The 72089-nt window shown below is 41.2% G+C and overlaps 3 protein-coding genes across 4 annotated transcripts; 2 read left to right on the forward strand and 1 right to left on the reverse strand.

Annotated features, from left to right (window-relative positions):
* Positions 1–23028: 23028 nt before the first annotated feature.
* Positions 23029–34433, forward strand: NDUFB6 (NADH:ubiquinone oxidoreductase subunit B6; the record flags this gene model as incomplete). Of its 2 annotated transcripts, XM_080709332.1 has the most annotated exons (4): positions 23029–23208; positions 26238–26330; positions 33173–33217; positions 34342–34433. In XM_080709332.1, 4 exons carry the CDS (start codon positions 23029–23031, stop codon positions 34408–34410), a joined length of 387 nt encoding a protein of 128 aa, XP_080565458.1. The 2 variants fall into 2 exon arrangements, with proteins under 2 accessions (XP_080565458.1, XP_080565459.1); XM_080709333.1 differs by lacking the exon at positions 26238–26330 and having other exon boundaries at positions 34342–34410.
* Positions 34434–34989: 556 nt separating this feature from the next.
* Positions 34990–35480, reverse strand: SMIM27 (small integral membrane protein 27; the record flags this gene model as incomplete). Its single annotated transcript, XM_080709098.1, has 2 exons — positions 34990–35115; positions 35436–35480. The coding sequence occupies 2 exons, from the start codon at positions 35478–35480 to the stop codon at positions 34990–34992; spliced, it is 171 nt and encodes a 56-aa protein (XP_080565224.1).
* TOPORS (TOP1 binding arginine/serine rich protein, E3 ubiquitin ligase) lies at positions 35464–45512 on the forward strand (the record flags this gene model as incomplete). The annotated part of the gene is made up of 3 exons (XM_080709097.1): positions 35464–35481; positions 37199–37393; positions 42579–45512. The coding sequence occupies exons 1-3, from the start codon at positions 35479–35481 to the stop codon at positions 45510–45512; spliced, it is 3132 nt and encodes a 1043-aa protein (XP_080565223.1). The 5' UTR covers positions 35464–35478.
* Positions 45513–72089: the final 26577 nt, after the last annotated feature.

The following is a 72089-nucleotide window of genomic DNA, read 5'->3' on the forward strand; positions in this document are numbered from 1 at the left end:
CCCCCAGGACATACAGAACCTTCACCTAAATCGTCTTTGCTCACTAACCCTTTTGGGTGATTAGATGTAATGCTGGGTAGCAGGACAGGAAGGGGTGCTGTGTTCTGCAACTAAATTGATGTGGTGATAATGATCAGATGCAGGGTTCAGAGGACACAGGGAGAGAACATCTGTCTCCTGCTTAGTTTTCTACAGGTCTGATTGTGCTATGCATTTACCACCTTCCAGGAAGTATTTAGGAAGTCTTAAGATCTGCATAAATCTGAATTTCCCATGGTTCTTTCCATAGTGGCAAGAAAGAGGAAGTGTGTGTGTGCAGAGTACAATACCAGGGCCATATATTTTATAGCATCCTGATGTATCTCTGCCACCCTACTCTCATCCTCCATCAATGTCAGACATGGGCAAGCCTTCTTTGCTTGTTGGTTTAAAGGTCTCCAACTCTTTGAGTCTGTTTCCAGCCCCATGGCTCAGTCCTCCCAGGAGAGACATTGTTCTGTTTCTTGGGACACTCAGCTGTTAACTATCCTCAGTGCGTGCCCAGGGTGGTTTCTTCTTTTGCTTGCTTCGGGAGTCTTGGTTACCTCTATCTGTCACAGTGGCAGTGTCTTTATAGAGCAGACATCAGACCTTTGGCTGCTGGAAGTGGATCATATTTACAGGTGCGCACAGTACTGTTTAGTATCCCCTGTTTTGGTTAATGGTATCACCGTCCAGGCAAAATGCACCTGATGGGACCAGAGTGTGACCTTCTTACAGTGTAACTTCAGGGCAGAGATGGCCTTGTGTAATTAGAGTTAATGGTTCTGCTATAATTCTCTTGACAACTTTTTTTATAAACAATACTTACTATAGGATGTGTGTACCTCTTGTGAGCTGGCTGTCTACAGGCCTGAATTTCTTCTTAATGCCTCTCTCTCTCCTTCACATTCACACCACTGCCACATCTTGCGCACACCTATTTCCCCTGCTGCCACCTTGAGGGCCTCTCTTGCTATACGCTGCCAACATGCGCTTTCCTTCCTTCCTCCCCCCGCCCCAGACAGTCCTCACGGTTCCAATTCTCATCATGATGTTCGCTACTCTGATGGCCTGGGAAGTCTAATGAAGGCGTCAATGCTCAGTCCTGGGCTTTCCTGGGCAGTGTCATCATAGCATGGCTTCAGTGATTACTGATCTGCATGGACCCACAAATTTATATCCCACACACAGACTTTCCCTCCAAATTCCAGTCTCAGATATTCTGCCAATTGGCATCCCCCTTTTTTTAATATTAAAAAACTCCTTTTAAATCTTCATAAAAAGCCGGGTGTGGTGGTGCACACTTGTAATCCCTGCGCTTGGGAGGCTGAGACAGGAGGATCGGGCAGGTTCGAAGCCAGCCTCAGCTGGTTAAGAGACCCTGTCTCCAAATAAAATATAAAATAGGTCTGGGATTATAGCCCGGAGGTAGAAGGCCCCTGGGTTCCATTCCCAGTACCACCAAAAAAATAAAAAAAAAATAAATAAATCTTCATAAAAATGATAGACACTTTTATTTTTCTTATTTTGAAAACTATAAAAATGATCCTTAGAAAACTGAAATCTATTATATAAGTTCACACAGCTGATTCATGTTTGATGGGATATGAATATAGAACTCTGTCCTCAAATTTTATGCTTTTATCTCACATGTTATTACTGCCTCTATCATATTTTATAAAGAAAAGTGATATTGCTTACTTGACATTACTACTACTACTACTACAACTACTACTTAGTAGTGTTATTGTTAAGAAATGAAACCTGAAAGGACTTTAGATAATTAAGGAGAGTGATCAGTAGAAGAGTGGAAGAGGAGAGAGGGACTGTGGTGGGGAGGGGAAAAGAAAGAACTGATGAAGGAAACTGCTCAAATTGCACTGTGCCCGTGTAAGAAGGAGTCACTGCCAATCACGCAATTATGTCCAGGGAGGGGTGGGTAGCAGGTGGGACCGGAAAGGAAACACGCCAAGACTTGGTGCATCTGTTTGTATGACTTTAAACCTCACTATGAGGTATAATTACATTGTACCAATAAAATTAGAAAAGAATAAATGAAACCAATTTATTTGACCAGAAATAAACCAATATTCTGGAAATCTCAAAACTTTTAGGGCTAGATGGGATCTTGAAGGTTATTTGGCCCATCCATCTTTCTTTTCAGTTTGACTCTGGGGCATACGGAGGTTATAGATTTTGTTGGTTTTTGTGTTTACTTAAAAAGATAAGCCAGATCTCGCAGGTTGAAAGCCAGCCTCGCTGGTTTAAGAGACCCTGCTTCCAAATAAAAATATAAAATAATAGGTATCTGGAAGTGTAACACAGAGGTAGAAGGGTTTCCAGGAACCCCAGTACCATAAAAAAATAAAAAGTAAAAAACAAATAAAATAAAAAAATAAGCCAGGCATGGTGGCAAACACTTGTAATCCCAGTGCTTGGGGGGCTGAGATAAGAGGATTGTGGTTCAGCCAGCCTCAGCTATTTAGTGAGGCCCTCTGCGATTTAGTGAGACCCTGTTTCAAAATAAAGAATAAAAAAAAAATAGGGCTGGGGGTATAGCTCGGAGACAAAATGCCCCTGGGTTTTATCCCCAGTACTACAAAAAAAAGAGAGAGAGAGAGAGAGAGAGAGAGAGAGAGAGATAATATTGTATTTTTTCATTTGAATAGACTAATAAGGCTTTTTCTGATCTATGAGGAGAGCAAACAAGCCACTTTATTTCAGTTGTTCAACTGTGTCCGATTGAGGAGGTAGAAAGGAAATAGGCAGATAGGAAAAAGGCCTCAGTAGAAAAAGTTAATTTCCTGAGTTTCCTGAGGGGCGACAAATGCCTGAAACTCCAAAGGCTCAGAGATAAGAAGGCCAGAGCTTCACAAAGCCATCTGTTTACTAATCAACAAACCCAGAGCAAGTCTGGCATTCCTGAAAGGAGACCCTTCAAAGGACTTGCAAATACTTTATGCAAATCCTGAGATCTACTTCCCAGAATTCTCCTTGGAATTCCTAAAGTCACCCTAACCAAAAGAGGTCGCAAACGATCAGGCCTTCCACCTTAGTCGGATGACAAATTGGGACTTTCCCTCTCAGGACCCCCTCCTCTTTTGGAGAGCTGTTCTCTCTCTCTCTCTCTCTCTCTCTCTCTCTCTCTCTCTCTCTCTCTCTCTCTCTCTCTCTCTCTCGCAGGTTGTGTTGGCCCTGAGAGAAGGCAGAGTGCATCTGAGGGCACATGGCTTGGGCGACTCTCGAGTAGTGACCTGAAGGCCTCTGCTGGACATCAAGGCTGGCCAGGTCCCTAGGGGTGACCTACACCTCTTTTCTGGCAGATCGATTGGACTCTGGGAGAAAGTAGTTTGCAACTGATGGGCACTTGGCTTGGACGACACTCAGGTAGTGACCCTGAAGGCAGCCCCTTTGGGGTGTTTGGCCATCCTCCCCCCCCATTCCCTGCTGCTTCCAATAAACCTTTAACTCCCCTTCCTGAGGTCTGCGGGTGTCGTTCTTCACTCACCATAGACAAGAACTTGGTAGGAAACGTCGAGTTCCTTCTTAGGGAACTCCGTTTCATCTTGAGGAAACGCTGGGTTTCCTCTCAAGAAACCCCCGTTTCACGATGACCTATCTCCATAGTGTTTTAATTTGCATTTTGTGAGCCATTAAAGCCACCACCATATACACATTTTTTTTATAAACTTACTTGAATTGAGGATCTCTCAGTTACTTGATATTTTCTTTTGGATGTTTCCTTTTTTCTTTTTCTTTTTTTCTTTTTTCTTTCTTTTTGTTTTTGTGGGTCTGGGGATGGAACCCAGGGACATTTGACCGAGCTACACCCCCTGACCTATTTTTATTCTTTATTTTGAAACAGGGTCTCACTGAGTTGCAAAGAGCCTCACTAAATAGCTGAGGGTATCCATGAACAGCAATCCTCCTGTGTCAGCCTCCTAAATGCTGGGATTACAAGCGTGCACCACTGCGCCTGGCTTCTTTTGGATGTTTCAAGCCATCTCAAATTACACAGGTCAAATGCTAGCACACAGGAGCTCCTCTGCCACACTAGTCCCCTTTCAGTGCCCCCATCCCAGTGATTGGCACCACCATTCATCCATTATGTGAGTCAGACACTTGAGAGCCATCCTACCTGCCACTGAGCTGCACCTCCATCCTTTCTTAAATTTTGGAACAGGGTCTCACTAAGTTGTCAAGGGTCAAGCTAGGTTACTGAGGCTGACCTCCAATCTGCAACTCTCCTGACTCAGCCTTTCTAGTACTGATGTTATAGGCATGCACCATTGTGCTTCTTCCTTTCCAAGAGTTTAAAGGGAAATTCTAGCTGTCTTGAAGTCCTCAAACTTCAGTCTCCATTTCTTCAATTTAGAGAGACTGTCTTGTTCTCTTTGGAATTTCCTTTCTTATACTGCAATCTAGAAATTTTCTCTAGCAGAGAAATGGGGCAACTGTGTGCTCACCTCATTTATTTCCCTTCTTTCAGAGGTCATAGTTCCACATTGCCTATTCTCCAGTGTCTTCAACCCATTGCTTCATACATTTTATCTAATTTCCCAGTTTAATGAGGAAATGCAAACCTAGTCATCAAGGCCATATTTGAATTATACATACATTAGCCCAACCAACCCTAATCCCTTGACTAGACTCTTCACTCTGACTCCCCACATAGGCAAAAGCGAATTGTAGTTTTTTTGTTTGGTTTGTGTTTTGGTAGATAAGAAACTATATGGCTGCCAGACATTTGGACGAACTGTGATAAGAAATGTTTTCACTATAATATTTAAGATAATTCAGATGGTCATAGTCCTGGTGGGAGACTGTTTTGGCCTGTTGCTCTGATTTCTCACTCATGGTTGTGGATGTGACCTGTTTAATAATGTTGACTGTAGCATGGGGATTCCATTTAAATATAAGAAAAATCCTAAGGGATAGTAGGAGTGGAGGTTCTTGTGTGGAATTCCTTTGTTTCTGGGAATAAACCAATGTGACCACTGTTAATCCTACTGGAGGGAGGATGAGAGCAGAAGTGGGAGAACCCACCACCGGCCTCCTCTGAGTGGGATACAAAGTTAGAGAAAAGATCTATTCAAAGATAGAGCTGGGGCCTGCTACCCGGTTCCGTGGCTTTCATTCCCTCTGCTCAGGTGAACTCACTTGGGCTTTGAGAAGCCAATACCTGATACAAAGGACTCCAGTACTAACAGAGGTAGGGACAGGAAAAAGCAGCAGTAGTGTTCTCCGTTCTGTCTCATTAGCAGTTCTAGAGATGCCACCTAATGGCAAATAGCAAGCTCTGGGTATGAAACTCGGGGTTTGGAGCTTCTCATCATAATCATCTCACTTCAGTTTCAAAGAATATTTTAATTGGATGGCTTGGACTTATTTGGAGTTGTCAGAATCCATATAACAAAGCAGAGTAACCTTAGGGATTTTGAAATGCATGTCTCAAAATAGACCCGGGGAAAGGGGAGGAGGCACAATCTGTGTTGGCTTTCAGATCCACTTGGAGCAAGGAAAATTTCCAGCTCGGGCTGCTTTCTAAGCCCTACAACATCACTGCTGATTCTGCACTTTGGGCGACAGGCCATCATCTCAGTGCGGATTTTTTCGTCTCTTTTTTTTTTTTTCAATGGTTTATTTTTGAATAAGCAAATTCACATACATCTCACTTTATATTTTTGTCTTAGTTTATTTTATGTTACACTAACAAAATATCACAGACTGAATAATTTATAAGGAATAGAATATTTGTTTTTTTTTATTTGTATATTTCTTTTTTTTATTTTATTTTTTTATTGGTGCACTGTATTCATACATCATAGTAGGATACATACTTTTGTAGACATACATGCACACTTTTCCCAGTCAGCCCCCACCCGATCCCCACCCCATTCTCTCCTCATCCCTCCCTCCCATGCTTGGCTTAGTGGTTGACATCTAGTATTATGGCAATTTATCTAAAATTAAAAATGATAATCTCACATAACAGTTTCATTTGTCTGATACCAAGCTTTTGATGACTTAAAGATAACATTTCAATATTTCTTTTTGCTTTCTTTCTTACCAGAGAATATTTTTTTTTCTATTTTTTAGGTGAAACTATCATATATCTATATATTTATTTTTCAGAAAAAAATCTATCCTAATATGGAATATGGACTCTAGGTACCCAAAACGATCTTGAAAAAGAACAAAGCTAGAAGATATATATTTTCTGATTTCAAACCATATAAAGCTACAATAATTGAAACAGTGTAGTACTATTCTAAAGGCAGATATATAAACCATTGGAGTTAAATATAAGCCTAGAGCTAAATTCTTCCCTATATTGTCAAGTTATTTTTGACAAGGTTTCCACGAACATTTGGTGGTAGAAATGATAATCTTTTAACTAAATATTGTTAAAAAATAATAATTACATGGAAAAGAATAAAATTGGACCCTTACCTAATCCCATATACAAATATTAACTCAAAATAGATAATAGACCTAAATACAAATCTTAAGACTATAAACTTTTAGGAGAAAATCTGGGTCATAAAACCTCACAACATTGAAATTGGCAGTGATTTCTTGGTTGTGATTTCAATGACACAGGCAACAGAGGAGTATACAGACTCCCTAAAAAGTAAAAAAATAAAAAAATTGTATATCCAAAGACAATGTAAACAGAGTTAACAGTTACTAATAGAATGGGATAAAATATTTCCAATTGCTATATCTGAAGGTATATTAATATTCCAACTAGAAATCCTAAAAATTAACAACAATAAAGGCAAACAATACCATTTAGAGATAGGTAAAAGACTAACATAAATAATGAATCTCCACAGATAACCAATCTTAATTGTCTGTTGGATGGAAACTCTTGTTTCTCTGGTTCTGGTGTGTGTTACCTATTTCTTCTTTGTAGTTAATCTCTTTGAGTATTTTCTCTAGTGCTGGTTTTGAAGACATAAATTCCTTCAGTTTCTGTTTGTCATGGAAGCTTCTTATTTCTCCATCTAATTTGATAGAAAGTTTTGCTGGGTAGGAAATTTTTGGCTGGAAGTTGTTTTCTTTCAGAGTTTGGAATATGTTACTCCAAGCCCTTCTGGCTCTCATAACTTGGTTTGGGAAGTCTGGAGTGATTCTAATTGGTTTGCCTCTGAATGTCACTTGGCCCTTTGCTTTTGTTGCCTTTAAGATTCTCTGCTTGGCTTCCACATTGGTCATTTTGACAATTATGTGGCGTGGGGATCCTCTTCTCCGATCCTGTCTAAAGGGAGTTCTATAAGTTTCCTGGACCTTTGTATCAACCTCTTGCTCTATGTTTGGAAAATTTTCTGCTATTACTTCTTTGAAGAGATTGTTGATCCCTTTGGGTTCACTTTCTTTTCCCTCCTCTATTCCAATTATTCTTAGGTTAGCTCTCTTAAAATGGGCCCATATTGCTTCAATATCAGATTCCTGCTGTCGGATATTTTTTCCTAGATTAGAAACTATGAGTTCATTTTTGGATTGCTCATCTTCTAAGAACGAGATTCTGTTCTCCATGTGTTCTAATCGGTTGTTTGTGCTTTGAATTGAGGCCTTTACTTCATTAATTGCATCCTTTATCTCTTTTTGGCTCTCTCTGAGTTCTTTTCGAAGCACCTCTATTATTTCTACAGTTATTTTCCTGATTTGATCTTCTAGAAATCTCTGATTTTCTGTTTTATCGGGTTCTGATGTTGTGGGGTTGTGGGCATTAATTGCTCCAGTATTATTCCTCTTTCCCATGATTTCGGAAGTCTGTGCCTTATCTGGGTTCTTCCCTTGGGTCAGTATGACTTCCCTTAAGGTGCTGTGGATCTCGAGTCTGTAGTATCTCTGACCCCACTACTCCTTTACTGGGTTTTATCACAGAGTCTCCGACCCAGAGAGTCGATAGAGGCTGCTTTAGACTGTGGGGGGGTGCCAGGTTGCACGTTCTCCTATGGTGTGATATCTCTGTCACCGCCCCTCCCCCACTGGGTCAAGTCCCAGGGAGTACAGTACTGGGATTTCTCCTCTGTGGCCCGCAATTTGACTCACTGTTCTTGAGTACGCAGATGTGGCTGTACTGGCCTCGCTGAATTCGGTGCTGCTGCTGCCGGTGGCAATATGGCGCCGCTGCTACGCCTTCGGCTATGGGGCTGGCGTTTTTCTTCTTGATTTTGATTTCTACTCTGAATCCCTGCAGCGTGTGCTGAGCTCGGCCACTGGGAGCTTTAGATGCTCTCTGCGCGGAGAAATCCCACCTGGCTGTTCCGCAGTTGCTCACCTCGGCTTGCTGTAGCCGTCCCGTGAATTCGCCGGTGCCTCCGGCAGTATGGCGCTGCTGCCGCGTCTGCCGCGTCCTTGGGCGCGAGGCCGGTGTATCTCCTCTGTGGCTCTGTTCTCAGTCCGCTTTCTCTCTGGAGCCTGGTGATTTTTTGTTTCACTGGTGATGGTGTTTTCTGGCTATGAAAGGCGCTGATTTTGTGGTAATGGAGATTTGTTGTTAGCGGGGCTCTTAAGCCCCGCTTTTCTCGGTCGCCGGATTTTTTCGTCTTAAAGGATTTGTTCAGAAAGAAATATTCTCTGTTAAGAAAACTTTGGGCTAAATTATTTTACCAAAACACTTTCCATGTCCTACTAAGAGGTGAGATTTGCCACATCAATAGTATTTTAGGAAAGCCAGCTACAATTGGTAATGAAGTGCCCTATATACTTGAAAACGTCCGAGAGTTGCAGCTCATCAGAAGGCAGCCCATCTCCAGTTTTGTAATGTTTTTAAACAGGGCCATCTAGTGGAATCTCCTGACTGTGACTCCATGAGGACACCCTCTAAGACCTACTTTCCAGTCTTTAAAATACCATTTTAATTCCTCTAAACCCAAGTTAACTGCCCCTGATATAAAGAAGCCTGCTCAGAAATAAATCTATTTCCACCCAATTTCTGGCAGTGATTAATTGGGTGATACCAGGTTCTGTGCGTACACATTTAATTAACTTTCCAGAAGTCCTAAATGGTTTATTTTTCCCCCATTTCTATGGAAAAGTCTTTGTAGCCTGCCTCCTCTCTCGCTGTTGCCACCTCAACTATGAACCTGATTAAGAAAGTCTGCATGAGACAATGTGAGAGTCATCTAAAATAGTATGTGTTATAGGATCCAGATGTTACAGATGTAACTGGGCTGCATACGGCCCAACAAACACATTACTGGCATCCTGTGAAGTGTCAAAGGACTTTTTTCCATAGACTGGTTGTAGAGATCAGGCCTCTGAGGAAGGCTATGTGGAAATCTCTCCCTAGCCAAAAGAGATGGAGACTTTGTTCATCAAATTCACTTTATTTTTTTTTTTTTACTGAAAACAAAAATTCCATTTCCCAGAACTCCCTATAGTTAGCTGGGGGGCCTGTGATTGACTTCTGGCAGACAGAATATCGGTGGAAGACTTACACACACCTTGCAGTCCTGGTTCCTAAAATATCCCGCAGCATCGGCATCCCCCATGTTTTCTTTGTCCCCATCTAGCGGATGTCATCACCCAGACCGACCTTGGGAGCCTCTGTCAGCCTGGGCCCCTTAATGGAGCCTACCCTTCCACCCCAATCTCCATGACCTGCAAAACATTGTGATATGAGTGTGAAATATACTTTATCCTTTGGGTGTGGTGGCACACGGCTGTAATCCTAGCACATAGGAGGCTGAGACAGGAGGATCACAGATTCAAGACCAGCCTCAGCAACTTAGTAAGACCTTGTTTCAAAATAAAAAATAAAAGAGGGTCAGGGGTATAGCTCGGAGGCAGAACACCCCTGGATAAAATCCCCAGTACCAATTAATTAGTTAATTTAAAAAGATAAAAAAAGAAATATACTTTATCATTTTAAGCTTATGGAATTTGAAAGGCTGATAATTGAGGAATACAAGAAAGAACTGGAAGGAAGGAAGGAGGATGCTGTGAGCAGAAGGCCATACTAGCAGATAGATATGTGCACATGTTGACTCTTTCCTGAAAATTTCAAAGTAACAGGGTTGATAAATATTGAAAGCATTCAGCAGAGAATCTGGAAGTAGAACCACAAAGTGCTTTTCAACACAGTTCAGGCTTATGGAGTCAGAAAGAAGATGACACGTGGATGAGCTGCTCCCCACAGCTTCAGCCACAGTGAGTGTAGTGCGAAGTGGCCCAGGATGGGCAATTTGGGAACAAGGCCTTTATCAGACTTAGCCACCAGACAGTTACTAATTGTTACGAGTTGTCTATGGACTTCTCCCCGGAAAAGCTCACGTGTTAACAATGCAGGAATGTTCTTAGATGAAAACAGTGAATCAGGATGCTAAACTCATCAACAGGTAAATCCATGAACAGACTAACTATAACACCATCACTGGGATTTAGGTTTAAACCTACAAGGCAGAGTTCCCAAATCAATCAAATATATAGACAAACTGGGCTCACCCAGTCATTTACTCAGGGAGCTATAATTCAGTTTTCCCCAACGGTACATTCATGCTCATTTCAAAATGGAGAAAGTATGACTGAACACCTTGCTCCTTAACTCAGAGGTAATGAAAAGTCCTCATCTGCCTGATCACAACAAACATCTCATTCTTCTAGATCTTTCTAGCTCGATTTCATCTTCTCTGCTGTGAAGTCTCACCCAGGTAGGATAGTTGGTCCCTCCCTCCCTGGGTAGCCACAGCACCACTCATATTCCTTATTGCAAGTACTCATTACTTGTCTGGCTCCCTAATATACTGTATATTCCTTGGGGTGGGGATGATGTCTCATTTATCTCTGCATCTGAACACTAAGAACAAATCCTGCCATCTGGTAGGTAGAAAAATAGTATATAAAAAATGCATGAATAGATGCATGAATGAAAAGTAGATAGGTTTATTTTCCTCTTAGGAAAAAAAAAAAGAAAAAGGCTGGAGGCTTTATTTACAAACTTACCAGAACCATTATATACACTTATTGTCTACATATTCGTCTTCCTTTATTAGATGGTAAAACTCATAAATTTATGAACAGACTCTGCACAGTTCAGTGTCTAGCACATATAAAGCATGAAGTCTATATTAGATGGCAAGACTCATAAACTTATGAACAACCCCTCTGCACAGTTCAGTGTCTAGCGCATATAAAACATGAAGTCAAATGTTTGCTAAGCGACTGGATGGATAAATGGCTCCTGCTATCAGTACTCACAGATTACTAAAATGTGAAGACATGAGATCTTGGAAAGAATGCAGCAAATGAAAACTCTATTATATGTAGACGGTTGCTAGAAGAGTGATTATATATTCACACATGGTTAGATACAAACTTGAAGTATGGTGTATTCGGATTACAATTATGATACACTTTGTGAGATAGAAGAATTGGTACTGGCCACAGGGATGTTTTGGGTTTTGATATGAAAATCTTTCTTTCCTTCAATGAGGTAAACCAATCTGAGCCCATTGTAATTAGTCTCTCCCTTATTCAAGTAGAACTTGTGAATAAATAAGCCAGTGACAGGAGAGACTCCAGACAAAGAAGGAGAAGCCTTAGTAAGGGGGAGTGAAGGAGGAGACTTAACTGAGAGAGATAGGAGAGGGGGAGGAAGACCTAAAGAGAGAAACACCTTAATGGACATGAGGTACACACACAAACTTATCAAAGCCAATTACTGTGTTGAGCACAAGAAAGTAGGAAGGGAGAGGGAGTGGGGCAGGAACTGAGAGAGGGCTCAGTGAGTGCTGTGTGTATATATGCCTCCATCACCCTGGACTTCATTAGGATGCATGACTATAATGCACAAATTTAAAAAACTGCCTGATGTAGTGGCCTTGGGGGACACCAGCCGGCGAGGAGCTGCTTTCCGTCTGATGGAGAGGAGTCGATGCACTAAGCCTGGCCACAGTAGAGACTACTGAAGGTACGTCCCACTAGTTTATATGATGCTCTGAGATCCCACATGACATTGTGACTTCCACCTTCCAGGCAAGTGAAGTCACTGATCTTGCATTTATACGGGACTACCTCCAAGACCAGTAGGAAAGTTTGGGGCATATGGTCTCATTCTTGACCCACTACAACAAATTAACAGTCCCCTTCCCTCACCCCTTTTTAATGACCTAGTGTTAAGTTTCAGAGGTAGTTAAATGGACCATTGTTCCTGGCCTGATTCCTCTTAAAAAAAACAACAATAACAACTTTGGGTCAATAAAAATACAGGCTAAAAAACCCTGTTATGAAGTTTAATAAGGTATACATGAAAGTACTTTATAAACTGAAAAGTTTTATGCCAATAATAGAAATATAATAGTTATTATAATGAAGATTCATCCACAAAATATTTCCATATTGTTTTCACTGAGTAAATATTTGTATAATCAATGAGGAAATGCTCCTTCCCTAAAGATAGAGATACAAAGTTCACGTAGCATTCAGGGAACTGAGCAATGCCAATAAGCACTGGTGTAAATCCAGCTAAAAGAAATGTTAAGGAAAGGATTTTATCCAGCTTTGTGACTCAACTCTTCATTTTATTTGGTCCAGTCTGACCTCCTAGGTAAAGTGATGATAGTGGTTGTGGTGCTATCTGAAGTAGGGTGTGTGTGTGTGTGTGTGTGTGTGTGTGTGTGTGTGTGTGTGTACATGAGCAAGGGAATGGGGAGGTTAATAACTCTTTGGGATTATGATCACTGCATCATCAGGAGATGTCCAAGTACAGACTAATGAGATGTCCAAGTACAGATAAGAGAACAAAGAAGCCTTTCAGTTTTTCTCATTACTCATATTATTACAGAAACCCATGCGTCCTTCAAAGCCAGTGTGTGTAGATCTAAGATAAATTATGAGCAGCAAAGAAATAAAACAAAGAGAGGACAGCTTCATTTAAACAAAAGAGTTTCTGTTGACAAAAATATAAACAATACTTTTCCTTGTTACTAAACATAAGGGCTTTAAGACGTGTCATGGCTTTGTATAAAGTGAAAGCAAAGTGTATCAAGTATTATGTCAATTTACATCACAACCCTTTGGGATAAGTCAGTCCCTGCTCTTCCTCCCTCCCACGGCCAGCTTTCACCCAAGAACATCAGTTACAACTAAAGAGGAAAAAGAATCCGTTGCCTATGGAAAAAGAAGAGAAGGAAAGAAGGATAGAAAAATTATACTTCTGGAAGATTTAAGAAAATTTTGGGTTTAAACTTTACTCTTGAAGTCATGTGCAATGTATATTCTATGAAATATAATTTACACAATTAAAATTAAGGAAGGATCTATTACTTTAATGTGTGGGTAGTCCTGGAGACAGTGCATGCTGGGCAAGTGTTCTACCATCGAGCTACACCTCCACCCTTTTAATTTGTTTTTATTTTGAGACAGGATCCCACTTGCAAATTCTCCCACTGCAGCCTCCTCAGTAGCCAGGATTACAGATGTGTGTCACCACTCCAGGCAATCTCTTACACTAAAGAATACACAGTCAGTCCTCAAAAAATTAATGCTAAAATTAAAGATAATTGACCCGGCAACTCCACTTCTAGGTATATATCTGAAGAAAATCAGGATGTCAAAAGAGATATCTGCAGCCTCGTGTGTATTACAGCATTATTCACAGTAATCAAGATGTGTAGTCACCTGGGTGTCATCAATGGATGAATGGATAAAGAAAATTTTATCATTTGTGGCAACATGGATTAATCTGAAGAACATAGTGTTAAGTGAAGTAAGCCAGACAGAGAGAGACCAATGGGGCACAATTTTACTTACATGAGAAATCTAAAAGAGTGAAACTCCTAGAGAACAGGATGGTGGTTACCAGAGGGTGGGAAGAGGGGTTCCAAAGGACCAGGGAGGTGTTAATCAAAGGATGTACTTTCACCGGGTGTGGTGGCACACACTTGTAATCCCAGTACTTGGGAGGTTGAAACAGAAGGCTTGTAGGTTTGAGGCCATCCTCTGCAAGACTATCAACAACTTAGTGAGACTGTGTTTTAAAGTAAAAAAGTAAAAAGGGCTGGACGTGTAGCTCAGAGGTAGTATGCCCCTGGGTTCAATTCCCAGTACCACACATACATACTCACAAAAAAGCACACAATATTAAAGTTAGAAGGAATAATTTCAAGAAATATGTTGTATATAATGGTGATAACAATTATTAACAATACATTTTATATTTGAAAACTGCTAGAGAGCACACTTCTAATGTCTCACCACAAAAAACTGGTGAGTCAGTGGATATGTTGATTAGCTTGATTGATCATGCCACATTAGATTCAAAACATCACCTTGAACTCTATAAGTGCATTAATTTATTATCTGTAAATTAGCCAGGCATGGTGGTGCACACTTGTAATCCCAGCATTCGGGAGACTGAGACGGGATCACGGTTCATGGCCAGCCTCAGCTACTTAGCAAGGCCCCTTGCAACTCCTTGAGACCCGGTTTCAAAATAAAAAATAAAAAATAGGGCTGGGGGCATAGCTCAGAGTTAAAATGCCCCTGGGTTCCACCCCCAGTACTGCAAAAAAAAATGTATATTATCTGTAAATTAAAATAATATTAATAATTTTAAAGGGAAATAAAAAAACTAGATTTTACAAAGTTGCCACACTCGTCCCCAAAAGGCTGTGTAGCTGTGTTTATCACTACTTACCCATTCAGCTTTTCTTTAGTATTTCCTGTTGATTATAAATAGCTATAGAAAAAAAAAAGCAAAACTATATAACTCTTTTTTCAAGCTTAAGTAATGTGAAAATCCCTTTTGGAGCAGAGAAGACAAATCATCGCACATTCCCAGTGTAAATTGCTTTCATTATGCCTTTACATATTCACACACATCAAATCACACATAAACTTGATGTGTATAATTTGTTTCAACTATGAAACTGAAATTAATTACAAACAGAAGCATAAACCTATACAAATTCAAGTAATGGATATGTTTTAATAAAACAAAAGCAATGCTATTAAATCGTACAGAGATACCTGTAAGAATTGTGTTTATTTGTGTATTGCCTTGTTTTTTTTGTTTGTGCGTGTGGATCTGGGGATGGAACCCAGAGGCATTTGACCTCCAAGGTACACCCCTTGCCTTGTTTTTTATTCTTTATTTTGAAACAGGGTCTCACTAAATTGCAGAGGGCCTCACTAAGTAGCTGAGGCTGTCCCCGAACCACTATCCTCCCGTCTCAGCCTCCCGAAAGCAGGGATTACAAACATGCACCACCACGCCCGGTTGCCTTGCTTTTTAACAAGCTAAAATATTGAATCATTGAGCATTGTTTTATTTTCCTTTGTAAATAATGACACTAATTTGAACCAATTTGTTGTTTTGATGAGCTGATCTGCTTAATAGCAACCTCCAAATTATGCAACAAATCTTGTCATAATAGAAAATCATAATAAAAACTTTTCCATCCTGCCTATTTACAACCTAACTGCGTGAACTGTCGCTAGTGGGTTTATACAAAGACAGAACCTGTGTCCTGCGAATGTGCCATCAAGGTAACTCATCACCACTTCTCTACACCTGGATAACAGCAAAATCTTTACTCAGATAATGTCTAGAACATCACACGGTCTCTAGTTGGCTCCCATGCGACTAGAATCACGCAAATTTGGGCATTGGTTGTGCGTGCTCTAGATTATAGCACACTAAATTGTAAATATTATTGTTTAAGTAAAAATGCAAGGTAAGCCTCAAAGACTCCTTCTGTGTTAGTAATTTTGATCAGTCACTTTTTCGAAAGTGATTGGAATTGCGAATGAACCGTTGCCTTTGGACCCCTGAATGCTTGAAACATCAGACAAGCTATTCTGCTTGAAAATCTTGGAAAGATATTATGACAGTGAGAGTCATGCCAACTGTGCTCCCTAGATGGAAACTAAAGCTCACCTAAGAGTACAACTCCAGACTCTAGCACAGTGTGTGTGACCTTCACCATGAAGTTACTGATTATACTGGTTTCTGTATAGCTCTCAAACACTATTTCAGACCCTTACTAGATAGATCCAAAGTTGAAGACATAAGTTTACTGACAGAAGACACTTTCTCAGCCCGGCGTGGTGACACACGCTTGTAATCCCAGCATTCGGGAGGGAGGATCGTGGCCCTCCATAACTTAGTGAGAACCTGTTTCAAAATAAAGAATAAAAAATAGGGCAGGGGGTGTAGCTCGGAGGCCGAATGCCCCTGGGTTCCATCCCAGACCTGGGGAAAAAAAAAAACACAAAAACAAAAAGAAGAAGACACGTTCTCATCTCCTGGCCCCTTCTTTTCCTGCCTATTAAGCCTTCCATCTTTCCTGGTTTTGTGGGCCAATGGAATCCTATTTAGAATTTTTCAGCAAGCTAGAGTGCCCTCTTGTGGGAATGTTCAGTAGTTACCCAGATACTGCAACCTGCAACCCACCTGGATTTCTAGAGTTCTCATTTCCGTTTTGCTAAATTGAACACACTCTCTCATTGCTTTATTTTTATTCAACACAGTTTTGTGTGTGTGTGTGTGTGTGTGTGTGTGTGTGTGTGTGTGTGTGTGTGTGTGTAGGGAAGGGTTTATTGAATCTCGAGGCATTCTACCTCTATGGTACACTTCCAGCCCTTTAAAAAAGTTATTTTGCGCCGGGCGTGGTGGCGCACGCTTGTAATCCCCGCGCTTGGGAGGCAGAGACAGGAGGATCGCGTAGGTTCGAAGCCAGCCGCGCGCTGGCTTAGGAGACCCTAAAATAAAAATGTAAAAATAGGTCTGGGAGTGTAGCCCGGAAGTAGAAGGGCTTCCAGGAACCCCAGTACCACACACACAAAAAAAAGTTATTTTGAAACAGTCTGGCTAAATTACTGTGAGCCTTCTGTCTCAGCATCCCAAGCACTGGATTACTGGACGTGTGCCACTATTCCTGGCTAACTTCACAAGTTTCATTGCCTTAGGTAAATGGAATTGGGTGGAACAGGGTTGAAGAATATATCTTTCTAAACAATAGTGATTTCATTTTTTCTCTCTTCAAAAAAGAAGTGGTAGGAGGTAGTGGTAGAAATGGAGCAGTATAGTAATTTTCTATGGTAAGCCAGAATGGTCCCAAATTCAAGCAGTCATTAGATGTATTTAACTCCATGCACAAGAGATTCATTTATTTGGCTATTAAGTGCCTCATTGGGAACCAAATTATGGTCCTTTCTGGGATGGTTAAGCACTCGGGGACTTACTCTCTCATGAACATCAGTTATTTGAATCTCACCATAACCGAATGGGGAGCTTCAGCCTACATAGGCTGAACGTTTTAGTGCAAAATGTAGCTGTCATGAGACAGAATACAGATTAATAATTGCTTAAATACGTAGTTTACTTGATACTTCAAAGCATAGAGTAAAACATTTTATTTTAAAGAATTTCAAGTATATACAAAACAGTACATAATGGGATGATATAATGAGCCCAGGTTTACCATGAGGCAGCTTTGGTAATATCAATGCTTTAGTCACTTTATTTCCTCCGTACTCTCTCCCCACCTCACAATTATTTAGAAGTTCCATTCACTGTACCCTTTCCAAATATTAGATTGCATCTTTATTACAACTGCCCTTTAAAATATAAATGCAATATCATTATATACAAAACATTAACCACAGTTCCTTAATATCATAAAATAATGAGGAAGTGTTCGAATTTCTCTGTTTATTTCATGGGTTCTTCCTGTCTCTTTTTGCCTCAGTATATTTTTAAGAAACAAAGTCACTTGCATGCAGTCCCTAAAATCCAGATTTTATCTGCATCTTTCTGATGTTATATAGGGGTACCTCTCTCCCCTGTATTCTCTTTGAGTGTGTAGTTCCATTTAGAAACATGATCACATTCCAGTTCAACTTCTTTGACAAAGCTACTTCACAGGCAGAGGCAGCCTTCCTCCAGGGGGCGGAGTTGCTTTTTTGAGACAACTGCAGCTAATGATGATCACTACACTGATTTCATTAATAAATTATGGTCTGCAAAATGGTGATACTGTAACTGCTAAATTTTCCACTTTTATTAGTCTATTTTATTTATTTATTTATTTATTTATTTATTTATTTATTTATTTATTTGCAGTACAGAGGATGGAACTCATGGAGCTCAGGGGCATTCTACCTCCAAGCTACACTCCCAGCCCTATTTTTTTCCCTTTATTTTGAAATAGGATCTGAGTTGCAAAAGGCCTCACAAAGTAGCTGAGGCTGTCCATGAGCCGAGATTCTCCCGTCTCAGTCTCTCAAATGCTGGGATTGTATGTGTGCACCACCACGCCGGGCTTCTACTTTTATCAGTCTTTAAATACTTGTCTTAAAATAACTTCCCCTTCAACTATTTTGTTAATTTAGGATACAATTTGTAAATGTGGCATGGTGGTGCATGCCTATGATCCCAGTACTTGGGAGTCTGAGATAGTAGGACCACAGATTCCAGGACAGTCTCTGCAACCTAGTGAGATTCTGCTGCAAAACAAAAACAAAAAGGGGTAGGAGTGTAGCTTGGAGGTAGAATGCTCCTGGGTTCAATTCTATAGTACCAACACACACATACACACACACACACACACACATACATACATACACACACGTGTACATGCATGTGCACACACACACACAATGTGTATAGAGTGGTCAGAAAATAATGCTTGATTCTTTAAAATCAGATTTCAAAATAAAAAGTTGATCCCCTAGCAATTGCCAAAAATTAAAAATGAGGTTTTTAAAAAATTATTTTTAATCCATGTATGTATATATGTGATTTTTTTTTGGGGGGGGTACTGGGGATGGAACCCTTCTACCTCCGGGCTACACTCACAGACCTATTTTATATTTTATTTGGAAACAGGGTCTTTTGAGCCAGTGAGGCTGGCTTAAAACCTGCGTGATCCTCCTGTCTCCACCTCCCAAGCACGGGGATTACAAGCATGCGCCACCACGCCTGGCAATATATGTGATGTTTTTAATTCCACTAAAGTTGTTATATATAGTGGTGATCCAAATTTTCTCTTTGTCCAGTAGGAGCCTATTCAAGTTGGCTCCTGAGTCCCTCTGACATGATCCCACTAGTATTAAAAACCTTCCTTACACCGGGCATGGTGGTGCACACTTGTAATCCCAGCATTTGGGAGACTGAGACAGAAGGATGTTTCGGCTACTTAGTGAGGCCCTTTGAAACTCAGCGAGACCCTGTTTTAAAATAAAACATAAACAATAGGGCTAGGGGTGTAGCTCAGAGGTAGAATCCCTCTGGATTCCATCCCCAGTGCTGAAAAAAGAAAAAGAAAAAGAAAAAAGAAAAACTTTATTACTTTCTGCTATGGCAAGAAATTCCAGACTTATTTCACATTTCCTAACCCAGACCTGGAGTTAGCTATTTCTTCAAAGCAGCGATTCCCTGAGGCATGGCATGAGGGACCCTGAGAGGACCTGTGAGCATTTTATGGTGACTTTGAGATGAAAATTATTTTATGATGTGAAATATTTAGTTGGTTTTAAAGTCAAATTTATAAAATAAGATATATCCAGAGAAGTTCAGTTTCTATTCTTTACTTCTCTATTCTATCCTATTTATTTTCTCCTCCGTATAGGTAATATTGTTTTAAGAATAAGTTGCTGTTTTTATTCCTTTTTTTTTTTTTACTTTTGAATACTGGGGATTGAACCCAGAGAAAATCTATCTCTGAGCTATATCTCTACCCCTTTTTATTTTTTATTTTGAAACAGAGTTTCATTAAATTGCTGAGTGCAGCCTGGAACCATTGATCCTCCTGTCTCAGCTTCCCCAAGTACTGGGATTACAGGCATGGACCACCATGCTCAGCTTCATTTTCATTATTTTAAAAATATAAGCATATGTATGTATGTGTACAAGGTAGCATACTATATGCAGTTCTTCATTTTGCCTTTTTCACTTCATATTTTTTTTTGTGTGTGGTACTGGGGGTGGAACCCAGAGGCTTTCTACCTCCAGGCTATACTGCCAGCCCTATTTTATATTTTATTTTGAAACAGGGTCTCACTAAGTTGCTGAAAGCCTCACTAAGTAGCTGAGGCTGGCTTTGAACCTGTGTGATCAGCCTCCCAAGCATGGGGATTACAAGCGTGCGCCACCAAACCCAGCAACTTCATATATTCTAAAGATCACACCTCATTGTCTATAACTCATATTACTGAAACGGGGGTTTCTTGAGAGGAAACCCAGCGAGTTCTTGTCTATGGTGAGCGAAGAATAACACCTGCAGACCTCAGGAAGGGGAGTAAAAGGTTTATTGGAAGCAGCAGGGAATGGGGGGAGAGTGGCTGAACACCCCCAAATTGGCTGGAACTCTGGGTGCAGCAGCTGCCTTCAGGACAATACTTGAGAGTAGCCCAAGCCGAATTGCCTTCAGGTGCAGGCTGCTTTCTTCCAGAGTCCACGCGATCTGCCAGAAGACTCACTACCCGAGTGTCGCCCGAGCCAAGTGCCTATCAGTTGCAATCTACTTTCTCCCAGAGTCCACGTGATCTGCCAGAAAAGAGGTACAGGTCACCCCTAGGGACCTGGTCAGTCTAGATGTCCAGCAGAGGCCTTCAGGTCACTACTTGAGAGTCGTCCGAGCCATGTGCCCTCAGATGCACTCTGCCTTCTCTCGGGGCCGACACCTGAGAGAGAGAACAGCTCCCCAAAAGGGGAGGGGGTTTTGAGAGGGAAAGCCCCCCCCCCTTTGTCGTCAGGTCAGGCAAGGCCTGACCGCTTGCAAGTCCGCTTTTGGTTAGGGTGACTTTTGGGATTTCTAGGAAGTAGCTCTCAGGATTTGCATAGGGTATTTTCAAGTCCTCTGAAGGGTCTCATCTCCTTTCATTCAGTAGGAGTGTCCACTGTTGATTAGTAAACAGATGGCTTTTGTGAAGTTCTGGCCTTCTTATATCTGAGCCTTTGGAATTTCAGGCATTTGTCACCTCTCAGGAAACTCAGGAAATTAACTTTTTTCTACCAAGGCCTCTTCCCTATCTGCCTATTTCCTTTTCTACCTCCTCATTACTTTAAACCACTGCTATCAACACTCCATTACTTTGTTGTACAACTTACTCAAGCCGTCCTCTCTTGAGGAATTTAAAAGTAACTTTCCATACTTTGCTACTGTAAGCCATGCTGCAGGGAATAGTCAGGTTCACCCTTTCATAGTTTTCTCAACAATAATTTTGGGATAGTGCTAGAGGTGGGATTGCTGCGTCAGAGTGAATGCACCCATGAAATTCTGCCAGATGTGAAGGTCCTTTCACTTTCCACTGCACAGCTGAAAGAACAGACTGAGACAGATGTTTGAGGTCCCTTTACTAATACAGCCGGGAGGTGAATTTAGAGGTAACAATTTTCAGACTCCAAAGGGCATGAAGAGAGGAATTCAAGGGTGGGGTAGGGGGCATAAAGAATTTTGCATCTGGGCATCTCTGTAATGGTTTGAGATGTCACCGTGAGTTATTGTTCTTAGCTAGTTTAGAAAAAATAGCCAGAACTATACTGCTGCAAGCTTAAACAAAGTTTTATTATTACAAAGGTAGAAAGAAAGAACAATCAAAGCACTGCATCAGAGGGCTGAAGTGGAGTGCCTTGAAAATAAGACACTGAAGTTTTTGAACACATACTTTTTTATATAAGAATTCATTATCTCCCCTCTCCCATCCTGCTTAGCGAATAGTACCCTCCACCAAATGCAGTTGCAGACCTGCCAATGAATTTTGTGGTGTAAGCCTATTGTGTTAGATTAATAATTAAGATATGTTCCTTGTTCAGCAAGGTCAGGGGTTACATGGTATATGTTTGCTTTGAAGTTTAAAGCATGTAATAATAACAAATAACAACCCCCCCCATCTCCTTGGTGAGTTTTTAGACTTTCTCTATTTCTATCTGCCAGAAGTTATTATGTTGAAAACTAGTTCTATAATGAAGAGAAGAAAAATAGATACAGGGATATAGTCCATTAAAGTATGGAGGCTTTGGGCTATAAATCTTTTGTGTAATTAGTAATTAATATAGGGTTCTTTTAACTTTAGTTATTGTGAGAATTTACATAGTTTTTCATTGTATTTTAACAGTCCATGTTTAGCTGGGCTAACAGCCAACTTTTAGCTGGCCAAGGTTAATATTAGCTATAGCTCTTGGCAGACAGCTTTGAGGCAGAGAAAAAGATTTTATTGTTTTCCCTAAGTATGAAAGCTTATTCTTATTAGCAATTAATACAGCTCTTATTAACAATCAATATAGGCTCAATCTCCATCAATCACCTTAACTGAAACATGCTCATCCTTCTAGCTCCCAGTAAGTTCTTCTTCCTTATTAGATCCTCTAGTCTTCTGACTTCATACTTTTTTGTGTGTGTGTGTGGTGCTGGTGATTGAACCCAGGTTCTAATTCTGAGCCACACTCCCCAGCCCTTAAAACGCGCGCGCGCACACACACACACACACACACACACACACACACACACGGAATGGAACCCAGGGGTATTCTACCTCCAAGCAACAACCCAGCCCTATTTTTTATTCTTTATTTTGAAACAGGGTCTCCTGGAGTTGCAATGCGCCGCTGAGGCTGCCCTCAAACCGTGATTCCCCTGTCTCAACCTTCCCAATGCTGGGACTACAAGTGAGCGCTACCACGACCGGCTAATTTTATATTTTGAAATAGGGTCTCGACAAGTTGCTGAGGGTCTTACTAAGTTGTTGAGGCCGGCTCCTAATTTGCGATTGTACTGCCTCAGCCTCTGAGATTCCGGGATTAGAGGTGTGGGCTAAACCACCTATTAGCTCAAAGACAGAGCAACACGCCTCTGCCCGCAGCGCCAACGGGCTGAGTGCGCATGCCCGAACAACGCCTCCTGGACGGGGGGCGTGGCCGGACGTGACGTCACCACCGCGCGCGGCTCCCAGGCGTCCTCGCAAGGTCGCTTTGCGCGACTCGAGTTCGCGTAAGTGACAAGACCCTGGTTCGGGGGCCGCCGCATCCTTCGCTTAGCCAGCAGCCGCAGCATGCAGGGGTACACGCCGGACGAGAAGCTGCGGCTGCAGCAGCTGCGAGAGCTGAGAAGGCGATGGCTGAAGGACCAGGAGCTGAGCCCGCGGGAGCCAATGCTGCCCCCGCAGAAGATGTGGCCTATGGAGGCATTCTGGAGTAAGTTTTTGCGGGACAAGTCCCCTTGGAAGACCATGGTGAGTAAAGGGACCTCCCTCGTACACACACGCGCGCCGCCCCAAGCCAGGTCACCCGACGTCAGCCCGTTGCAGCCACATCAAGGACAGATGCTGTTCTGAGCCCTTAGATCCCCCTGGGTCCCCGAGGGAGAGTACGGTTTACAGAGTATCAGCTTCTGGGAAGACGCTGGCTTGTCCCTAGTGTCCTGAGCTGGGATCCTAAGCACTGGAGCAAGCTGGGCGTGGTGGTGCACGCCTGTAATCCTAGGATTTGGGAGGCTGAAACTGGAGAATTGCAGGTTCGAGACCAGCCTCAACAATTTAGTGAGCTCCTCTGCAATTTAGTGAGACTCTGTTTCAAAATGTAAAAAATTTGAAGGTTTCACTAAAAGATAAAATGCCCCAGCTAAATTCAGTCCTAAGTAAAATGCGCGCGCGCGCGCGCGCGCGCGCGCGCGCACACACACACACACACACACACACACACACACACACACACACTTTTAGAATCATGTCCTTTTGCTGTCAAGTGTAGTGAGAAAAAGGCGAATCTTAGGTTTTGTAGAACGCTGTACAGTTCTTTCAACTGTAGAAAACTTCTCAGAACAGCCAAGGTTCACTATATTTTAATTTTAATTCATTAAATTTTAATGCTTGAGCACACTAGTACAACTTTTAAGATTGAGATTATAGACAGTTCACCCAACCAGCAGCGGGCACACTGAGCTGGATGGAGTGCAGCCCTTCTGTGATCATATTAAAATAGGAGATACTATTGGTATGCATAGTGAGTCATACTCAGAGCTACCTTTTAAACCACCACCATATACAATTAACACACTGTTTTTGTTTTGTTTTTGGTGTTGAGGATTGAACTCAAGGGCATTCTACCTCCAAGCTATACTGTCCATCCCTTTTCCCCCTTTATTGAAACAGGGTCTTGCTAGGTTGCTGAGGCTGTCCTCAAGTCTGCAATCCTCCTGAGACTGAGGCCTCCCAAATACAGGGATTACAGCCATGAGCTACCACATCAGGCCTTTTTTTTTTCTTTTTCTTTTCTTTTTTTAATGACATTCCTGAACTTTGCTAGGCAGAAAACCACTCATTCAAAGACTGGTCTTTATTTTCAGGATTTGGGGTATTTTCTTGAAGACTCAACTCACATCAATTTTGAGTGGTGAACACTATGTGATAATTGCTTTCTGTTACATTGGCTAATGATACTGATTAGCCAGTTACATTGGCTAATAATACTTATAAACAACATTGGGTGCTGCTATATGTGTGCCAGGCACTCTGCTGAAGGTATTACATGTGTTACATTATTTCTTTATTCCTATATTGCACAAGCTTTTCCTAATACTTATTTTAAATGTGAGGAAACTGAGACCTACAAAAATTAGTGATTTACCTGTGGTCAGGGAGCTAGGAATTAAAGGAGTTTGTGTTAAAATCCATATGTATCTACTATCTTACCATGTTGCAAAGTCTATTGCAGTAGAATTGATGTAAAATTTTCAGAGAAAGTAGTACTAGGTATTTATTTCTGGTGGCAAAATTCAACTCCTTTAATTCAAGCCTTCTCTCACCCTTTGGGTCCCCAACATTACGTATTGATTTTAGCAGTCCCTGCTTGTAAGTTCTCTCATCCATCAGCCATTCATCCATTCAAGGAAGTAAATAATCATTTGTTGAATTGCATCTTAGCTTAGAGTGAATTGTTTCTTTTATAATCCTGTTATATTTATTTTATTTTATTTTATTTTATTTGCGGGTCTGGGGATGGAACCCACGGGCATTCGATATCTGAACTACACCCTCTGCCCTGTTTTTAATTCTTTATTTTGAAACAGGGTCTCACTAAATCGCGGAGGTCCTCACTAAGTAGCTGAGGCCGTCTGCGAACCGCGATCCTATGGTCTCAGCCTCTTGAATGCTGGGGTTACAAGCATGTGCCACCACACCTGGTTTATAATCCTGTTTTATTAGACATGCATATATTAGTCAAACTGGCTGCCATGGGAAAGCTCCATCTTTAGTTCCCTTTTATCTGCTTTATAAGCGTATCTCAGAAGGCACCTCAAAGTGAGCTCGGAGCCTCCTGCTTCAGTGTGTGATACACTTTTTTCATCATGGTCATGTACGAGAGTGTAAGTGGTGTCGATCTACACTTGATGTGAGAAGAGTTTATCTGAAGAATTCTGTACATTTGTTCACTCTGGCTAAATCCATTAAAATTATTCATTATGCCTTGATTTATTTTTTATTTTTATTTTTTTGGCAGGCCTGGGAATGGAACCCAGAGGCATTTGACCTCCAAGCTACACCCACTGCCCAATTTTTTATTCTTTATTTTGAAACAGGGTCTCACTGAGTTGCGGAGGGCCTCACTAAGTAGATGAGGCTTTCCACGAACCGCAATCCTCTCGTCTCAGCCTCCCGAATGCTGAGATTACAAGTGTGCACCACCACGCCCAGCTGCCATGTTTTATTTTTAATAACTTATAATATTATAAGAGTATTTTTAGAAGTCTTTTTGTGTGTGTGGTACTGGGGGTGGAACACAGGGGCTTTTCTACCTCCGGGCTATACTCCCAAACCTATTTTATACTTTATTTGGAAACGGCCTAAGTTGTGAGAGCCTCACTAAGTACCTGAGGCTGGCTTCGAACCTGCGCGATCCTCCTGTCTCAGCCTCCCAAGTGCTGGGATTACAAGCATGCGCCACACCACCACACCCAGCAGAAGTCTTTTTTTTAAAGATCTATAAATACCTTACTATATAGTCTTGCAAAATGCTACTTTTCTAGGCCTCATTTCCTCTATATTCTGTAGATATCTTTTAGCAGGCCCTACACTTAGTGGGTATTTGAGTGGGTAAGATGAGCTACAGACTAAGGAGATATGCCCCATTTTGAGGTTTGTAAAATAATCATGACATTGTTACACCATTGATAGTGGTTTTTTTTTTAAAGGATATGTGTTTATATTGTATACATATAAAAAATAGGATGTGTTTATATTGTATATACATTTTCTCCCCTCAGATCTATAATGGATACCGGGGCAGCATCTTCGCTGTTACTCATGTACTTATACCTCTCTGGGTTATTCATTATTTCGTCAAGTATCATATGACTGTAAGTATGTTTTATGTGTTTTTCACAATTCATTTTTTAATATTATGCAAAATAATTTACTATATGGATATGCTGTACTCTTCACCTAGTGAAAATAATCTGCCACTTATAAGCTAATAAGCTAATTTTTAAGTACTTTGAATCCTTTTTGGTAAAAGATTTAATGAAACTTGCAAGTAATCAAGTAATAAATGTTTTTTCAAAAAATTGTTCTTTTCTTTTTTTGATATTGGGGATGGAATATCTAAGTTATATGCCTCGCCCCATCCTTCTTTGAAACAGGGTCTCACTAAGTTTCTGAGGGTCTCAGTTGTTGAGGGTCTTGCTAAGGTGCCAAGGTCCTGAACCTCTGCTACCTCCTGTCTAGGCCTCCTGTGTACTGGGATTATAGGCATGTGCCACTGCACCAAGCTAAAATTACTCTTTATGTTAGTTAAAAACTTGAAATACATTTCCTAATAATCAAAATGTTTTAGTTTGACTGAAACATTTCCTCTCAAGTTGTCTGACCTATTAATACTAATGTAAACTTAGGATCATGGGTAGGAGGGGGAAAAATAACTTCTGCCCATTGTTTTGAGCATAGATCTGGTATAAAAATAAAATTGAAAATGTCTATCTTTGTCATCATCCCATTTCTTTTTCCTTCATTTTTGTCTGATGTGTGTGTGTGTGTGTGTGTGTGGTACTGGGGATTGAAGTCAGGAGCATTCTACCACTGGGCTATATCACCAGCCCTATATTTTATTCTTTATTTTGAAATAGGGTCTAAGTTGTAGAGGGCCTCACTAAGTAGCTGAGGCTGCCACAAACCTGTGATCCTACTGTCTCAGCCTCCCAAATTGTCTGATTTTTCATAATTTTCTTTCTTTAGAATCCAGGAGATCCACAAACTTGAACTTGAAAGATCTTGAAGCAGCTGAGGAATAAAGTCAGTTGCCATGTTTTAAAGGCCAGGGATAGCACAGTGTTGCATCTAGGCAGGGTGAGGAGGGCAGCAGTTTCTGGAATGGTGTGGAAGGGGAGGTAGTGGTGGCTTCTGTGTGGCATGCTAGAACAGAGTGAAGAGGGCATTCTTGTAACTCAGTGAGGAGTGCTAGGTCCAGAACAGGTGTGGGGGACGAGAGTGTGCACATCTATTTAGAGAACAGAAGAGGCTGAAGAACCTTTGGAGGGAAGGTGGAATGGGGCAGCGATGGTGGTAGAAACCCAGGGTAAGAAAAAAGAACCCAAGGGAAGTGAGAAGGTTAGACATAATTGGGCTGTGGTGCAGGTGACATGACAGGTGTGTTATATAGAAGATTGAGCACGTAAATACATACATTGATATTGGGACCCATGATTCTCACTTGGAAAAGTGAGTTACAAATATAAAAAGAGAAAAAAGCTTATGGTTCTAGGATGGAATTGGAAGTATTGTACATTCATGGTTTTTACATACAGAGATATAGACATAAATATGACTGTAAAGGTGTGTGTGTGTTGTATATTCCCTACTTCTGTCCATTGAGAAGACCCAACTCAGATCCCTGAGTTACCATGGTGTCTGAGGTCTTGTTTTCTCTGCTGAAAGAATGTAGAGCTCTTTGGAGAAATGGCTGTTTCCAGGGCCAGAGCAGGGAAAGTATAAAATGAGCTTGGAACATATTCTTCAGCTGAAAAATAAAAATGTCTTCAAAGAATGATGGGGATATATCACAAGGACAGGTTGAAAGGACTTTCACTGGGATAATTTGAGCTTCAAAATAAATAATAAGCCAGGTGTTGTGGCACATGCCAATAATTCTAGTACTTGGGAGGCTGAGACAGAAGGACTGCAGGTTAGAGGCCAACCTTATCAATTTAGTGAGGCCTTCAGTAATGAATGAGACTCTATTTTAACATAAAAAATAAGCCGGGCATGGTGGCACACGCTGGTAATCCCAGCATTAGGTAGGCTGAGACAGGAGGATCGCAGTTCAAGGACAGCCTCAGCTACTTAGACCCTGTTTCAAAATAAAAAATAAAATAAGGCTGGAGGTGAACCTTGGGTTCAATCCCCAGTAATCCCACACACAAATATTAGTAACAGATAGGAGGATCCCACAGGTTCGAAGCCAGCCTCAGCTAATGAGTGAGGCTCTCAGCAACTTAGTGAGATCCTGTTTCCAAATAAAGTATAAAATAGGTCTGGGAGTATAGCCCGGAGGTAGAAAAGCCCCTGGGTTCCATCCCCAGTACCACCACACAAAAAAAAACAAAAAACAAAAAAACACCTATCCTCAAAAATGTATTTGTAAGCCGGGCGTGGTGGTGCACGCTTGTAATCCCAGCATTCGGGAGGCTGAGACCTGGAAGATCGTGGTTTGCCGACAGCCTCAGCTACTTAGTGAGGCCCTCTGCAACTCAATGAGACCCGTTTTCAAAATAAAGAATAAAAAATAGGGCAGGGAGTGTAGCTCAGAGGTTGAATGCCCCTGAGTTCCATCTCTAGACCCAAAAAAAAAAAAAAGTATTAGTTATAAAGGCAAAAAGAGTGCTTTTTATAGTGGAGAAATCTAGCAAACGACACCTTAACATTATTAACAGGGCAAACTGAAATTATATGATACTTGAAAGGACAAAATAGGAGGAAAATAGAATCAGTTGTGTGATATTCTTGCCCAAAGTACATAATCTGAATTGTCATGAGGAAACAAAACAAACCCAGATTACTATTCTATATGATAATTTTTTGTGTCCTTCAGAAATGTCAAGGTCAGTCAGGGATGGTGGCGCACGTTTGTAATCCCAGCATTTGGGAGGCTGAGGCCAGAGGATCATGGTTCGCGGACAGCTTCAGCTACTTAGTGAGGCCCTCCGCAACTTAGTCAGACCCTGTTTCAAAATAAAGAATAAAAAATAGAGTAGGGGGTGTAGCTCGGAGGTCAAATGCCTCAGGGTTCTATCCCTAGACCCGCAAAAAAAAAAAAAAAAAAAAAAAAATTAAGGTCATAAAAGTGAAAGAATGTCTGAAGAATCGTTTCAGCTTGAAGACTAAAGACATGTTGATTTTGTAAACTTCAGATTGGTGACATCTTTGTTCTTTTCACTAAGGAAATTATATCCCTTGATAAACAAACATGGACTGCCTTGTGTGTCCTCTTCCTTTATTGATATAGGAAGACAGTACCAGAGTAAATTTCTGACTTCAAGGAATGCACATGATGTTGGAAGATAGGTATGATTTGGATAAGAGTACAGAAAACATACTCCAGGTAGAAGGAAAGGTAGGGAGTCAGTTCAAGCATGGCTGCATGGACCCAAGACTGAGGATGACTACGATGGAATTTCTCTTGACTCTGGGGCCGATTTATAGAAAGTCTGGAAAACAAGGCAGAAGAGGTTGGGCTGTGTGTGAAAGGCAATGGGAAGAGTAACTTGATGAATGTGAGGAAAATAAAATCATTGATATCTAGGGTGAATTAAAGGGAGGAAAGTCTGACCTGAGGTAGATTATCCAAAGGCTGTTGCAATTAGATGCCAGCTAATGAGAATCAAGTTAGAATGAAGTAATGGCGATGAAAAAAATAAAGTGGGAAGACTAGACATGTCTAACGAAAAACATCTGAGGTTAGCAGTTGATTGAGTTGGGGATAAAACCGACAGTGCTTTAGGATCGCAAAACTTCTCAGAATTTATGAATAAGGTATCTAGAAGGGAGAGCTTTCTGGTAATGAGGAAGAAGTTAATCTGTATAACACATGCTAACCAAATAGCTACACAGCAGTTTCTAAAGATGTCCAAATAAATATGGTCTGTGTTATGTTTTAAAACAAGAGGCTAGTAGGGGGTGGTAGAATTTGAGTTGGGTAAAGTGTTTTTACTTTACAAATCAACAGAATATCTTTCTGCAACCAGTAAAGGGGGCTAACAATTTATATCTCTAAGGGCAATATAATAGTGTAGTTGTTGGAGGGCATAAAAATCTTTATGTTCATCTGTAAACCCATAGGTCATTTCATATCATCTATTATTTTTTCACTTTTTTAGCATGTAAGATCTTAGAAAGATTACTTCCTGTGAGTGGAAGTTTTTTTTGTTTTGTTTTGTTTTGTTTTGTTTTGTTTTGCTTTTATTTTGGTGGTATTGGGGATGGAACCCTTCTACCTCTGGGCTATACTCCCAAACCCTATTTTTTTATATTTTATTTGGAAACAGGGTCTCTTTTTTTTTTTTTTTTATTTTTTTGGTGTTACTGGGGTTCCTGGAAGCCCTTCAACTTCCGGGCTACACTCCCAGACCTATTTTATATTTTTATTTGGAAACAGGGTCTCCTAAGCCAGCGTGTGGCTAGCTTCAAACCTGCACGATCCTCCTGTCTCTGCCTCCCAAGCCCAAGGATTACAAGCGTGCACCGCCACGCCCGGCTGGAAACAGGGTCTCTTAAGCCAGCGAGGCTGCCTTCAAACCTGCACGATCTTCTTGTTTCCGCATCCCAAAGCGCAGGGATTACAAGCATGCACCACCACTCCCGGCATGAGTGGAAGTATTTTTAATATCCAAGAGTGCTTTCTGTATAGAGAAAGAAGTGGCTATACTTACTGGGAATATAAATTAATATTTAATTTGTTAGTTTTAAATCTAAATACCTACTTCTTAATTCTTTTAATTTTAAAATTTTATTAAATTATGTTTACAGCTAATAGGAACAATTTCCTTTTAATGTTTTCACTGTCTTTGAGTTAACTGAAAAACTCTCCTAAGAACAATTCCACATACAAACATAATCAAATTTTTTAAGTACTTTTAGGACAGATTTATAACCCTAGAAAGCATATTTCTGACTTAAAATCCCAAGTCTAAATCAATTATGCATTTCAAATAGAATCTTTAATCTACTGAACTTTCTAATAGCTGTATTTTCTTATACTTTACAGATATGTTAAACAACAGCATAGATGGATTGTCAAAATGTTTAAAGAACTTTTTAAGAGTTGACATTTTTATACTGTATCTTTAATTTACTTTATCATATCTATGTTTAAAATTTTCAAGGATAGCCGGTGTGGTGGCACAGGCTTGTAATCCCCGCTCTTGGGAGACTGAGACAGGAGGATCGCACAGGTTCGAAGCCAGCCTCAGCTACTTAGTGAGGCTCTCAGCAACTTAGTGAGACCCCGTTTCCAAATAAAATATAAAATAGGTCTGAGAGGATAGCCCAGAGGTAGAAAGTCCCTGGGTTCCACCACCAGTACCACAAAAAAGAAACAACAACAAAAAAAATTCAAGGATTGAAAGGATGATTTGTCTTCTACAGGAAGCATATTTAACAAGCTACAGTTACTGAGTTCCAGGTCATTTCCCCTTAGCCATAGGCAGACATAAACATTGTGTGTCAGTAGACGTCTCAAGGCGACTCATTCACTTCATTCTTTCTCTTGATTTGGGTAGGTACCGATTAGCACCTTCAGTAAGATTGCAGCTGGTTTGCTTCAGATAACTCTTTTGCTGCCTAACGAATTCTGCGTCTAAGATTATCTTCTTTCCTTTGGCCACTTTTTTTCTTTGAGGTAATAAAGACATTTTAGCTGAGGAGATGGCACATCAGTACTTGGGAGGCTCGCAGGTTCCAAACCAGCCTCAGCAACTTAGTGAGACCTTGTCTAAAAATAAAAAATTAGCCAGGTGTGGTGGCACATACTTGTAATCCCAGCACTTGGGAGGCTGAGACAGGATCCAGGTTCATGGTCAGCCTCAGTACATAGCGAGGCCCTCTGCAACTTAGTGAGACCCTGTTTCCAAATAAAGAATAAAAAATAGGGCTAAGGATGTAGCGCAGAGGTAGAAGGCCCTGGGTTCCATCCCCAGTACAAAAGATAAAATAGACGTTTTAATGTTTCACATGGAGTTTCTCTCATACTCCAGTTACCAATGTCTTATATCTATGTCTTGTTCATGTTTTATCATGCCAATAATGTTTAGTGTTTTGGTATAGTATCTTAATGCAGATATACATGCTTTTATAAGAACATTTACTCAAAAAATATTTATTTAGGACCTTTTGCATGTAAAGCGCTGTCCTAATCACAGGGATAAAAAGCAAATTGCCCCCCACCATGTAATCTTTATTCTAGTCTTGAAATCTAGCAATAAATACATGAACAAAGAGGCATATTATGGGAGGTGATCAAGTCTCTAGAAGAAAAATTAAGAAGGTAAAAGACTAAAGAATGATAGGGTCTGCCGTTTTTATTTAGGCCTTTTTGAGGAATATTTGAAAAGAAAGAAATGAAATGAGGTTTTGGGTAAGCACATATCTAGAAGAGCCTTTCAGGTAGAGGAAGCAGTAAGTACAAAGGCCCTGTGGCATAAACAAGCTTGGCTGTTGGACTAATAGCTAGGGAGCCAGTCAGAGAAGTAATCAAAGGCCAGATCACGTAGGGTCTTAAAAGATCACAGCAAGGATTTTGCCTTTTTCTCTAAGACTCATGGAACTTTGAACAGAGAGATGAAACATCTTGAAAGGATCACTCTACCCTTGCCTGCATCGTGGAGGGTGCAAAGTAGAAGCAGGGATAGGTGTGCAGAGTCCAGGTTAAAAACTAATAAAAATGCCTGAACAAGGGTGAGTATTAGAGGTGGCAGGAGGCACTTGCACTAAAGGTTCATTATCATGAAGCAACATCTGCTGAGAGTTAAGGCAAGGAACATGGGGAGGAACAGTTCAAAGCTGGGGAAGGTTAAGTGCTGGACCTGGTTGAGATACTGAATAAACAGTTGTTCTGTGAAAGTTTGGGGCCTAGGTTAAAACTTGAGGAATGACCAGTTTTATTTTCAGAAGAAACTCTGAACACCATAATTAACTGTTACTTTCATTGCAGACAAAACCATATGCCATCGTTGGAAAGAAGCCCAGAATATTCCCAGTAAGTCTCAAAATTTGGTATTTTTTCTTTTATTTGTTACCCATCCCCACCCCCAGTATGATTAGACTACAATATCCTCTCTTCTGTTTAAATGCTTGTTTACTGTATTATTCTTTAAAAATTAAAAGAAGGAAGTAGCCAGGTAATCCCCATGCTTGGGAGGCTGAGACAGGAGGATCACACAGGTTTGAAGCCAGCCTCAGCTACTTAGGTTCTCAGCAACTTAGTGAGACGCTGTTTCCAAATAAAGTATAATATAGGTCTGGAAGTATAGCCTGGAGGTAGAAAAGCCCCTGGGTTCCATCTCCAGTACCACACACACACACACACACACACACACACACACACACACACACACAAAGAGAGAGAGAGAAAAGAAAAAGAAGGACGTTGTACGAGGTAGCAGCTAGAGTTGAAAATGGAAATTGGTTAATTTTCAACCTTTTTTATGATCTTGATCTTTCTAATGTGCGTTGAAGGTACCAACAGTTTTTCACTGGTGTCCTATTTCATGTTGGTTCAAAGACTTAGGGCACAAGCCTGAGTACACACCTGAACATGGTGACAGCAACTGAGTTTCTACTACTTTTTTTTTTTTTTTTTTTTTTGAGGTACTGAGGATGGAATCCAGGGGCACTGTATCTCCAAGCTACACCCCCCAGCCCTATTTTTTTAGTCTTTTTTAAAAAGTTTTTTGAAACAGGGTCTCACTGAGTTGCAAAGGGCCTCCCTAAGTAGCTGAGGCTGTCTGGGAAAGGTGATCCTCCAGTCTCAGCCTCCCAAATGCTGGAGTTAGAAGTATGTGCCACCACACCCGGCTCTTTACTACTTCTAAACTCTTAATTTCCTGTGCCTTTGTGCCTCATCTTCAAGGTTTAACCTACCCTCTTCATCTGTGAATTTAGAACCTATCAACCTATGTTTTAAATTTCATGCTATAAATATGTTAAGTTCTAATGCCACACATTGTGTCTAGGTTTGAAAAGGCACCTGTACCAGCTGCCCAGCCAAAGTTCACATTCTGTCTCCAGTGTCTAAGTCAAATGGGAAACTGGTGATTGCTTAGTATATTTAGTTGCTAGAAACGTGAGATTTTTCTACTAAATGCTTCTTTGTTTTCCTAGGGTGATACAATTCTGGAAACTGGAGAGGTAATTCCACCAATGAAAGAATTTCCTCATCAACATCACTGAAGACTCTTAAAAAACTTTCAAAGGCTTATGAGCTCAAGTTTATTCCTACATTGCTGTTGTATTTACTAAATATATTTCCTGGGAAAGTAATAAAATTTACTGTCATAAAAATTGTTGTCATATTTCTTCCGAAACATTGTACAATAATTTACCAATAAGTAAAAACCAGAAATACTAAACAAATATGATCAACCAACTACTTTTTCTGGCTATTACTGTCTTGAGAAATGGTACAGAAAAAGTAGTGATCGATTTTTTTTTCTTACATAGTACTTACTCCAGTTTGATGTGAGGGTATGCAATAATGAAATGTTGTAATAAGCAAATATATAAACAGGAATTCCACACTCCCATTTTAGAAAAAGCATTCTGAGACAAAGAAGCATTTTAGAAAATAGATTGAAAGGCTTGTCATTCTATTTATGATGAGACTCGATAGCCTATCACATTTGAAAAATTAATTATAAAAGACCACAAAAATTTGGGAACTTTATATTATGAATTTCACTTTTAAATCTACATAGGTGTCACCTAAGCAGAGGAAAAGAACCGTATTTGCAGATATTAAATCCAGAAGAATTACAAATTTTCATCATCCATGCCGAAGATTCTGTCTGGGTATTCCTTCTGCAGCTGTCGCCGAGCAGCTACCGTTGATGCGTAGATGACATATCCCCAGGAGAGTAAAACGATTGCCAGCAGCAACTTAAAAAAAAAAAAGCAAGAGGAAGTAAAAGCAAAGGCGTTGAATGGGCGTGGTCCCCCTTCCGTCCGGGTCGCCGGTGCGGGAGTGAAGACGGGAAGTTACAGCTAAAACACAGGAGCCGCCGAGGGAGTCTCGGGCAGCTCTTACGTAACAAGCGGAAGATCGTGTCCTCCAGGAAGAGGCGGAGCCGAGGTGAGGGAGTGAAACGCTTAATTCAGGAATGGATTTTGGAGTTTCTGGGCGCTGAAGAAATACGGGGCCTCCATCCTACGGGCCCAGGGAGTCGGCGCGGTGCGGCCCCGCCCGACCCAGAACCTACCACCGAATAAATCCAGTCCAGGGTGCGGCGACTCACTGGCGTCATGGTAAGGAGGCGGCGGCGGGCGCGGGCGGGCGGCGGGCTCGAGCTCTAGCGCAGGCTCGCGGGCGGCGGCGCGGCGGCGGCCATCTTTGAGCCGGGCGCGGCGGCCCCACGCGCTCCTCACGCCGCCGCCCGCGCCGGCCTCTTCCGCCCGGAGCGGGGCGGTCACGTGACGGGAGGCCTAGCCCGCCTTTTAGGGAGGGGATGGAATAAAGGAGAAAATGTTTAAAATGGCTTTTCTGCCTCTTAGAGAAATGGGTATGCTTTCTTAACGGATTTACTGTCCAGTTGCAGCGCAGTATTAATTCAGAATAACTAAAGGTCGTGTGTATTTAAAAGTTTGAAAAATAACCCGCGTTTTAAATGTTAAACCGGCCTGTTAACCCTGGAAGATTTAGTCCCCTCTTTATTTTCATATTATACAGATAGACGTGCGTATGTTAATCTTTGAAATAAGCGAGAATGCCACCCACTAGTTGTTTGTTGGAATCTCAGTTGAACCCTTCAAGTAACCAAGTTTTTGAGAGTGTAACAGGTTGTTGATGTAAATTATATTACTAAAAAAGAAATGTGTGGACTGTGTTACTGGGCATAGTGTACCAGCTAATCAACAAGTGTTCGTTGAGCGTTTCTGTGCTTAGCACCGCAGCGGGTACGAAATAGTAATCCCTAAGCAAGGCAGTTTGGCATGAGAACTTTAGCAAGTTCTGCCCTGGAATGTTTGACCCGTGTGGGCCCCTTTGGGCTCAGACGTTCTTTCTCCATGGATCCCAGTGCCCTAACAGGGCGTGAAGCCAGGAGAAAAGCAGTCTTTGGAGAGGGGAAAACAACCTATCTGCTTGAGGAAGAGTTCAGGCCTTGGAGTTTCTCCCTGTACCGTGGTAGGCCTCTGTAGGAACGGATTGCCCTCTGGTTTGGGATCTTATCAAACTCCGGTCCTGCTTCCTAACCGCCACCGGAGGCGTCACCTAAGTTCTCTTATCTATACACCAGAGTTAGTTTAGTAATTTATCTTAGTTTGGTGAATTTAAATGAGACTTAGGTAGTTGTGTTTTCCGGGTAAATTGGGAATAGATATTGTCACCCTGTAAGCCCCGAGGACTAATAATAATAGGATGGCCGGGCGTGGTGGCGTACGCTGGCAATCCCAGCATTCGGGAGGCTGAGAACAGAGGACCGCTGTTCTCGGACAGCCTCGGCTACTTAGCCAGGCCCCTCGCAACGCTGTGAGACCGTTTCAAAATTAAAGAGTCTAAAAAATAATAGTAATAGGATGAGCTAGGAGTGGTGGCGCACGCCAATAATCCCCATACTTGGGAAACAGGCCGACCGGAGGATCGCAGGTTCTAGGACAGCCTCAGCAATTTAGGGAGACTCAGCAACCTCTCGAGACCCTGTTTCAAAACAAAACAAAAAATAGGGCTGGGGGAGTAGCTCAGGTGCAGAACGCCCTTGGGTTCCATCCCCAGTGCCCAAAGAGAAACACAAATAATAATAGGTTGGTGACAGTGAGCTGAGAGCCCTCGGGCTCTTTCCGGCTGGGAGCCAGGGGCAGCGCCGGGTCTGGGCGGAGCGCGCTAAGCCCCGCCCCCGGCCGCCGCGTCTCCACCGCGCCTGCGTGACCACAGCGGCTGTTTTGTTTTGACGCCCCGGGGGTTGGGTGGCCCCGCCTCCCGCCCCGCCCCCGGGCTGCCATTGGTGATGCGCATCTTACGTCACAGGGGTCGCAGCCGCCGCCGGGGTCTCCGCTGTCTCGCGAGGAGGCTGAAGCGCCCCCGCCCGCTCCGGCTCCCGAGGGTAGGCGGAGAAGTCGCCGAGTGCGCCTTCGCGGATCCTGCCGGCACCGACCCAGCTTCCTCGGCCGTCGGGAGCTTGCCTCGACCGCCCCGGATGGGCCTGCGCCGGCGTCGTCTAAGGTGAGTCGGGTCGGGAACAATGGGGCGGGGGTCGGCAGGGCCGGCCGGCCGTCCTGCGCGGCCGCGCACCTGTGGATCGGCGGGGTGGGCGGGGAGGCTGCGTTTCGGGGAGCGCTCCCCAGGGGCGCGGGCTACCGGGAAGAAGGGCGATCGAGGTGTCGGAACCGTGGCGCCGCCACCGAGACGGAGCGTGACCTTGGCCGGGTCCCCGACCCCGGAGCCAGTCTGTAAAATGGGAAGAACCGCGCTTCAGTTGGCGATTGTTATGTAAGGCTCACGGTGTTCTCTGCAATCCCGCCGGCGGCAGTTCTCAGCCTAAGAAAGCCACTCTCTCCCTGACTGTTGGAGTTGTCTGTGCAGTTACACATTCTGGGTTGGGCTATTCTGTTTGAGATTTCATCAACCATCCAGTTATAGTTGCAGCTTTTCTCACTCGTAGACTGGAAGGGGGCAATGGTAGGTAATTTTCCAGAATATTTAAATAAACAGGAACAGCGACTCAGAATTTAAACTAATAATGGTGTCTCTTATTTTTTCAAAGGATGTTTTAAGTACATGAAATGTATTTAGCTCTACAGTCAGCCAGAACCAGCTAGGCTTATCTGGAATGCGTGGCTGTGAAGGGAACGATTTCCCAAGCAATTCTTTTTATTGCTGGATTTGAAATTAAATCTTATATATAGTCTGTGGATCCTGTAATTTTGTGTCCTTCTTTGAAATTGATGATGAAGCAGCAGTTAAGAGAGGTATAGTGATTTCTTTAAGGTAACAAGGAGGAGGACTCAAGATTGGCTTTTTGTTTGTTTTTGTTTGTTTTGTAGGGGGGGGATGGAACCCAGGGCCATTCTACCTCCCAGGTAAACCCTCCCCCCAGCCCTATATTTTATTCTTTGTTTTTAAACAGGGTCTCACTGAGTTGTAAAGGGCCTCACTCTAGCTGATGCTGTATGTATGAGCCTCCTGTCTCAGCGAGATTTTTTATTTATATATTTTTTGCATACCAGGGGTGGAACCCAGGAACATTCTACCTTCAAGCTGTACCCCCCTGCCCTATTTTTTATTCTTCGTTTTGAAACAGGGTCTCTCTAAGTTGCACAGGACCTAAGAAGCTGAAGCCATAGGCCAACCGTGATCCTCCCGTCTCAGTCTCCCAAAAGCTGGGATTACAAGTGTGAGCCACCACCAGCTTGCAAGATTGTTTTTAATACAGTTATTCTAGTTCATCTAATTGAATCATTTCTAGCTGCTTTGTTTGAATACATTAAGTATAGTATAGACTTTTCTTTGTTTGGGATATTACCATTATCACCCAAAACATTTCTGTTATGGGTGATAAACCCTACCAAATTTATTTTCAAATAACATAAGGGAACAGTGTTGAGTTGTTACTGTGCTCCAAGCATTGGGCTAAATGTTTGCATAGAACAAGTTCCTTCACACAACTACCTTTTCAAATGGGTATTGTTATTAGCCCACTTTTATTTATTATTATATTTATTTACTTAGTGAGGCTCTCAGCAACTTAGTGAGACCCTGTTTCCAAATAAAATAGAAAATAGGTCTGGGAGTATAGCCTGGAGGTAGAAAGCCTCTGAGTTCCACCCCCAGTACCATCAAAGAAGAAGAAGAAGAAGAAGAAGAAGAAGAAGAGGAGGAGGAGGAGGAGGAGGAGGAGGAGGAAGAGGAGGAGGAGGAGGAGGAGGAGGAGGAGGAGGAATTATTCTTAATTTGTTCTTTTTACCTATTAGGGAGAAAATCATCGGTCTCTCTTTATCTGCTTCTAAAACTAGGGATGAAAAGACTAAGGCTTCTTTTTTCTTAATTAAACTCATTTTATTTAAATTTCAAGTTTACTACCTAATAGTTTTCTTTAATAAGTTCATTCTAGGTAGTAATTTTTATGTAAACAGAAATGTTCAGTAAGCATTCAAATTTGCCTTCTGAAGAAACAAATTGAGATAAGATATTAACTTGAAATTCAGCAGTCTTGAATTTTTCATGTCTGATAATTCTTTTCTTATATAGAGGGGAAAATTAAAGTCTAGAGTGAATGTGGATTTCTCTGCTGTACAGAGCTAGTTTTAGATGAAACTTGGTCTTTACCAGCTCTTCTGATAATCTCTGCATTGCCCTCCCTTTCCTGCCCCATCCTTCTAATACGCACATTGTCTTTGATCTTTCAGGGTTTTTTTTTTTTTTTTTTTAAGGTCTGGGGATGGAACCCAGGGGCATTCTACCTCTGAGCTACACCCCCTGTCCTATTTTTAAGTTGGATACTACATGCAATACGTAGTTGTAAAGAACCTTTTAAGTTTAATATTGATAAGCGCTGGGGTGTAGCTCAGTAGTAAAGTACTTGTCTGGTATTCCGGAAGCTTTGGGTTCTATTCCCCCACTGGATGGATGGATGGATGGATGGATGGATGGATGGATGGATGGATGGATATTAGTGTTATGGACGTATAATTCAACTTTCTCAGGCCTGTTAATATTTAAGGACAATGGTGGTTTTTGCATTTCCAGTCCAAAAAAAAATGGGAGGCTGGAAATATTTGGACCCTCGAAGAAACATTTGTTCAGTGTTAACTGGTTCTCAGAAAACCAGGATACCCTAAGTGAGCAATTTTCAATTGAAAAACCAGTGATTGAATACTTGTATTTCATAAATGCAGGTTTTTGTATAGGGTTTTTCTTATAGTTTGTTAGAGCCAATGAGTTTATTATTTAGAAAATTATAATTCTGTTATTTAAGTAACTTAGCGTTTGGCCAGTGATGGAACTTCCTATGATGGAGCAGGTGTGAGAAGATGAATAATAGAAAATCATAAAGGAAGAAATTAATATTTAATATATATGCAAAATGCTTAGAATGCAAGTTAGCAAAAGGAGAGGTTTTATAGATAAGTCAAAACAGAACACACATTAGATTTCAGACTGGAAAATTCATGTTGTAAGTTACAAGCTGGTGTAAATAATTCAATTTAGCAAAAACTATGATCCTGGTGATCCCTGTAGGCAAAGATAATAGGAAAGGGGATACTTTGTGGTTTGGCTTTTGGATTAAATAAAAAAGCTAATGAAGGTTTCTTAGAAATGCTTAAAAGGGGAACCAGTGATTAACTGAATATTATAATAGTGTAGTAGTAGTAGCAAATAAGAATGCTGGTATTATAATGGTAATAAAACTTATTCAGCTATTACTATGAGCTAGGCACTGCCCTTGAGTGCTTTTGCATTTATTTATCTTTGTATGTATATATTTGTATATATTTATTTGTTTATTTATTTATTTTGTGGTACTGGGGGTAGGACCTAGAGGCTCTCTATCACTAAGCTGTACCACCAGCCATATATATATATATATATATATATATATATATTTTTTTTTTTTTTTTTTTTTTTTTTTGCTAAAAACCATAAAATTGATTTAAATAGGTAGACTTTGTGTGTGTGAGAGAGATACTGGGGATGGAACCCAGGGTCAATCTACCTCCGATCTACACTTCCTCCCAGCCCTATTTTTTATTCCTTATTTTGAAACAGGATCTCACTAAGTAGCTGGGGCTGGTTGCAAACCTGTGATCCTCCTGTCTCAGCCACCCAAGTACTGGGATTACAAGCATGGGCCACCACAACCGGCTAGGTAAACTTTTATGTAAATTACCTACTAAAGCTGTTTTTGAAAATGTGTATATGTATTACAAATCAGTACTATATAGTGTTAGGAACATGTGTATGAAAAACAAAACTGCAAGAAAACAACATCAGCTAAAGGCTGTGATGTTTTTACTTTGTTTTCCAGAGTGGTAGGAGGGAATCATAAGGAACATTCTAAAACATCTGGAATAACTGATTGAAAAGTTAGCCAGCTGGGTGTGGTGGCACGTGCTTGTAATCCTAGCATTAGGGAAGCTGAGACTGGAGGATTGCAGTGGCAGCCTCAGCTACTTAGTGAGGCCCTCGGCAACTTAGACCCTGTTTCAAAATAAAAAATAAAAAATAGGGCAGAGGGTGTAACTCAGAGGTCGAATCCCCCTGGGTTCCATCCTCAGACCCGCAAAAAAAATTAAGTAAAAAGAGTGTTAGTTAAATTTAAGTGGTGGGTACTTATGTTATCTTTTGTATTTTTTTATATATGTCAAGTATTTCTCATACTGCTTCTTAAAAGAAAAATAGAATGGCACATAATTTTTTTTTTTTTTTTTTTATGGAGTACTGGGGATGAAACCCAAGGGCATTCTACCTCGGAGCTACATCCCTAGCCCTATTTTTTATTCTTTATTTTGAAATAGGTTCTCACTGAGCTGCAAAAGGCCTCACTAAGTAATAGCTGAGCCTGTCCGCAAACCATGCCCTCCTGTCTCAGCCTTCCAAATGCTGGGATTACAAGCATGCGCCACCATGCCTGACTGGCATATAATATTTTTTGAGAGAGCATATTGTGTACTTACTCAGGGCCTTTTATATCTTTATAAACCTATGAGAAATCTATGGTGGCACACGCTTGTAATCCCAGCATTCGGGAGGCTGAGACTGGAGGATCGCAGTTTGCAGACAGCCTACTTAGCAAGGCCTTTCACAACTCAGTGAGACCCTGTTTCAAAAATAAAAGACTAAAAAATAGGGCTGGGGGTGTAGCTCAGAGGTACAGTGCTCCTGGGTTCCATCCCCAGTACTGGGAAAAAAAAAAAAAAAAAAACCTGGGAGAAGCAGGGCATAGTGGCACATACTTGTAATCTCATCATTTGGGAGGCTCAGGCAGGAGGATTGTAGTTCATGGTCATCTACTTAATGAGACCCTTTGCAAATGAGACCCTGTTTCAAAATAAAGAATAAAAAAGTGCTGGGGGGGGGGGCGCAGCTTGGAGGTAGAATGCCTCTGTATTTCTTCCCCAGTACTGCCAAAAAAAAAAAAAAAAAAAAACACCCTGTGAGGCAGATTATTATCATTGTCCTACAGATAAAACTAGTACAGATAGTAACACTGATAATAAATCTGACTTCAGAGGTTGTACTTTAAGCATATTATCATGCTACACTGCCTCTTTATATTATAATAAAAGTAAACCACGCAGGTATTTTCACAAAAGTATGCTCCAAGGTCTTTATTTTCATTTTTGTTTATAGAATTTTTTAGACATTCTTTATTGAACAGGTTACTAATATATTTCTTTCCCTTTTACAGATAATGGCGTCAGCTGCTAAGGAATTTAAAATGGACAACTTTTCACCTAAAGCTGGCACTAGCAAATTGCAGCAGACAGTACCAGCTGATGCATCTCCTGATTCTAAATGTCCTATATGCTTGGATAGGTTTGATAATGTTTCTTATTTAGATCGCTGCTTGCATAAGTTCTGTTTTCGCTGTGTACAGGAGTGGTCAAAAAACAAAGCTGAATGTCCACTGTGTAAACAGCCTTTTGATTCTATTTTCCATTCTGTGAGGGCAGAAGATGATTTCAAGGAGTATGTCTTAAGGCCTTCATATAATGGTTCTTTTGCCACCCCCGAAGCGCCACGATTTCGCTACCGTACAACTATGACAAGGGAACGAAGTGCTTCTGTCTATTCACCTAGTAGTACCATGAGTAGAAGAACAACGACTCCACCAGATAGTGGAGTGCTATTTGAAGGGTTGGGCATTTCTACTCGACCTAGAGATGAAGTTCCTCCACTTATGAGACATATTGCAACAAGGAGGCCAGCTAATACAGATGAAAGATCTTTGAGGAAAAATCAAGAACAAGATATTATTAATTTTAGACGAACTCTCTATCGAGCTGGTGCTCGAGTTAGAAATATTGAAGATGGCGGCCGCTACAGGGATATTTCAGCTGAATTTTTCCGTAGAAATCCAGCTTGCCTTCACAGGTTAGTCCCTTGGTTAAAACGTGAACTTACAGTTCTTTTTGGAGCTCATGGATCTTTAGTCAATATTGTCCAGCACATCATTATGAGTAATGTTACTCGCTATGACTTGGAAAGTCAGGCATTTGTGTCTGACTTAAGACCTTTTCTACTTAATCGAACTGAGCATTTTATACATGAGTTCATTAGTTTTGCTCGATCTCCTTTTAACATGGCAGCCTTTGACCAACATGCTAATTACGATTGCCCTGCTCCTTCATATGAAGAAGGCAGCCATTCTGATTCTTCCGTCATAACAATATCTCCAGATGAGACTGAGACCCAAGAGCTGGATATTAATGTAGCCACTGTTAGTCAGGCACCTTGGGATGATGAAACTCCAGGACCTTCTTACTCAAGCTCAGAGCAGGTGCCTGTTGCCATGTCTTCTCTTTTGAATACTTCTGATAGTTCAGATGAGGAACTTGTCACAGGAGCCACTGCTCAAATACAAGGAGTACAAGCCAATGAGGATTTAAATGACGATAGTGATGATTCTTCAGAGAATTGTGTCATTGTTGGGTTTGTTAAACCACTAGCTGAGAGAACCCCTGAACTTGTTGAACTGTCTTCTGACTCTGAGGAGTTAGGCTCGTATGAGAAAATGGAGACAGCAAAGGCACAAGGACAAGAGCAGTCTTACAGCTCTGGTGATAGTGATGTTAGTAGATGTTCATCTCCACACTCAATTCTTGAAAAAGATGAGCAAATGAGTAGAAGTCGCTGCAGTTCTGGTGTAAGGCTTAAATCAAAGGAGGAGGAGAAACGATTCACATCACTGTCATCTCCCAGAAATCTGAGCTCATCTATGAGAGGAGACAGAGTATATTCTCCATATAACCATAGACACAGAAAGCGGGGAAGATCCAGAAGTTCAGATTCCCGTTCCCAAAGTAGAAGTGGACATGATCAGAAGAATCATAGAAAGCATGGGAAGAAGAAAATGAAGAACAAACGATCCAGAAGCAGGGAGAGTAGCCGACCAAGAGGGAGAAGAGACAAAAAGAGGTCAAGAACAAGAGATAGCAGTTGGTCAAGAAGAAGCCAAACTCTTTCTATAAGTAGTGAAAGCACAAGCAGATCAAGGTCTCGTAGCAGTGATCACAGCAAAAGAAGATCACGGAGCAGAAATAGAGATCGTTATTATTTAAGAAATAACTATGGAAGCAGATATAAGTGGGAATATACCTACTATAGTAGAAACAAGGACAGAGATGGCTATGAGTCATCTTATAGGAGGAGGACTCTGTCCAGAGCCCATTATTCTAGACAATCTTCAAGTCCAGAATTTAGGATTCAATCCTTTTCTGAAAGAACAAATGCTAGGAAAAAAAATAATCACAGTGAAAGAAAATATTACTACTACGAAAGGCACAGATCAAGGAGCCTATCTAGTAATAGGTCAAGGACTGCATCTACAGGACCAGACCGGGTGAGAAATGAAAAGCCTGGAGGGAAACGAAAGTACAAAACACGGCATTTGGAGGGCACCAGTGAAGTGGCTCAACCTTCTCGAGAATTTGCTTCAAAAGTAAAGGACAGTCATTATCAAAAATCTTCCTCAAAATTGGATGGAAACTACAAAAATGAGAGTGACAGCTTTTCAGACAGCCGATCATCAGACAGAGAGACAAAATACAAGAGGAGAAAAAGGAGGGCTCGGAGCCCTAGTGTAGAGATAGTTTATGAAGGAAAAGCTACAGATACAACTAAGCATCATAAAAAGAAAAAGAAGAAACATAGGAAGAAGCATAAGAAACACCATGGAGATAATACTTTACGTTCCCCAGTTGTAATTACCATCGATAGTGATAGTGATAAGGATTATGAAGTAAAGGTGGATATGGAATGTGACAATAGTGGTCCTCAAGACCCTCTACAAAATGCGTTTTTGGCTCCTTCCTTGGAACCATTTGAAGCTAAAGATGTAGTCACAATAGAAGATGAATTTGGTGCCCTCGAAAAGGAGTGTGCTATTACCACTCTTACTAACAACTTTAATAATGCCAACAAAACTGTGGATAATATACCACCCCAGGAACCTTCAGTTGAACGAACTCTTGATGTAAGAGATGAGAGCACTTTTGCCTCTGATTTGGAAAACCAGCCCAGGAGTGTTATTTCTATTCAGACTGAGCCATCAAGGCAATTGCCTTCTCCACGGACATCATTAAAGTCAGTGTCTCTTGGTAGAGACTATGATGTGTCTTAAAACTGCCAAAGCATCCCATTGAGAATTTTAATGGCATAGAGGGGAACATGTCATCTATTGCAGTCTATTTAAAGATGACTTTTGGTGAAAACTCTTCCCCCTTAAAATATTTTAAGTGATCTTTTTGTGTTAATTTGTAAAGTTATTTGTTCACAAAATATGTATGTCCCACCCTCAGAGATATGCACTTTTAAGTGAAGAACATGATATTGCTAGCAGTTTATTTAAAACTTGGAATCCTTTTAAATAAAACAAATATATAAATTTTAGAAGTTATTTCATAAAGCCATATGGTATTGACATATTTTTAAGGTAGTCAATGTGTATTTTTGAATTTTCTTTTTTGAGAGTTATTTTGGAAATGTGTTACGACCCAGGAGAATCCCTTCAGACAGTCTTTATTTTTCTTCTTAAAAATTTGTATGATTCAAAACCATTTCTTCAGGCTAAATTGAGACATTTTAATCTGCACAGTTTGTCTTCTGCTGAAAAAAATTTAGTATTTCCTTTATATATTGTTTATCTGGACTGGCAGTAAAATTCATGTATTCAACAAAAGAGAAAAATAAAATAGTGACATTTTAAAACAAGAATTCAGAAACTTTCCTATATATTTTAAAAATACTAGAGGCACTTCTATTATTTTTACCTTTTTGTTTTAATGTTTTGAAATTAATTACAGAAATTTCAAGAATCCTTTTACCTTCACTCATCAATTTTTTAATATTTTGTTACATTTACTTTTTGTTTCTTTTGATATATGCAGTATTTCTCCTGAACCATATGAGACTGTTAGATATATAATATTCCTATATTCCTTAATATGAGCATGCATTCCCAAAGAACAATGATATACATTAAAGTATAATTATCAAGGAACTCTAACATTGATACAGTAATCTTTAGTTTATATATTACATGTATCCTTCCCTATGTCCTTGGTATCAGTTTCTCCCCTCTCCACAATAGGATCCACTCCACAAAAGTGTTTATTTTTTGTCACCATCTAGAATAGTTATAGTAGGTTACATAGAATGCCCCTCATATTCTGATTTTCTTCATGATTCTATTGAGATTGTGGGTTTGGGGCTAGAATATTGCATAACATGGTGTTGTATCTGTTGAGCAGCTTATCTGGAGGTACCTGTCCATTTGCACATCACGGATACTAATTTCAATTGCTTGGTTAGGTTGCCCTGTTTCTCCACTGTCTAGTTCTGTTTTTCCCTTCATTAATAGCTGGGGGAGCTACTTTGAAATCATGTGAGCATACTGTTCTTCATAAGCTTCCCCTTGCCTAATTTAGCATCTGTTATGCTTCTAGTAGGAGCCAGTTTTTACCATGATGATTGGAAAGTGGTGATTTATTCTAATTCTCTGATTTCTTTATATTTATTATGTGGCTTTTTCATGTAAAGAGTTTCCCTTCATTTATTGATTATTTGTGTGGATTCATGGATCCTTTATTCAGTAGCTTGTAGTCCTTATTTTGTCATAGTTTTAATGCTTTTTCGTAATCAGTGGGGACATCTTCAAGCTGGCCTCTGTATACTTTTTAAATTTTTTTTTATTTTAGGCACTTCTTTTTCCAGAGAATAAGAATATTCCCGTGTCATCATTTACCTTCCCCAAAGTCGGGTGTTTAAGGAACTTTCAGGACCCTCTGCTTTTATTATTTATTGACTACAGTTCAGCTGTAAGGGCAATCTTATTTCCAGGGTTTATTTGGAAGCCTTATTATAATTTCTGCTTACTGTTGGCAATGGTCACTTTTCAGTAACAAGAATCTTGTCATCCTTTAAATGTATGTCATCACTTGGACAGAAAACTGTCCAGATTTTGTTTGGCATACAAGGGTATATAAAATCTTTATTTTATACTTAACCTCTGTTCTCCCCAAATTGCACTGTATTCATCTTCACCACTGAACTCTTGTTCATGCTGCTCTTAACCTAAAATTACTCCCACCCCACTAGACATCTTGTACTTTTCAAGAACCAGCATCTTAGATTCTTTCTTCTGAACTCAGCTCACATTTCTTGGCACTATTCATGTTTTTTCCTATTCGTGTATTACTTTACATTGTTAAATCAGTCATTTTGCAAGACTTTATAATTATGTTAATCTATGCTATGCATTGCACATTAGATACTAGAAATTATGCAGTGATTGTAAGAAATGTTCCTAACTTCAATGACAGGGTCGAGTATAGGAAAGTGCTATATGCATTTGTAATCCATTGTGTAAAGTGCACTGAAACTTGAGTCTGCCCAGAGGTAGCAGGAAAGGCTAGACTAAGAGCATTTGATCTTGAATTAAAAGGGTGAGACGTTGTAAGGCACAAGCAGGAGGGATGCTTTGGCATTCTAGCAGAGGGGATATTTCTGTACAGATTGCTGACCCAAGATGGGACAGTACAGAATGTAGTTAGAACAGGACAATATGTTGGAGTACAGAGTGTGATAGGATATGGTAAAAGACTTGAAGGTTGGTATTCTGAATAAAGTGTTGAGTATCATGTTCGAAGAATTTCATTTTGTTCTGTAGGAGGGAGGAATTTTAAGCAAAGGAGTATAATCAGATGTTTTGTGTTTAGGAATATCTCTAGTACTGAAGGGTTGAATTTAAAAGTGAGGAAACCAGTTAGATTATGCCTCACTTAACATCTGAGGAAGTCAGTCATAAGAAATTTCAGTAGAAGAGAATAGGTTTATTTGATGGGAAGGATGCAGAGGTGAGGGAGAGGAGTTGTTTAGAAAAGATAACTATTCCTGCAGCGTGACTACAAGGAAGAGTGGAGTTTAAACAGGGAGGGGAGTATAAAATCAAAGGCAGGTTTGCTTCCTTTTACATTTTTGTTCATTTATTTATTTTGCGACACTGGGGATTGAACCTGGGGTGTCTACCTCTGAGCTACACCCTTCTCCCTATTTTCTTATTTATTTTGAAACAGGGTCTAAAGTTTGCAGAGGCCTCACTAAGTAAGTGGCTGAGGCTGGTGGTGAACCTGTGATCCTCCTGTTTAAGCTTCCCAAGTACTGGGATTACAAGTGTATATCACCACACCTGGCTTTGTTTTACATTTAAAATGGAAGGAAGAGACTTGAACTTAGGAAAATAATGCACTGGAGTAGGACTGGTTGGAAGTAAAAGAGAGCAGTAACTGATGAGGCAAAGCATCTGGGTAGGAGAGCCTTATAGAACAGGAAAGAAGTTGCAGTGGACAGAAGCAGAGGCAGGAGGAGGTAACGATGAACGAAGATCTTTGTGGATAGACACATGAAGATGAGGTAGTATGTGACCTAAAGCCTCTTCATGAAAGAGGAAGAATGCTATCTGAAAAGGATGTGTCATGAGTAGGATTGTGCTCAGGGAGAGGAGTGGGAAAATGCCCCTTGAAGACAGGGAGAGATTTAAAAATTGCTCACTGGTGTTGAAGCCTCATCTAAGATGGACCGTTTAATTTGTAGAAAACTAGGGTTTGTGATTTTGTTGTCCTGGTATTACCCAATGCTAGGAGTAGAAGCATAAACAAATGTTGAATATATCGTATGCATTCTGTATTTAAATTGATTGACTAAATGGATGGATTTCTCAGGTTGAAGTTCTGATGGATTTGAGCAGTAAACGAACATAGAGGGAAGTTGAGGGAGATATTGTCAAAAGTAGTTGTATTGAGTCTGCAGGATCGTGGTTCGCAGACAGCCTCAGCTATTTAGTGAGGCCCTTTGCAACTCAGTAAGACCCGGTTTCAAAATAAAGAATAAAAAAAATAGGGCAGGCGGTATAGCTCGGAGGTTGAATGCCCCTGGGTTCCATCCCCAGACCTGGGGGTGGGGGAGTTGTACTGATGCTTACTGATATCTGGGCTGTGTACAGCAGGAGATGAAGCTGTGAGATAATGTTTGAGAATCCGGAGACATCAAGGATTTATTTTCCAATGAGGTTCAAGTAGGAGCCAGAATAAGACAAAACAGGGTGCCCAACTAGGCATGGTTGGAAGTATGTGACTGAAATGACAAGGGAGGAGAGGTGATGGTGATGGGAATTGAGGGTAATGGTCTGCCAGGCTGATAAGTGTCCTCTAAATGAAAGACACTGGGTAGTGGCAGAGTAGAGGATAAAGAAAATGGTAGTTGTGTCTGTGTGTGCTAGCTTCAGCAGCTAGCACACACAGGGAATTAAAACTGGCCAGCCAGGCATGTTGGTACACACCTACTTGGGAGGCTGAGACAGGATGATGGTTTGTGGACAGCCTCAGATACTTAGGTCCTCTGCAACTTAGTGAGACCCTGTTTCAAAATAAAGAATAAAAAAAGATCTGAGGATGTAGCTTGGAGGTAGATTGCCCTTAGGTACAATCCCCAGTACCATCAAATAAAACAAACTGCTGAGTAAATGTCTATTCATCCTGCTTTATACTGAATTACCTGAGTCACCTAGGTATGGAAAACACCAAGTAAAGATATGGTCATTTTATAAAGTGCAGTGAAAATGGTTGTTAAAATGTCATGAAAATCAGCAAATTCTTTCCTGCTCTATGTACAGGGATATTAGAGGATGGTAAGAACCATTGGATCTATGGCAGAAAAGCAAGAGGCAAGGCAAATAGTTTGAGTTAGGCTAAGCTGTGAGTCTAGATTTCTCCCTTTAGATTGCAACTGTGCTTGTTCACAACATTGGATGACATTCTCTTAGGTAGATACAAGGGGGCAAAACAAGGCATCTTGTAGTGCTTGGCTGCAGCAGGTGGCTGTTCTGCATGACTTGCACTGGGAACAGGAAACATCTTTACGAGGCAAGAGACTCTCTGCTTTTCTATCTGTAAAATTTATTTATTCATCAAACATTAAGCATACATAGTCTAAGGCTATGCTATGCTAGGAATAGAAGGGCAAGTAGGATGGAACCAAAAAGGAATTTTTAAGATGTGAATGGACCAATTTGATTTGTTCATAAGAAACAACTAGCATTAATGTAGAAAGCTTGGAGCCAGGAAAGCCTTTGTAGGGGACAGTTAAAAGCCCCTTGCTATAGCTCAAACTAGATTGTCAGGGCCTGTGAAATAGGGATCCAGAGAAAAGGATGGATTCAAGAAATTCCTGAGGCAGCAGAGACTAGGTTTGGGCACCATTTAGTTGGAGATAGGCTGTGCTGAAAAGTTGGTCTTCTAAAAGTGACCAGACTTTTTTCCCTCGTGATAGTTTGGAGCCTGATAATATCAGTAATCAAAGTAGGAAATATAGGAGTAGGAATAGTTTGGAGAAGAAAACTGGTTTAGTTTGATACTTTGAAGAGCTGCCTAGCCATATGTTAATGCTGAGCACTTGAAATGTGCCCATTAGTACAGAGGATCTAAGTGTTATTTGGTTTTAATAGCCACATGAAGATAGTGGCTACCATGTTGGCCAATATAGGTATAAAATATTCTCAGCATCACAGATGGCATAGAGGATTCCCATCCAGGTGAAGATTTGTACTGGGGATCTAGAAACAGGAGTGTGACTCCTGGAGGTGGTGGTATTGGCACTAGAGAGGAGTCACTGGACAGTAGAGTGGTATGGAGGCTGTGGGAGGATGAGCTGTTCCAGAGGAGACAGAGCACACAGGGAACAATAGTGCAGCTGGCAAAGAGGAGAAGCCTTCAAAAGACCAGAAAGTCTGCCTTCCAGTCACATAGTTTCTTTTATTCCTCACTTTATATTATCATCAGTCTCTAAGCCAATGCCCTGCACACAGTAGAACATAAAGACCTTCAGAGGTTAATATTACTTTTAAACTCTTGGGAGGACCTCACTGATACCTTCATGTGATCCTTCTATCAGGAATTGTTCTGGCTGTAGCAGTTTAGACTGCCTCCAAGGATATCTAATATAGAACTAGGAGATGACCCCACTATAAATCACCTTCACTTTCCTTCACATCCAGCTCTGGTTTCCTGGAGAATTTTGTTTGCCTGTTTGTGATACTGGGGGTTGAACTAAGGTATTCTGTCACCAAGCTACACCCCAGCCGTAGTAGTAGTAGTAGTAGTAGTAGTAGTAGTAGTAGTAGTAGTAGTAGTAGTATTTAGAAACAGTTGAGTTTAGCTCAGACAGAGCCTCTCAAGTTGCTGAGAGATCAGCTACCCTTCCATCCCAGCCTCCCAAGTACTGAGATACAGGCATACACTACCACACCCAACCTGGATACTGTTTAAATCACTTCACCTGCAGGACCTTCCAACTCTCTTGCCCTTCTCTCCTCATTCACCTAGTTTAGGGTGGTGACAAACTTCCTCAAAAGGACCAGACAGTATTTTAGGTTTTGTGGGTCATATGCAGTCTATTTCCCTACACGTTAAAAATGTTAATAGTTTTAAGCATGTTGCCTGTACAAAAACAAGCCACTTAGCAGATTTGGCATACTAGGAGTAGTTTGCTGATAGCAAAACCTTAATCCAAATGAGCGTAACTCTTTGTGCCTATGTAGATCCTACTATATGTTTCTAAAGGAAATAAACTGTGCAGATTGATGTCACCATTAAAAAATCAGTCTTGCCTTCATATGATGCACATTGATGGGCAGGTTTCTCTAGGATTCTTGCTCACTGTATTCAGTGTATTGGTTCTTTCAGATCTTTTCCTCAAACCTCCCACTTCTCTCTACCACCTACTTTCAGTAATTGGGCAGTTCTAGTCAGTGTTGGTCCCAAAACACAGGCCTTTCCTGTTTACCAGAACATACACTCCTGTCAGACTCATTATTGGAAACACTACCTGCCTGGTTTTTCCATGTCCTCAGGTAAATATGTGCTGCTGATCTAAGGTGGGCTCAGCTGGGGCTGCCAGGCTCTCTTGTTCTTTCTCCATGCTGTCTTGTGTTTCAACACAGCCTGAGCTTGTCTACATGGTGGCCACAGTTCCCAGAGAATAGAATGGACAGATCTGTTTATGCCCAGAGAACTGACAACACCCTCCTTTCTGCATTTTGTTGCCTATAAAGTCCTAAGTGAGGCCAGATGCAAGGGAAAGGAAATGATGGGAAAAACTGCAAAGTCACATTGTAAAAAGGTCTAAATACCAGGCTGGGTGTGCTGGCGCACGCTTATAATCCCCACTCTTGGGAGGCAAGACAGGAGGACAGCGCAGGTTTGAAGCCAGCCTTGCTGGTTTAAGAGACGCTGTTTCCAAATAAAATATAAAAATAGGTCTGGGATTGTAGCCCGGCATCCCCAGTACCACCAAAAAATATATAAATATATATACAAGTTATACATTTTGCAGTCTAGGGCTGCATCCATTCGCTCACTCAGTTCTATTTATGTCTCTGGTTCTCAAGGTTTAACTTGCATCAGAGTCAACTTGTGGGTTTGTTGAAACATATTATTGGTCTCCACAAGGAGTGTCTGTCTCCACCCCAGTGTTTCTAGTTCAGAAGATCTTAAAACGCCAAGAATTTGCATTTCCAACAACCTTACCTGTGGTTCTGATGCTGTTGGTTTACAGACCACACTTCAAAAACTTCTACCATAGATTCCCAAACAATGGCTTAACAGCCCTTTTCAGAAAAGGAAAAAATGTATGTATGTATGTATATGTATATATTTAGATTTTTTACTCAGACCTTTCTCCATTTTGACACTTCCATCACCACCTTTGTGGGGGGGGGGGGGCGGTGCAGGAGATTGAAACTAGGGGCATTCCGCCTCCAAGCTATACCCATAGCTCTTATTATATTTTGAAATGGGGTCTAAGTTGCTGAGGTTGTCCTTTAACCTGCAATCTTCCTGTCTCAGCCTTTCAAGTATTGAGACTACAGGTGTGCCCCAAGTCCAACTCTGCCCCCTTATTTTTATTCAATACTCCCTAAATGTATTTGAGGCTACTACTGCCCCCTAATCATTTCTAACATCTCCCCCAGGGGGCAGTGTTACCTAGTTTGGGAATCTAAATCCTTCCTTTTTTTTTTTTTTTTTCCAGGTCTGGGGAGGGAACCCAGGGGCATCCTACCTCCAAGCTACACCCCCTGCCCTAATTTTTATTCTTTATTTTGAAATAGGGTCTCACTAAGTTGCAGGGGGCCTTGCTAAGTAACGGAGGCTGTCCGCTAACCACAATCTTCCGGTCTCAGCCTCTTGAATGCTGGGATTACAAGCGTATGCCACCATGCCCGGCTTCCATATTTGCTTTTAATTTTATTTACCCTCAGTTTAAGAATTTCAGATTTTCAGTTATCCTCTCTCTCTCTCTCTCTGTGTGTGTGTGTGTGTGTGTGTGTGTGTGTGTGAGAGAGAGAGAGAGAGAGAGAGAGAGAGAGAGAGAGAGAGAGAGAGCGCGAGCGCACAAGCGGAAAAGAGAGGAATGAATCCAGGGCCGATATACCTCTGCTACACTCCCAGCCCTTTTCATTTTTTCTTTAAAACAAGGTTTTCCTAGATTGCTGAGGCTGGTCTCAAACCTGTGATCCTCTTGTCTCAATCTCCCAAGTATTGGGGTTACAGGTATGCACCACCATGTCTGGTAAGGGCTGGCATGTAGCTTGGAGGTAGAAAGCCTCTCAGCTCAGTCCCCAGTACGGAAAGACGAAAAAGTTACGACCACTTGTACAGGTGCTCAGGCTACACATTGGAGTTCTACTTGAGTCCTCTTTCACATATCCTACATCTAACTGGCAAATTGTATGGGATTTTAGGATTATATTGTCCTGCACATTCACCATGACTGGTGCTACCATCTTTGTCCTGGATGCCACTGCCTGTCAGTTGAACTAGTGCCATAGCTCCTTATCTAATCAGTCTTCTTCCATCCTTGTCTTTCTGTAGTTTGTTTTCCTCTAGTCACCACCAGAATCCTTTAAAAACATGAATCAGAGCCAGGCGTGGTGGCACACACTTGTAATCCCAGTACTTGGGAGGCTGAGATAAGAGGATCACAGGTTCGAGGACAGCCTTAGCAAGTAGTGAGACTTGCATCAACCAAAATAAAATAGGTCTAGGGGTATAACTCAGAGATAGAATGCCCCTGAGCACTCAGTCCCAATGCCACACACATACACACACACACCCACCATGTTCCTGCTCTCATTCTGTAGTGGTTTGTATTATATTTAGGATCAAAAAGTCCCTTTTTGTGGTCTGTAAGGCCTTGGTGACCTGCCTTGGTGACTTCTCTTTCCTCAGTTCATTCCACTCTAGCAATCCTATCTACCTCCTTTTCTCTTGTAGACCCAGTGTACTGCTTTGGTGCCTTTGCATTTTTTGTCCCTCGTGAGTAGAATGTTCTTCACTTAAAAGACTTGCTTCCTGTCTTCCTTAGGTCTTCACTGACCAGTTTATTTAAGGAGCCTCCATTACTCCTTAGGTCCTATATCATGTTTTATTTCTCCTAATTACAACATGTTATTACTATACAACAGATGTGTGTCTGTCTCCAACACTGAAATGGAGTAAGTGTCATTAATCAAACAATTCACTACTTACCTCTTCCTACAACCTCATTACCTTTTACTTGAGTATATCATGATGGGTCTACTTATTCTGGATAGGAACCAAAGAGATCTTTTAAAACATGTTGCCTGGTTATATCACCTTTGCTTCAAACCCATAGCACTCATTCCTTATCTTAAAGACCCTGTTTGCCTCTTTAGCTCCACTGCATACACCTTACCCTATGTTATCAAAGTCCCAGATACAAATTTCTCTCCCCATTCCTTCCCCCCCCCCCCCTGGCTTTTTGCACTCTATTTCCCTGCCTGGCGTCTTCATCTCCCTGTTTTTTTTTTTAATTATTAGCGTATTGTAATTATACATCATACTGAGATTCAATATGGTAAAAACATACATGCACATAGCTCTTGATACATTTCCCTCCACATCACTCTCTGCTAAGCACCCTTTCCCTCCTCCCTACACATGTTAGTGATTGGTAATAATAATTTCACATATCACCATAGTATTATTTAAATTGTTTCCTTCAAGCCGGGCATGGTGGTGCATGCTTGTAATCTCAGTGCTTGGGAGGCTGACACAGGAGTCTCACAGGTTTGAAGCCAGCCTTAGCTACTTAGGCTCTCAGTAACTTAGTAAGACCCTGTTTCAAAATAAAGTATAAAATAGGTCTGGAAGTATAGCCCAGAGGTAGAAAAGCTCCTGGGCTCCACCCCCAGTACCCCACACACACACAAAATTGTTTCCCTCAATCCTCTTTCACTCCCTGCCCTAATCCTCTTCAACTGCTCTCGCTCGTGCTCTCTCTCTCTCTCTCTCTCTCTCTCTCTCTCTCTCTCTCTCTCTCTCTCTCTCTCTCTCTTGTAGTTTCTTTTTAAAGACTTTTTTTTTGGTACTAGAGATTGAACCCAGGGACATTCTACCTCTGGGCTACACCCCCAGCCCTAATTTTTATTCTTTACTATGAAACAGGGTCTCACTAAGTTGCAGAAGGCCTCACTAGCTGATCCTCCTGGTTCAGCCTCCCAAGTGCTGGGATTACCATGCACAACTTCAGTGAAGTTTTGATTTGCATTTTTCTGATTGGTAGTGATGTTGAAATTTTTTTCATATATTAACCAATTGTATTTCTTTGAGAAATGCCTTTTCAGTTCGAGTCCATTTTTTAATTGGGTTATTATTATTATTTATTTTGGAACTGGGAATGGAACCCAGGGGCACTCTACCTCTGAACTACACTCCCAGACCTATTTTTATTCTTTATTTTGAAACAGGGTCTCACTAAGTAGCTAAGACTGACCTTGAACCTGTAATCCTTCTGTGCAGCCTCTCAAATACTGGAATTACTAGTATGCGCCACCACGCCCAGCGTGTTATCAATTTTTTATTTAATTTATTTTTATAATTGGTGCATTGTAGTCATATATCACATTGGAGTACAAGACTTGAGAGGATATACAAGCACACATCATCCAATTAGCCCTCATCCAGCCCCCATCCCATTCCCTCCCCCTCCCTAGATCCCATGCTTCTTTGGTGATTAACTTTGATACATTTGTTTATGTACCTCCTGCCTTTTAAAGAGGCTCCGTCCTCCACTATTCCATACCCTCTGATTAGTCACATTAGTTGCTTCACTATAGGGCCCTTTCTATAGCTCAACCTCTTCCTGTTGCTCCTTTCCTCCTAGTTATTGCTGATTAAGAGAAGCATTTGATTTATATTTTCTGCGATATTTCTCTGTGCATGCCGCGTTGCAAGTACCGATACCACTCTTGACGGCCCCAGTAGTGGCCTGGCTACCAGTGGACTGATCAAGACCTCGCTGGCTCAAGCAGCAGCCTTGCCTCATGGGAGGCCCCGATTCTGGTCTCGCTGGCCCTGACACCAGCCTAACTCCTCAGCAGGCTCTGATCTCAGCCTCGGAGGCCTCAGTAGCGGCCTTGCCTCATGACAGGCTCTGGTGCCAGCCTTGCTGACCCCAGCACCGGCCTAACCCCTCGGCAGGCTCCAATCCCGGCCTCGCTGGCACCAGCACCGGCCTTACCCCTCGGCAGGCTCTGATCTCAGCCTCAGAGGCCTCAGTAGTGGCTTTGCCTTACGGAAGGCTCTGATACCAGCCACTGGCCCCGGCACCGGCCTTACCCCTTGGCAGGCTCTTATCCTGACCTCGGAAGCCCCAGTACCAGCCTTGCCTCACAGCAGGCTCTGAATCTGGCCTCGCTGGCCCCAGCACCGGCCTTGCCTCACGGCAGGCTCCAATGCCGGCTTCGCTGGCCCCAGCATTCGTCTAACCCCTCGGCAGGCTCCAATCCCGGTCTCGGAGGCCTCAGTAGTGGCCTTGCCTCACGGCAGGCTCTGATGTTGGCCATTGGCCTCAGCACCAGCCTAACCCCTCAGCAGGCTCCGATCACTGTCTCTGGGGTTATTATTTCAAAGGTTCCAGGTATAATGTATTAGATCTCTGCCTCCCCTGAGTACTGGCCACTGCCATTGCCACTGCCTCCACCATTTCAAATCCTTCCCAGGCTCTTTTTCCACTCTGAATGTTGTCCAGTGTTCCTAAGCATGCGTGACAGTAGCATTCGACATTTGATGTAATTTCTCCAAAAAAATAAGGTTGGTAGGATCTGCTTTCTGCTTCTCCTGAATACAAGTCTCCACCGCCATCACGGAGACCGCTTTCAACACCGCCTTTCTCCTTGGTCTCCGCTAAACTCTCTCCTTACAGGTGAGGTCCAAGATTCTTAACAATATAGAGAAACAGCAGTCCTCCTTCATGGGGAATTTTTCCATAAGTTCCAGTGCATTTGGATAAGTTTTGTCTGCATCTCCAGTGTCCTGGCATCCGCAACAGCTTTCTTAACTCCTCTCCGATATTTTTCTTTTTCTTTATCTTTTCCTTTTTTTTTTTTTTTAAATAAGAGAAGACAGTATATGTGGTTTGAGGAGGTAGTGGGATCAGGCACTCACTCGGTAGCACTGTGACCCGGTCGGTTTCCCCATGGGTCCAGAGTGCTCTGCACTACTCTGCCTGGGGCCCAGGGTCCTGTGACCCGGGCCCCGGCTGGCATGCCCTGCATGACCCCCGCCTGGAAACCTAGGGTACTGGGCCCGGTTTCTCCAGGGGTCTGGCATGCTACGCGCAGTTCGGCCCGGGGCCCAGAGTCCCGCGACCCGGGCCCCGGCTGGCGTGCCCCGCGTGACCCCCTCCCGGGACCCAGCCGTCTTACTGTGCCTGGCTTCTCTAGGGGTCTGGCCATGTTATCATTTTTTAAGTGGTTTTTTTTTGAGTTATTGATATATTTTAGATATTAGTCCTCAATTAGAGGAGTACTTAGTTGGCAAAGATTTTCTCCCATTCCATACGCTGTCTTTTCAAAATCTTGATTGTTTTCTTTATTGCACAGAAGCCTTTTTTAAAAATAAGTTATTCCATTTATCAGTTCTCAGTCTTATTTCCTGAGCTTTGGGGGTCTTTGAGAAAGTCTCTATCAGTGCCTATATGTCAGAGAGTTGTTTCTATGTTTTCTTTTAGTAATTGCATAGTTTCTGGTCTAATTCCTAAGCCTTTGATCCATCTTGAGTTGGATCAAAGTTTTGTGTGTGAGAGATAGGGTTCTAATTTCATTCTTCAACAGTTTCTACCCAAAAAAGAGGAGTGGTGGAGGGAGAACCAAACAAGACCCAACCAATACAATGTGTAAATAAAGCTTCTGTAAGTTCAAAGTGATCTGCCAGGTAGTGTCATGCTAGAATAAGAAGCAACACTCTTTGGAATAAAATAATCAAATCTAGAGATTCTTTAACCTATCCATAATGCCCAGTGTAAAATAAAAAAGAAACTATTAGAAATGTGAAGGAACCCAGAGTCAAGGCAAATAGTAATAAAAGAGCAAACTTTGAGCCAGGTATGGTGACACACACTTGTAATCCCAGTACTTGGAAGTGTGAGACAGGAGGATTGCAGGTTTATGGCCAGCTTGAACAATTTAGTGAGACTCTTTTTTTTTTTTTTTTTTTTTTTTTGGTGGTACTGGGGGTGGAACCCAGAGGCTTTCTACCTCCGGGCTATACTCCCAGACCCATTTTATATTTTATTTGGAAACAGGGTCTCACTAAGTTGCTGAGAGCCTCACTAAGTAGCTGAGGCTGGCTTTGAACCTGTGCGATCCTCCTGTCTCAGCCTCCCAAGCGCAGGGATTACAAGCGTGCGCTACCACGCCTGGCTCTTAGTGAGACTCTTTTAAAAATAACACTAAAACAGGGCTGAGGATATAGCTCAGAGGTAGAATGCTCCTGGGATCAATCCCCAGTACCACAGAAGGAAAGAAAAAAAGCAAACTGAAATAACACAGATCATGGAATTAGGACTCTAAAGACACTATTAGAAACAACTACTTTAAAGATACTACGAGAAGCCAGGGATAGTGGCACACACCTGTAATTCCAGCGCTTTGCAGTCTAGCACACTGTAGCTTTGTGAGACCTTGTTTCAAAATAAAATAGGGCTGGGGATGAAATACAGAGGTAGACTCCTTGATTCAATCTCCAGGACCATACATCATTAGAAATATGTACATAAACTTAAAAGATGCTTGTAATTAACGAATAGATGAAAATTCTAAGCTAAGAAATGGGAAGTTGAAAAAAGAACCAATAGAAATCTTAGATCTGTACAAAAACAATGTTTGAAATGAAAATTTCACCAAAGCCTTATCAACAGGTTGGTGAAAATAAATGGCATGCGATAGAAACCAGGGCATGGGAAAACTAAAAAGACCACTTTGTCTTTTTCCAAAGACAACACCTATTTACAACAAATCATATAACATTTATTATGTATTTTACAACATACATAGAAATGTCATTTCTGACAATAGTAGCACACAGGATGAGGTGTGGGTCAGATGGAATTAGATGGTTATAAGAATCTTCTCTTTTACCAGTGTGGTACAGTGTTCTAAATTGACTAAGGTAAGCCAAAATGCATATTGTAATCCCTAGAGCAACCACTGAAATATACACACCAATGCATATACACACCAATGCATATACACACCAGCACATGTGTATACATATGTACACGTGTGTATGGAGACATGGCTAAACAAATACAAATAATGTGGCTAACAGATAACAAAGTAAAATTATATATGATTAACCCAAATCAAAGGAATGGAGGAACAGCAACAACAACAAAAATCAGATGTGACAAATAGCAACACTAAAGTTTTAAACTATATTAATGTTAATGGATTTAATGCTCTAATTAAAGAAAATAAATAGACTGGATAAAAAAGCAAGATTCAGGCAGGCATGGTGGCACAAGTCTGTAATCCCAGTATTTGGGAGGCTGAGACAAGATTTCAGGTTCAAGGTCAGCCTTGATAACTTAGTGAGCCTCTCAGCAACTTAGGGAAACCCTGTTTCAGGATTAAAAAAAAAAAAAACAGAACTAAAAGAAAAAAATGACCCAACTATATGCTATATACTGAGATGTACTTCTTTAAATGTTAATAGGATAGAAGAAATAAGGTGGGAAAATATACCAGGACAATAGCATAAGAAAACTGGTAAAGCTCTACGGATATCACATGAAATAGACTTTGATATAAGTGAGAACAAAACAGACATTTCATAATGACAAAAGGCATAATTTATCAGAGAAACATTGTCGGGGCCCACTCGGCTAGACCGGGATGGGGTGGTGGCTCAAGATGGCACCTAGGCATGTTGCCAAGTCACGAGGCTCACGAGGCTGGTGGTGCCCTGAGCCTGCGCAGTGAGCCCTATCAGGCACCCTATGGATGATCAGTGATGCAGCGCCTCGTGCTACCACCAGCCCACCTATGAGAGGGTTAGAAATGTGCATGCCCTAGCTGTGGGAAGCTTGGGGTTGGTGGAGTGATGAGGGAGGGGTTATGAGACTGATATATATTTGCCTGCTGTGCGCATTGAGGAAGGAAGCATTAAAGAGGAAGTATTAAAGGAAGCATCATCAACAGACTCGGCGTTTGTGTCTTCCCTAGGCTCTGCTGATCAGAGCCTTAGGGTCGTGACATAGTGGTGCTGAAACCCGGGAACGCCGTGGGGTAAGTTCGGGACAAGTGGTGGCCCGTACGGAGAACGCCGGGGAATGTACGGGGAACGCCGTGGAATAAGTTCGCAGGTAAGCGACGAAGGGACAGCGCTGTGTAGGTTCGCAGGATTTAGCGACGAAGTAGAAAGCTCGCGGATTGCGATGAAGCAAGCCGTGGGGTAAGTTCGCGGGTACAGCGCTGTGTAGGTTCGCAGGATTTAGCAACGAAGTAGAAAACTCACGGATTGTGACAAAGCAAGACTTATCATGGGGTCTAAGGTTACTACTATGAAAGTCAAAGAGGCTCTCTGTAAGATTCTTTTTAAGGGAGGAGTGAAAGTGAAAGCAGCCAGCATCGAAAATTTTCTTAACACTGTTAATAATTATGGCCTCCGTGACTGCAGCAGCAACTGCTGCTGCGGCCTTAGCAACATCAACTAATATGGCTGCTGCTGTAAATACGATATCCTCAAGTACAGCTACTGCCATAGCGTAACAAGCTCGAATAAATGGGCAGCTTAAAGCAGGCATAATGATGGTAAATCAAAGAGTGGACCTATTACAAGAACAGGTCGACATCTTGGGACAGATGGCCATGGGACCATGTATTCAAAAATTGTCTGGATTATGCATGACCTCTGTGCAGTATCAGAATTTTTCCCGTGCAGGCAATCTATCCCGACAGATAGGCAGAATGCTTCTGAGAAATTGGAGCCATAAATTTGAACAGACTATTACAGAACTTCGAGCGTCCATTGTCACGATCAAATCTACCCACGTGAAGATTGCCTCAGTACAACAATGGATGGACCTGATACAGGGGACAGTGGGCTTCTTAAGAGATTGGGGTGGCATGGCATTCTGGGCATTTTTTGCTGGTGGTAGTATGCTGTGTCCTGGTTGGATATATCAGGCGTATTCGACAACAAACTGTGCAACAACAGCACATGCTGGTGCAAGCTCTGGCTGCCCTTGAAGCTGGCTCATCTCCTCACATATGGCTCAATATGCTGGATCGGTAGTCAAAGACGGGTACGATCATCCCCGGGATCATATCAACCTAAGACAGGGGAGTAATCATGCTATTGCTTTCCCGATGACAGGTAAGAATGATCCTTGAGGTTCAACAACCTAAGACAGGCACAATCCCGAGCCTTAATTTTAATAAAACGAAAAGGGGGAGATGTCAGGGCCCACTCGGCTAGACCGGGATGGGGCAGTGGTTCAAGATGGCACCTAGGCATGTTGCCAAGTCACGAGGCTCACGAGGCTGGCGGTGCCCTGAGCCTGCGCCGTGTGCCCTATCAGGCGCCCTACGGATGATCAGTGACGCAGCGCCTTGTGCTACCACCAGCCCGCCTATGAGAGGGTTAGAAATGTGCATGCCCTAGCTGTGGGAAGCTTGGGGTTGGTGGAGTGATGAGGGAGGGGTTATGAGTCTGATATATATTTGCCTGCTGTGCGCATTGAGGAAGGAAGCATTAAAGAGGAAGCATCATCAACAGACTCGGCGTTTGTGTCTTCTTCCCTAGGCCCTGCTGGTCAGAGCCTTAGGGTCGCGACAAAACATAATGGTCCTAAATGTGAATACATCTAATAATAGTTTTAAGATTTATGAAGCAAAACCTGATAGAACAATAGGGACAAATTGATGATCATAGGGAGTCTAACACCCCCATTTGGTATTTCATAGGACACTTAGAAAATTAGGGATGTTGGAAACTTTGAGCACATTGTAAACCATATGACATAATTGACATTTTAGAGCATTACACCATGAACTGCGGAGTGCCCATTCTTCTTCAGAGCTCCTGAAATGTCTGTCAAAATAGTCCATATGCTGGGCCTTAAAACAAATCAGTAGCCAGGCACACTTGTAATCCCCATGCTTGGGCGCAGGTTCAAAGCCAGCCGCGCTGGCTTAAGAGACCCTGTTTCCAAATAAAAATATATAAAATAGGTCTGGGAGTGTAGCCTGGAGGTAGATGGGCTTCCAGGAACCCCAGTACCACCAAAACAAAACAAAACAAAAACAAAACAAAACAGTAAATTTCAAATGACTAATATTTTACAGCACATGCAGTCTGACCACAACAGATGAAAATCAGAAGTCAATAACACTAACATATTTAGAAAATCCTCGATATTTGAAAAATAAACAATATACTTCTAAGTAATACATAGGTTAAAGAGGAAATCATAGATGTATTAGTAACTATTTAAAGCAGAATGACATTGAAAACAACATATCAATTTATGAGACGTTAGAGGGTCTCAACTTAAAAATGAAAATTTATAGATTTAATGGTTGTATTAGGAAATAATGTATAAAATCAATGATCTTGGCTTCAATTTTAAGAAGCAAGTAAAATAATGGCAAATATTTTGTCTAAAGGAAGGAGTAAACAATAATTAGAGCAGAAATCAATGAAGCAAAAATTAGAATAGTAATGAAGAAAATTACCTGGCATGGTGGTGCATTCCTGTAATTCCAATGTTTGGGAGGCTCAAACAGAAGCACATTCCAGGACAGCCTCAGAAACTTAGTGAGCCTATAGGTAACCTAATGAGGTTCCATTTCAAAAATAAACATAAAATAAGAATGTAGCTTGGAGGTAGAATACCCCATGTTTCAATCCCCAGCACCAAGAAAGAAAGAAAGAAAGAAAGAAAGAAAGAAAGAAAGAAAGAAAGAAAGAAAGAAAGAAAGAAAATTATCAAAGTGAAAGGTGGCTCTTTGTAAAGAAAAATAAATTGGTAAATTCCTGGCAAGTCTAATTTTTAAAAAAGGTAAAAAGATAATGAGAATCTATTAGTATGAATTTCATTTTTATGTACAATTAAGATGCACCAATAAAAAATTTTAGCAGGGCATGGTGGCACACACCTGTAATTCCAGTACTTGGGAGGCTGAGACGAGGATCACAGGTTTGAGGACGCAACTTAGCAAGGCTCTCCACAACTTCATTAGACTCTGTTTAAAAAAAAAAAAAAAAAAGTAAAATAGGCTGGGAGTATAGCTTAGAGGTAGAATGCCTCTGGGCTTAATCCCCAGTAAAACACACACACACACACACACACACACACACACACACACACACAATTAAAAAAAGCTGAGCATAGTGGTACATGCTTGTAATCCTACTACTTGGAAGTGGAATGGGGGAAATGGTCATGTTTGTGATGTTGAAAGATAAACTTTGGCACATTCAGATTTTAAGATGTTTGAATAGCAATTCTTGAACTGGACAGCTCTGTATTAGCAGGGGTTCAGGGCTTAGCTAGAAGAGGCAGACTAAGTTTTTGTAGGGTGAATACAGAAGCAGAACAAAGAAATTGCTTGACTAGCTGAAGTTTGAGCAATGGTCTTCTCTGTAAAATCCCAGTGAGAAGTTCAAGACCATATCACTAATATCCAGCTGGCCTCCTGTGGTTGGCTAACCTTAAGTTTTGTTTTTCTGCCAGGGGCCTTAGAATTGCCTCAGTCTAATGGCCTCTCATTTGATTATTTTAACATCTGAAAAAGCACAACCTGCCAAAACTGATTCAAGATGAAATAAAAAAAAAAGCCTTATATCTAGTAATGAATTTTAATTCATTATAAAGAATCTCCAAACAAAACTCCAAGCCCAAATGATTTTACTGGTGCATTCAATAGAATGCACTTAAGGGAAAGCATTTAAGGGAAAAATAATACCAATTTTACAAAAGATGCTAAGTTTTACATCATAAAATATTGATTTTTTTAAAAAATTTTTTTGCAGTACTGGGGATGGAACCCAGGGGCATTCTACCTCTGAGCTACACCCTCAGCCCTATTTTTTGTCCTTTATTTTGAAACAGGGTCTCACTGAGTTGCAAAGGGCCTCACTAAGTAGCTGAGACTGTCCTTGAACCGTGATCCTCCTGTTTCAGCCTCTCAAATGCTGGGATTACAAGCATGCACCACCACGCTTGGCTATAAACCTTGTTTTATAAAGTTAGCATAACCCTGACATCAGAACCTGAAAGAGAAATTACAGGAAATAATAGACCAATATCCCACATCAATACAGACACAAAAATAGTTTCAAAATACTAGTGAACTGAATTCAGACATATATTAGAAGAATGTCACATCACAACAAAGAGGGATTTATCCCAGCCAGTGTGGCAGCTCACAATTATAATCTCAGTACTTGAGAGGCTGAGACAGGCTTCACAGGTTTGGGACCAGCCTCAGAAACCTAGAGCTGGGTGTGGTAGTGCACCCTTATAATCCCAGTGCTTGGGAGGCTGAGACAAGAGGATTGTACAGGTTCAAAGCCAGCCTCAGCTACTTAGTGAGGCTCTCAGCAACTTAGTGAGACCTTGTTTCCAGATAAAGTATAAAATAGGTCTGGGAGTATAATCTGGAGGTAAAAAAAGCCCCTGGGTTCCACCCCAGTACCATACACATACAAAAAAAAAAAAATCTAGTGAGACCCTGTTTCAAAACAAAACATAAAATAGGTATGAGGCTGTAGCTTGGAGGTAAATGCCCTTGGGCTGAATCACCAGTACCACAGGGGAAAAAAATATATACACTTGTTTTTTTTTTTAATTTTTCTGAAATAGGATGACTGAGGCCAGTATGTGGTGGCTTAGACACTGTTTGAAAATAAAAAATAAAAAGGTCTGGGGGTGTAGCTCAGTGGTAGCACATGCCTGGATTCAATCCCCAGTAGACAGACACACACACACACACACACACACACACACACACACACACACACACGAGGTGAGGGGAGTCATTTAACCCAAAAATACATTCCTCACCTGTGAATTTGACTGTACTGTGCTCATCCCGAGGAGCCCTAGAGAAGTGATAATAGATGAATACCAAGCCTCTTGAAGCCAGGGCTGCCTTGCCTTCCTCCTTTTATCCTCAGCAGCCTTTACAGAGCCTGGAGCGCACCTGACTCCCCATGCGTGGATGCCATGCTTGGCTTCACTTAGGAGGTGCCACATAGGGTCTGCCATGGCGAGCCTCTCTGCAGCACCTGCTCCGCCTGACCTGTGACCATGCTCTGCAGACCCGAGGGCCCAGGCCCAGCCGCGCAGTACAGGCCATGAGGGGTCCTGAGTCTGCTGCTCTTGTATTGCCTCCTCTGAGGATGTTCTTGAGCCCTGAGGCCTTTGCTCACTGCTTGTTCATTTTTAAAAGCAAAATAGTTTTATTTTGCCAGGCATGGTAGCACATGCTTGTAATCCCAGCATTTGGGAGGCTGAGATAGGAGGATAACGGTTGTCTGATAGCTGCAGCTACTTAGTGATGCCCTTTGCAACTTAGTGAGACTCTATTTCAAAATTAAGAATAAAAAATAGGGCTAGGGGTGTAGAATCCCCCTGGGTTGCATCCCCAGTACCAAAAAGGTTGTTTTCAGGTTCATCATTGGACTTCTGGGCTGTTTCAGGGGCCAGCTCATCACTCTCTGGGAGAGCTTGGGCTTCAGACATTCTAGGTTTGAATTCTTGTCCTCCCTGGGCATAGTAGCTATGTGACTTTGGGCAAATGACTAGCTTTTCTGAATTTCCATTTCATTAACTAAAAAAATGTAATGTTGCTGGGCATGGTGCACATGCTTGTAATCCCAGCACTTGGGAGGCTGAGACAGGAGGATCACAGGTTCATGGCCAGCCTCAGCTTCTTAGTGAGGCTCTCCACAACTTAGTGAGAACCTGTTTCAAAATAAAGACAAAAGAGCCGGTCATGGTGGTGCACGCTTGTAATACCAGCATTTGGGAGGCTGAGACTGGAGGATCGTGGTTCGTGGACAACCTCAGCTACTTAGTGAGGCCCTCTGCAACTCAGTGAGACCCGGTTTCAAAATAGAGAATAAAAAATAGGGCATGGGGTGTAGTTCAGAGGTTGAATGCCCCTGGGTTTCATCCCCAGACCCGAAAATAAATAAATAAATAAATAAATAAATAAATAAATAAATAAAAATAGGGCTAGAAGTGTAGCTTGGAGGTAGAATGGTTCTGGGTTCAATCTCCAGTACTGAAAAAAAGAGTAATGTCACAACATGTGGTTGTGAAAATTAAATGAAATTAAGAATGTAAAGCACTATGATTCTTGGTACTTGTCATAGAAGTACTAGGTAAGCAATCATAAATATACAAAGATACACTGCTGAAAACTTGACTATTTCAGGGGGAAGACCCTGTTTGCAAGAATAAAAAATAAAGTAGAGGACTAGGCATGTTAGAATCCTAAATGACTGACCATATGACATAGTGAACCCTTCCCCCAAGAAACTTATTCAAGTAAAAGAGTAAAAATAGGAAATTTGGAACACAGAAATATAAGCAATGGACTAAGGCATTCACAGAGAGTGCTGGATGTTTCAGATGCCAGACAAGCAGGAACAGAGCAGGATTTGTAAAGTGTTGTTTTTGTACACTTCACACTTGCCGATATGTTACTTGTTTTGAAAAGCATTTCTGAATCCCAGGACCTGTATCGATGCCTCAGCCTGTTCTCAAGAGCTCATTTAGAAACCTTTCTAGAAAGTTTAGATGAAGGAAACTCTAAAAGTTGTCCCATTTGGCATTTTGTTTTCTGAAACATAACAGCAGAGGCAAGAGGACTGAAACCTGGCCATGGCTGTTCCTATAATTGACAGGGTTGGAAAAAACTGGTTGATGTTGAGAGACATTACTGTAGATAGGTGAACAGTGACAGCTGTCTCTAAAGTATAATAAGTGGGTCCTGAGGCCTGTGTTTTCTTACTTGTAGTTAAGCCCAGTGCTCAGAAATCCAGTCTCTGGTTAGCCCAGAAGTTAAGGAACAGCAGTAACACCCATCAACTCCACTTTTCATGCCACTGAACACATTTGAAAATGCCTTCCGTTAGCATGTGTTTGTGCTACTTAATTATTTTAAATGAACTTTGGTGTAGGTGCTTAGTAGCATCATTCTGAAAGGGGCATTGAAGATTTAGCGAAGCCTTTGGAGACTGAGTCGAATGGCTCATCCCTGATGCAAGTTAATGAAGATGTTTACTTGCTTTTGTTATTGCTTTTTAGGATAGTATTTTCATATTGTTTTCTCTTTCTTTTCCAAGGTAGAATTAAAGACTCTAAAGTGATTCAAACTAACATTTCTGACTAATAGAGATTTTTTAAAAGACATTATTTGGCTCAAGTTTCTATTATAGAAACATTAGGGGCCATTCCTCTTTTAAAAATCCTAATTGGAAGAGACTTGAGAAAAATTTGCTTAAATTTAATACTTTCTCTTTTTTGCAGTATGGGGGATGGAACCCAGGGGCATTCTACCTCCGAGCTACACCCCCAGCCCTATATTTTATTCTTTATTTTGAAACAGGGTCTCACTAAGTTGCAGAGGGCCTCCCTAAGTAGCTGAGGCTGTCCTCAAATAGCGATCCTTCTGTCTCAGCCTCCCAAATGCTGGGATTACAAATGTGCGCCACCACGCCTGGCTTTAAACTTAATTCTTTATTAAAAGAAATTTTTTTTTTTGGTACTAGGGATGGAACCCAGGGGCATTCTACCTCCAAGCTACAACCCCAGGCCTACTTTTTATTCTATATTTTGAAACAGGGTTTCACTGAGTTCCAAAGGGCCTCACTAAGTAGCTGAAGCTGTCTGCGAACCCAGATGCTCCTGTCTCAACCTCCCAAATGCTGGGATTACAAGCATGTGCCACAACGCCCTGCTTAAAAGAAATTTAATAAGAAATTAATAAATTTAAAATAAAAAATTAATAAGAAAATTAAAAGAAATTTAATAAGAAAATGCTGAGCTCACACCACTGTTTTGTATCTATATCTATACATATATATGTATAGATATATACATGTGTTTGTACACATGTATATATATATATATACACATATAGGTACACATATACATATATACACATATAGGTATAAAAACAGACACATATATACTTTGATATTTTTAACTTAAAATATTTTTGAGATCTTTCCCTTTTTAACAACCACATCATATTTACATAAAAATAGCCTGTGATCTGTATTAAGCTGTTCCCCATTCGTTGGGCATTTATGTTTTTATTTTTCTTTTATATTCAAAACAATGGTACTGTGACTGTTTTTGGAGCCTTTTCCCATTTTTGTAAATAAAACTATGACTCAAATTCCTAGATATAGAATACTGGATCAGAGGACACATGACCTTTCTGTTTGACAGATGCTGCCAAATCACCTTTCTAAAAGATTGTACCAACTAAAATTGGCAGTTATTACTTAGAAAATTTTGGCCAAAAATTGAGAAATGAACTATCTGAACTACAGGTCATAGTGTGTTCTAAATTTTTAGAATTCACAAGCCACTCCTAAAGTGTTCTCCATTTGCAGAAAAGCTGGAGAAGCTAGAAAGTGTTTCTATGAATCCCAGCAATGAGAATCCTAAACTCAGAGATCTCTACCTCATCTTTCAAGAAGAGTACCACTTAAATCCAGAGACAAGAACCATTCTTTTTGTGAAAACCAGAGCACTTGTGGATGTAAGCCTTCTTTTTTCCTTTGGGTAACAAATTGAGTCAGTTCCATTTGGTGCAAAGAGGGCCCTTTCCTCCCTGCCCTGCAGCCAAGCATCCATATGTGTGTGTGTCTGCTTCAGGGCTCTCTATTCTGTTTTGTTCATCTATTTGCTTATTATATATCTATACTAATATCTCACTCTCTTAATCATCCTAGACTATAAGATCTGATACCTGTTTTTGTACCTTTAATAAAAAACTTTTAAATTCTAGTCATTCTATATATGCAATAATGGTATCTCACAAGGATACCATTTGGTTTGTATTTCATTAATGACTAATATGTCTCAACACCATTTATTTATTTATTTATTTATTTATTTATTTATTTACTTATTTAGTGGTACTGGAGGTGGAACCCAGGGGCTTCCTACCTCTGGGCTATACTCCCAAACCTATTTTATATTTTATTTGGAAACAGGGTCTCACTAAGTTGCTGAGAGCCTCACTAAGTAGCTGAGGCTGGCTTCGAACCTGTGCGATCCTCCTGTTTCAGCCTCCCAAGCGCGGGGATTACAAGCATGCGCCATCATGTCTGGCATCTCAACACCTTTTATATACTTACTTTAGCCATCTCTGTCTTATATTTGGTAGGTGTGATGTCTGTTCATCTGTTCAGATTTTTTTGTTGTTGTTGTTATTTTAAAACTTGGTTATGCCGGTTGTTGTGACGCATGCTTGTAATCCTAGTACTTGAGAGGCCGAGACAGGAGGATTGTAAGTTTGCAGCCAGCCTCAGCTACTTAGTGAGACTCTTTGCAACTTAGTGAGATCCTGTTTCAAAATAAAGAATAAAGCCAGGCGTGGTGGTGCACACTTGTAATCCCCGCGCTTGGGAGGCGGAGACAGGAGGATGGCACAGGTTCGAAGCCAGTCATGCTGGCTTAGGAGACCCTGTTTCCAAATAAAAATATAAAAAATAGGTCTGGGAGTGTAGCCCAGAGGTAGAAGAGTTTCCAGGAACCCCAGTACCACCAAAAAAAAAAAAAAAAAAAAAAAAAAAAGAATAAAAAGTAGGGCTGGAGGTGTAGCTCAGAGGTAGAATGCTCCTGAATTCAATCTGTAGTACCACAATAACAAAATAAAACAAAACAAAAAAACTTGGTTGTTTATCATCTTGTTGAGTTTTTGAATGTTGTTTTTAAGATTCTGACAAAAAATTTCTGTGTGAGACCTATAATTTGAGAATGTTTTCTTCTGGCCTATGGCTTGCCCTGTGAATATACCCTTTCCCCCATTATCTTAACAGTTCCTTTTACAGACTGAAAGTTTTACGTTTTGAAAATGTTTTCTTTATCCATGTTTTCCTTTTTGTATTTTTCCTGTTATATTAAATCTAAGAATCCTTTGCTAAGGTCCCAAAGCTTTTCTGTTATCATTTTTTCTTTTTGAATATGGACATCTAATTGTTCCAGCAGTGTATGTTGACAAAACTGTCTTTTCTCCATTGAATAGCTTTTGTAACTTACAAAATGTTCAAAATGTTCAGTTGTCTGTATTTGTGTGGGTCTACTTCTGCATTCTCTGTTCTGTTCCTTTGATCTATACATCCACCCTTTCACTCATTCCAGTGTCTTGGTTAATGTAGCTTTATAATACCTCTTGAGATAGTGCAGCGTGAGAGTCCTCCAACTTTTTTTTTTTTTAGCCATATTACTTTGTCTTTTCATATACATTTTTTTTTTGTATATGACCCCAGAGCATTTGAACTCTGAGCTACCCCTCCGCCCTATTTTTTATTTTGAAACAGGGTCTCACTAAGTTGTGGAGGGCCTAAGTAACTGAGCTGTCTGTGAACCACAATCTTCCAGTCTCATCCTCCCGAATGCTGGGATTACAAACGTGTGCCACCACACCCAGCTTCATATAAATTTTAGAATCAGATTATCCACATCTATGAAAGAGTCTGCTGGGATTTCATTTGGGGTTGTACTGAATCCATAGATAAAACTGGGAACAATGGCATCTTTCTTTTTTTTAATTTATTATTATTATTATTTTTGTAATCATACATGACTTTGGAATACAAGACTTGAGAGGATATACAAGCATATATCATCCAATAAGCCCTCATCCAATCCCCATCCAATCCAATCCTCATCCAATCCTCCCTCTCCCTTGATCCCATGCTTAATTGGTGATTATTTTTGATATAATTGTTTACGCACCTCATGAGTTTTAAAGAGATTCCATCCTCTCCCATCCCCTCCCCTCTGATTGGTCACCTTAATTGCTTTTCAATAGGGCCCTTTCTACTACTCAACCTCCTCCTGTTACCCCTTTCCTCCTAGTTCTTGCTAATTAGGGGAAGCATCTGGATTTTATTTTCTGTGCTATTTCTCTGTGCATGCCGCATTGCAAGTTCCGATCCCACTCTTGACGGCCCCAGTAGTGGCCTGGCCACCCGGAGGACTCTGATCCCGACCTTGCTGGCTCCAGCACCGGCCTTGCCTTATGGGAGGCCCCGATCCTGGCCTCGCTGGCCCCCGCACCAAACTAACCCTTCGGCTGGCTCCT

This window comes from Muscardinus avellanarius, assembly GCF_963383645.1.
Source record: "Muscardinus avellanarius genome assembly, chromosome: 13".
NCBI lineage: Eukaryota > Metazoa > Chordata > Mammalia > Rodentia > Gliridae > Muscardinus > Muscardinus avellanarius.